Consider the following 58,071-nt stretch of genomic DNA (forward strand, 5'->3'; position numbering starts at 1 on the left):
ATAGGGAACATTCCGATTAGATTTTTCATGCGGAATGACATTGACAGGATTCGTTCACAGAACATCTCAATCGACCGTTATCTCTTAACACCTCACCTATTCATCACACCCATTGTGTGGTTTCCCCGTCTATACTGGTTTCCTCTCCAGAGGTCGTGTCCTTGCGTGGCGGGCTTGGTTTGGACGGGGGCTCACAGTAACAGACATGGCTGTCTAACTCACACTGCCTGCATGACCTGACAATCCCAGCTCCGGTAACAACGGGCTAGCTCCCTCCATCTTGAGATGTTTGAAATGGCCGCTGTACTCTAGCTTGTTCACTGTTCCCTGTCCAGAGTCCAGAGTCCATCTTATCTTGCCCAGAGGATATGTCCTTTGCTTAGAATCTGTCAAGGGAAAATGTATCATTTTAATGTATTTACAGTGCAGCTGTGTACAGGTGTGTACAGTAACATTAATTGTGAATTCAAATCAAGCATTTATTTTAGTAAATTGATCTCAGAAAGGCAAGACTTTGTTGTTGTGTCTCTGATCTTTCCTGGTGAGATGAAGGATGTCAGGGTTAGAGATGTGAAGGTAGAGATGTAACATCTTGGCTCTGTGATAATAACACCCCCTCCTTCTCTCTGTTTTGTTTTTCTCTCCCTCCCCCTCTTTCCCCATCTCCCTCTCCACTCCTTCTCTCATCTCTCTCTCCCCCCGCTCTCTCTCTATCAGAACCCCCCCACCCCCGACCCCCTCCCTCCCCCATCCCCTCCTATAGCTGGAGCCATGCAGTCCTTCAGCAGAGAGAGGAGCGGTTTCCACGGCAACCAGCCCTGCTACCAGCAGGAGCACCATGAATTATCACGCCTGGAGAGCTACCGACAGCACCCCCACCATGGACAGACCAGACAGGTCTACGAGGCACACGCCTTGGCCACCGCTACAGGGATGCCCCCAGCGGGACCAGGGCCCGGACCTGGATCTGGAAGTGGACCCATTCCTGGACCTAAGGACTGTTACAGCCAGCAGGTATACCCTGGATACCCCCAAGGCAATGGAGGTGGTGTGGGTGGTGGAGGAGGTTCGACGCCTCATGATAAGAAGGCTTACAGTGGGGGGAGCCAAGTGCCTCCTCCCCCTCCCCAGCATATGCAGGCGGGGGGCTACAGCAATCACATGGGCCCGGGGGGATACCCGGCCCAGTATATGAGCGAGGGCCACCTCCAGCAGTCTAAGTGGGACGACCCAGCTCAGCTAGCTCAGTACGAGCAGGAGATGGTAGGCAGGATGGAGCCGGGTCCCCCTGGGTCATCCCAGTATCTGGACCAGAACATGCTGGCTCACTCCCAGAGCCAGTGTCACCAGCCCCACCAGGCCTCTGCTCCAGTCTACACCAGCCCACACCACCAACCCCATCCCCCAAACCCAGGCCAGTCCCCATTGATGTACCCCCAGAGCCACCTCCACTACCCCCAGCACCCCCCATCCCCCTCGCCCTCCTCCTCCTCCTACATGGAGAAGTGCAGCCCCATGCCCCACTGCTACAAGGGATATAGTATGCCACCCAGCTCCCAGTACGCTAGGCAGATGGGCAGCCACAGCAGTCTGAAGCAGGGGGGATACCGACCGCCACCCCAGAACAGTTACAGCTACCAACAGACTCCCTCCAGGGGTGGCTACGAGTCCCAGCCCCCACTACAAGGTATGCCCACTTCCCAGGAGGCCCACCCTAAATACCAACATTTCAGCCAGTCCCAGCAGAACTACTGTCTGTCCGAGCTGTCCGTCAGATCCCCTGAGCAGTACTACCAGACATGTAGTCCCGCCTCCAGCCACTCCCCTGCACGCTCCGTGGGACGCTCACCCTCCTACAGCTCCACCCCTTCCCCTCTGATGACCAATCCAGAGAGCTTCCAGTACAGCCAGCCACCAATGACCCCAGGGGCGGCTTCTTCTTCCTCCTCTTCCTCAGTGGGTCTGCAGGACCAGGGCTTGCTGATGCCGCCGCGCTCCCACCCGTCCCCGTCCCCCAACGTGGCCCACCCAACCCCGCAGCACAGCTACACGCAGGGGGTCTCCATGAAGGAGCGCTTCTCTGAGAAGCTGCTTGCCAATCCCAGCCTGTGGAGCCTGAATGCCCTCACCTCTCAGGTGGAGAACATCTCCAACAACGTGCAGCAGCTGTTGCTATCCGAGGCCATGGTCGCCAACAAAAAGGGGGGCAAGCGCAACAGCAGCAATAGCACTGGGAGCAGTGGAGGCGGCTCCTCCAAGAAGGAAGAGGAGTACAAGGGAGTGCCAGGAGGCCCCGAGGGTCAGCACGGTGGGGGCCCCGTGCAGGACCCCTACAGCACCAACCAGCACCAGCTCGTCCCCATGGAGATGCAGGAGGGGGGATACTCCAGTAGTTCTGACGAGCAGCTGGAGAGGGGGTACTACTACTGTGGCCAGGGCAGGAGCCCAGCTCAGGCCCCCAACAACACACACCTGGGCCTGGACACGGCCTCATCCTGCTCCATGACCTCTCCGGACGACATGTCCACCCGGTCTGGTGACTCTGTGTCCGGCCTGCAGAGCGTGGCTTCCAGGGACAACCTGACCCCTGACCCCAGGTCACAGGGTGGTCACGACCCCCCACAAACCCCCATGAAGAGCGTGGGGGATGAGAGGTCCCCCGTGAGTGTGACGGTCCCCAGCCCCATGAAGCAGGAGAGCCAGTCCCCTCCAGATATCCAACGTCTCGGCGTGCCACTGAAGGAGAACTTTGAGGAGTTGGCCTGGACGGAGAAAATGGCAGACTACGAGGAAGATGGCATGAAAAAGACTCCCGACAGCGAGCGTGACTGCAGAGGCAGCGATGATGTCACAGACACCTCCGAGAAGCAGGAGAAATGGCCGGAGGACGAGAAAGGCCCAGCTCTGTATAGCAAGATCAACAAAGCAGTTACCAAGGGAAAGAGCTACTGCTGCGACGAGAACATGTACCATGAGATACAAAACAAATATGACCGAGGCAAAGGGGACTCGGCGGATAAGTCCCCAAGCCTCTCAGACTCCAGCCACAAGGGAGACCTGGGCCAGGAGATGAAATCGGAGGCCTTCAAATCCGAATCTCCCACCGACTCTGAGAGCTCAGTGAAGACATCACCCTTTATTTCCAGGGGTGACCTTGACCAAGATCAATATTTAACAGAGAAGGAAGACAGCTCGGAGAACATATCCCCTACCCCCCGGGGCGAGGCTTTGGACGAGAGGCTCTCGGCCTCAGAGAAGAGAGAGAGCAGAGAAGAAGAAGAGGAGGAGGAGGATGAGGAGGGAGAGGAGGAGAGGCAGCAGGACTCTATATCTCCTCCTCTGTCTGCTGAGGAGAGAGAGGGAGAAGAGAGTGAGAGCCTGCCATCGACTGAGGAGGTCCTCAACAATAGTACGAGCCCACAGAAGGAGCATTCTGTAGAGCTGTGCAGCAGAACAGAAGGCCAGAGCCTGGCTGAGCCTCAGCCTTACCGTAACACAGAGCCTGCAGAGACAGAAACCCAAGCAGCACAACCAGACCCAACAGCAGCAGCAGCAGAATCCCCAGAAATGGGGTCAGCCATTTGTGACACTCCACCCCAGTCTCACTCGGCCATGATGGTTTTCTCAGCTCTCAGTGAGATAGCAACACCTCCAGCTCCGGCTCACACCAGGGACCATATCGATCGCAGCGATTCCAACGTGCTGGAGCCTGACTCCCCTCAGCTGCCAGGGAAGTCGATACTGCACTCAGCTCCCTCCTGGGCCAACACCCCACCCTCGCCAAAGAAAGGTGATGAGGACATGGAGCCGGGCATCAGCTGCCCAAGCGCTGTGACCCCCTCAGCCAACCCGGAACCCGTGGCCCCATCTGCACACCCGCAGGCTTTCGGCCGGAAGCACGGCCGAGGCAGGAGGAGACTGATGCACTCAGGTGTGGAATTCAGGAGACAGCTGAGTGTGGAGAGAGAGGGGGAGAGTGCCTCTTCACCCCCCCAGAAACCCTGCATGCCCTCCAGCAAGAGTCCTCTGTTCTCCGATCAGATAGACATGGCCGCTCACCAGGACATAATCATGACGAGCGAGACACCCAAACTGCTGGTTGAGGGCTCCCGCTCCAGAATGTGCACTCGCTCGTTCAACACGCAGGACACAACCCCTAAGGATCCCCAGCCCCCTGAGAGACGGAAACCAGGGCGGAAACCAGGTTCGAAACCAGGCCCAAAACCGGGCCCGAAGTCAGGGTTAAAACCAGGGCCTAAACCAGGACTAAAACCAGGACCAAAACCAGGTCCAAAACCGAGTCTAAAACCAGGACCAAAACTAGGTATGAAGCCCGGTTCGAAGCCCGGCCCAAAACCAGGTTTAAAACCGGGGCCTAAACCAGGCCCAAAACCAGGTCTGAAACCAGGGCCTAAACCAGGTCCAAAACCAGGACCAAAACCAGGTCCAAAACCAACTGAAGGAGCACCCCGGGGTCGTCCCAGGGGCACAGGCTCTAAGTTGAAGTTGGCACAACAGGAAGGTCCCATTCAACCCATCACAGGGGGTCCAGGAAGAGGCCAGAAGAGCTTGAGCATCAACAGTCAGCAAGGTGATGGGAACCAGGAAGTGAAAGCTCCAGGCAAGGATGGAAAGAACATGGTCCTGAGATCCAGAAAGCCCCCCCAGGATAAGCTTCCAAAGGAGAAAGAGAAGGAGCAATCTGAGGGAATCCTAACTCAAACCCTGACAGGTATAACAAAGCCCAATGCAGTGTTAGAAAATGAGGAACGTACGAGCATAGAGCAAGCCCTCCCTGTCTTTCCTAACCAGACAGACACCAGTGTAACAGACACCAGTGTAACAGACACCAGTAAAACCGACACCAGTGTAACAGACATCAGTAAAATAGACACCAGTGTGACAGACACCAGTGTAAAAGACACCAGTGTAACAGACACCAGTAAAATAGACACCAGTGTAATAGACACCAGTAAAATAGACACCAGTGTAACAGACACCAGTGTAACAGACACCAGTGTAACAGACACCAGTGTAACCGACACCAGTAAAACAGACACCAGTGTAACAGACACCAGTGTAACAGACACCAGTGTAACAGACACCAGTGTAACCGACACCAGTAAAACAGACACCAGTGTAACAGACACCAGTGTAACCGACACCAGTAAAACAGACACCAGTATACCTGTCGCTCCACCTGAGAAACCTAAAGAACCGACTGTAGCTGTACCTCCTGTAACTGCACCTGTACCTCCACTCAAAAGAAAACCCAGTCCTCTGCCTCTAGAACCTCCGGTGAAGAAAAAGCGAGGTCCAAAACCAAAACCAAAACCACAACCACAACAGCCACAGCCTGAAACTCCCCAGTCTGACCAGTCCAACCAGTCCAACCAGTCCAACCAGTCCAACCAGGCCAACCAGTCCAACCAGCCTCCATTAGTCAAATCCAAGGAGATGGGTGTCCGAGGCCCCAAGAGGAGGCTAAAGCGAGGCAGACACCTCAAGGCCTCTCTGATCACTGTGCTGACCAAAGATAACCCTCCTCCCACGATGACTGACTGTGATGTGGTTAGTGAAATGCCCAGTGTCCCTTCTCAGTGTCCCACTAAAACCAAGTACCTCCCCCCGCGCAAAGGCAGGGGTCTGAAATACGAGGCGATGGTTCAGAAAATAAACATGGGCACTGGTTCGAAGAAACACCTGCCAACACCACAGCCCGAGAGCACAGAGGCAATAGTGGAGGAAGTGACGTCAAAGCCTGTGTCGCTGGCCATCTCGGAGGAGAGCGAGGCCCCAGTGGCGGTGGTGAGCGCCCCTGAGGTGACACGGGAGGAGGTAGCAGGGGATGAGTGGAACTCCACGGGGGTCCAGAACACAGAACAGGAGGGAGGGGTGCAGCAGAACACCGGGGAGGGGGTGCAGCCGGAGTCACTCCCAGCGGGGGTGCCAGACGCTGCAGCGGCGAGCGATGCCAACAAACCCACCAGGACCAAGAGGAGGAAATGGGCCATGGTGGAGAGCACGGACGCCACGGTGGTCGCCATGGAGACGGGAAGCCTGATCATCAACACGCCGCGGCTGGCCAAGCAGAGGGCCATCAAGAACAACCACGAGATGCACCTGAAACAGAGGAGGAAGAGGAAAGGAGGACAGCCTCCCTCAGAGGGGCCTGTGGCTGACGAGAAGGTAGGGGCAACAACAGGAGAACAACAGACAGAGACACAGACACCCACTGACACAACATTAACAACAATGCCCGATCTACCAGCCGGCCCAGGTGAGATCACAGACAGCCCGCAGGTGATCGCCACAGAAATGATCCAGCCGCCTCCCTCCAAACGAGGGAGGAAGCCCTCTTCATCCTGGTCCAAAAAGAGAGGGAGAGGCAGAGCCCCAGGTGAACAGCAGAGCAGCAAACCTCTGAAGGTGCACAAAAAACCTGGTCCTAAAAAGGGAATCAAAGACGCCATTGAAGTGATTGAAGCAGTGGTGAAGGCTGCAGGGAGGGAGGCCAGACTCAAGAAAAAGACATCGAAAAAGGAGAGCCCTGCGGTGTCGGAGGAAAAGCAGCCGGAGCCCTCTCTCAAACAGGTACTGAGCAAAACCCCCAAAAGCGGAATCAAACATTCCTTCTGTCCATATGTGCGTATCGACAGCTCCAGAGACTTCGCCTCTCTCTGTACCATCGTAAACAGGCGCAATGAAGAGCTGAAGATGGTGTTTCAGAAGCCCCGGAAAAAGAGCCCGGACAAAATTAAAAACCCAGTCACGGTTGCCAAGGCGATACCCAGCTCCTCAGCTTTGCTCCAGGGGCCCTTGGTTAACAAAAACTTAATTGACAGGTGTCTAACGTGTTGCCTGTGTGGAAAGCCGGCAAATTACCGTGAGCTGGGGGATTTGTGTGGGCCCTACTACCCAGAGGATAGCATCCCGCGCAAAATCCTGTCAGCAAGACATATAGAACCCCCGAGGGAAAACCAAGAGAAAACAACAAGCTCCAACAGTAGCATCGAGGAACCAAGCAGCAGCACCCCAAAAAGCGAAGGAGACCCCAGCTCCGAAAAGGAAGGCATTAAAAAGGGGGATATGGAGACAGTCACAAAGGAGGGCAGTAGTAGTACTAGTGGTGGGGGTCACCATCATCAGCCCCACCCCCACCACTGGCGCCCCAGGAGGGCAGAGAGGGCACCTGCGGAGGGCGGAAGCACGCACCGGCCCACCCTACGGGATAGGTTCAGGAGGATGCAGCAGCTCCAGGAGGAGAGGAGGGCTGCGGAGGCCACAGCTAGTGGTCAGGAGGGGGGCAGTGGAGGAGGAGGCCTGCTCCAGAGATTGCAGGGGGAGGCTGAGGCTAAGGAACACTGGGCCCATGAGAACTGTGCTATCTGGACCAATGGGGTCATCATGGTGGCCGGGAGGCTGTACGGCCTGACAGAGGCTGTTCACACTTCCACAGAAACGGTGAGACCTTCCTCTTTCTCTATGCTGATTTCTCTCTTTTTCTTTCTTTATTTCTCGCTCTCTCTCTCTCTCTCTCTCTTTCCCCCTCTCTCTCTCCAGTTGATACTGATACTGCATCTTACCAATGGAGAGTCAATATTTGAAGTGCTGTATTTCACATACAGTAAACTCCACATGATTCCGATCTATAATTCTAGCCTCTCACAGTCAGAAAGGAATGACTGTCCTCCCTGGGGTTTTACATTACTATGAAATGAAATAAATAAAAAATTGATCACAAAAAAGAAAAACATTTGCCTTGTGCTAATCTATTTTGTAGGGAACTGTGCATGTTGGCCACAGTGGCATATTGGCCACAGTGACATGTTGGCCACTGTGACATGTTAGCCACAGTGACATGTTGGCCACAGAGACATGTTGGCCACAGAGACATGTTGGCCACAGTGACATGTTGGCCACAGAGACATGTTGGCCACAGTGACATGTTGGACACAGTGACATATTGGACACAGTGACATGTTGGCCACAGAGACATGTTGGCCACAGTGACATGTTGGCCACAGTGACATGTTGGCCACAGAGACATGTTGGCCACAGAGACATGTTGGCCACAGTGACATGTTGGCCACAGTGACATGTTGGACACAGTGACATGTTGGACACAGTGACATATTGGACACAGTGACATGTTGGCCACAGAGACATGTTGGCCACAGTGACATGTTGGCCACAGTGACATGTTGGACACAGTGACATATTGGACACAGTGGCATATTGGCCACAGTGACATATTGGCCACAGTGACATGTTGGCCACAGTGACATGTTGGCCACAGTGACATGTTGGACACAGTGACATATTGGCCACAGTGACATGTTGGCCACAGTGACATATTGGCCACAGTGACATGTTAGCCACAGTGACATATTGGCCACAGTGACATATTGGCCACAGTGACATGTTGGCCACAGTGACATGTTGGCCACAGTGACATATTGGCCACAGTGACATGTTGGCCACAGTGACATGTTGGACACAGTGACATATTGGACACAGTGGCATATTGGCCACAGTGACATATTGGCCACAGTGACATGTTGGCCACAGTGACATGTTGGCCACAGTGACATGTTGGACACAGTGACATATTGGCCACAGTGACATGTTGGCCACAGTGACATATTGGCCACAGTGACATGTTGGCCACAGTGACATGTTGGCCACAGTGACATATTGGCCACAGTGACATGTTGGCCACAGTGACATGTTGGCCACAGTGACATATTGTTGGCAACAGCAAGTGTATTCTTTATTATTAACTGACTGTCTGCCTGTCTGCCTGTCTGCCTGTCTGCTGTCTGTCTGTCTCTCTGTACGTATGTCTCTATGTCCCTCTGTCTGGCTGTCTGGCTGTCTGTCCCTCTGTCCGTCTCTCTCTCTGTCTGTCTGTCTGGTCTCCAGAGCTGCTCCAAGTGCCAGAGAGTGGGTGCGTCCATCAGCTGCTGCTGGAAAGGCTGCCCTCACAAATACCACTACATCTGCGCCAAGGAGATAGGTAAGAGCCCTCAGAAAGAGAGAGAGAGAGAGAGAGAGAGAGAGGAGAGAGGAGAGAGAGAGAGAGAGAGAGAGAGAGAGAGAGAGAGAGAGAGAGAGAGAGAGAGAGAGAGAGAGAGAGAGAGAGAGAGAGGAGAGGAGAGGAGAGGAGAGGAGAGAGAGAGAGAGAGAGAGAGAGAGAGAGAGAGAGCGAGAGAGAGAGAGAGAGAGAGAGAGAGAGAGAGGAGAGAGGAGAGAGGCGAGAGAGGAGGAGAGGGATGGATAAAGGGGTTGAGAAGGAGTGTGGGATGGGGGGAGTAGGAGGGAGTAGGAGGGAGAGATGTAGAGGGGAGGGGAGAAGGAGGGATGAAAGGGGAGGGATGGATGAAGGGGTGGAGGGAGCGTGTGTGTGTGTGGGTGTGCGTGCGTGTGTTCATTTGTGTATAAGCATATGCTGTATGTAGGTATTACCTCACGCCATCAGTAGGTACAGTGGGGATTAGAAGCCCTCACACATCTGCAGAGGCAGCACTGGGAGGAGCTGAAGGGCCAGTTTAATCCTGCAGAGTGCACCATGGCTGCAACCTGCCTCATCCTATCATTCTTTCCCTACTACCCTCTCTCCCTCTCTATATCTCTCTCTCCTTCCTTCTCTCTCGTTCTCTCTCTCTCAGGCTGCATGTTCCAAGAGGACAACTTTTCACTGAAATGTCCGAAACACGAGGTAAGCAAATTAACAGAATCCGTCTGTACACATGCAAAAGGGCAAAGGAAATACCTTGATATCCGTAAACATTCCTATAATCCAAGACTCCCATCTCTCTATCCCCTCTGGTGAGGAATTTAAAATATTGTGATTTTACAATTCATACATTCAATTTCAGTTTTTGACAGAAAGACAGACATACAGACAGACAGACAGACAGACAGAGAACGATATATAGTGACAGTGACAGAGAGGAGGGAGAGAGAGAAAGAGAGAGTGAGAGAGAGACATTCACACACACACACAAACAGACAGAGAGACACACACACACAAATAGACAGACACACACACACACACACATAAATGGACAGAGAGAGAGTCAGACACAGACAGAGACAGAGGATTTGTGTAACCAAGGTCGTGTATCTCTGCGTCTCCCGTGGTAACAGCGTATCAGGCATCTCTGCCTAGCGCTGAGCACTATTGACTGGCCAGTCCGCTAACACTAACACCACTATTAACGTCACCTGAACACTGAACACTGATTGGTCTCACACAGCGTTCTGCAGGGCTGGAGGTCAGTCTGTCGATTCCCTCCCATCACTAAACACAGACTCTAAAAGACCGGTCAGCACCAAGCTAAAAGGGAAGCAGACATAGGATATAAATCCAACTCAAACTGGATTGACAGAGTTCGGCAAACTATTATCCATGTCGGCACCGAATGTTCTAATCTATGACAAACACATTCTATGCATAGGAAGAAGAATGTTATTGTAGTGGAATGTATGTTGCCCATTAACATCCATATAGGGCTCTGGTCAAAGTAGTGCATACATAGGTAATAGGGTGCCTTTTGGGATGAAGCCCATATCTCAAGCCCTATGCACATTACGATGCGATCCGTTGTATTTGTTCATTTTAAATGACTGCACAGGTAGTCCTATGAATGACCTTATCAAAATGGCAAATCATCCTACACTTTATCCCACTAGCTACCTCTCACACTGCACCTCTCTGAAAACATTAGTCAGCCAGCCACGCTGTACATTGTTATGACTGAAAGTGGTTGTGTGATGACAGTAGCAGCCCACTCTTCCTGTTTTGTTTGGATTTCCAAGGCCGCAGTTTGCTTTATGGGAGGCGCCATCTGGTGTCCGTATCACCACACTGCACACTGGAGGAAAGTCAATGATGGCGGGAGGGAAGGGGGGGTTGGAGGGAGAGGGGAGAGAGAGGGGTACTGACATTCAGCAGGGCGCAGCGGTGCATTGAAGCAGCAGCCTCTCTCTCATCTCCTTTCTCCTTACCTCTCTCCTCTCCCTTTCTCTCTCCTCTCCCTCCCTCCCTCCCTCCCTCCCTCCCTCCCTCCCTCCCTCCTCCATCCCTCCCTCCTCTCTTCTCCCCATCCCTCTCTCCTCTCCTTTGTGCAGACTGACAGACAGGGATGAAAATCTGGCTGCTGATCAAAAAAGCATCCCGCCCAACCCCTGCCTTCTCCTCACTCCCTCCCTCTCTCACACTCTCCTCTCCTCTCTTCACCCCCTGCCTTCCCCTCGCTCCCTCCCTCTCTCACACTCTCCTCTCCTCTCTTCACCCCCTGCCTTCCCCTCGCTCCCTCCCTCTCTCACACTCTCCATCCCTGCCCCCTTCCCTCTGCATTCTCCTTCATTCCTCTCCTCTCTCTCCCTCTCTCTCTTCTCTCCTTTCCTGTCCCTGTATCCTATCCCCCTCCCCCTCCCTCATCTCTTCACCTCCCACATATAGAAGCACGAGAGAGAGAGAGAGAGAGAGAGAGAGAGAGAGAGAGAGAGAGAGAGAGAGAGAGAGAGAAGAGAGAGAAGAGAGAGAGAGAGAAAGACAGAGAGAGAGGGATAGAGAGAGAGAAAGAGGGAGCGAGGGGGAGAGAGAGAGGGAGGCTGGTGGGTCTGTGCGATGCTAATTTAGCGGGCTGAGCAGCCTAATCAGAGAGCAGTAGAGATACACAGACACAGTCCCAGGCACAACCACCCCCACCCAGGTCTCCATGGAACTCTGCCTCTGTTCTCTGTTCCTCTGCTGTCCTCCTCTCACTGTTCTACAAAACAGACACAGACACCAGCAGGAGGGAGGGAGGGAGGAAAGGAGGGATGGAGGGAGGAAAGGAGGGAGGAAAGGAGGGAGGGAGGGAGGAAAGGAGGGAGGGAGGAAAAGAGGGATGGGGGAGGGAGGGAGGGAGGGAGGGAGGGAGGGAGGGAGGGAGGGAGGGAGGGAGGGAGGGAGCAATCTCACATGGGCAGAGAGCATGTGCAGAACCGCTGCACACACAGGCACACACACACACACACACACACAGGCACACACAGAGTAGGCACAGGCAAGCGCACACACACAACAGGCAGACATATACACAGGCACACACACACAGCAGGCACATATTGCGCAAACTCACACAAAAACATATGAACATGTGAATGTTCACAAACACACACACACTCACAACACATAACATACACACACAGTAGGAGACAAACAGAGGTTGTGTTAGTGTTCTCTGCGGATGTGTAGGAACAAAAGATGACCAGTGGGCCATTACATCACAGAGACTCAGAGATAGAAGAGGAGAGAAAACAGAGAGACTCAGAAATAGAAGAGGAGAGAAAACAGAGACTCAGAGATAGAAAGAGGAGAGAAAACAGAGAGACTCAGAGATAGAAAAGTAGAGAAAACAGAGAGACTCAGAGATAGAAGAGGAGAGAAAACAGAGAGACTCAGAGATAGAAAGAGGAGAGAAAACAGAGAGACTCAGAGATAGAAAGAGGAGAGAAAACAGAGAGACTTAGAGATAGAAAGAGGAGAGAAAACAGAGAGACTTAGAGATAGAAAGAAGAGAGAAAACAGAGACTCAGAGATAGAAGAGGAGAGAAAACAGAGAGACACAGAGATAGAAAGAGGAGAGAAACAGAGAGACTCAGAGATAGAAAGAGGAGGGAAAACAGAGAGACTCAGAGATAGAAAGAGGAGGGAAAACAGAGAGACTCAGAGATAGCAAGAGGAGGGAAAACAGAGAATCAGAGATAAAAAGAGGAGATAAAACAGAGAGACTCAGATACAGAAAGAGGAGAGAAAACAGAGAGACTCAGAGTTAGAAAGAAGAGAGAAAACAGAGAGACTCAGAGATAGAAAGAGGAGAGAAAACAGAGAGACTCAGAGATAGAAAGAGGAGAGAAACAGAGCGAGAGAATGAGAAAGAAAGACAGACTACAGATAGAGAGAAAGAGAGAGAATATAGAGAGCAACAGAAGAGAAAGAGAATACTGAGAGACAAAGGGAGAGAGAGGGAGGGAGAGCGATTCAGATAGAGAAAGAGGGAGGGAGGGAGAGAAATAGAAAGAGAGAGACTGCAGAGGATTGGGGGAAGCACCACACCAGTGCAATTAATAGGCGTTCCCACTGTGTTCTATCACAGGAGCCGGTTCACTGGCCAGCTGCATCCTCCATCCTCCACTTTTGCACACTGCAGCTAGCTTTCATGTCTGCACCACACACACACACACCAGCACATAGGTGCGTGCACACGCACACTCACACACACACACACACTGCAGCTTTCATGTCTGCACAGTAGTGCAGAACCACACACATTGCAGCTTTCACGTTAGCTCAGAGCAGAGACACAGGCACACAGACACTGCAGCTTTCATGTTTGCAGTGACCATGGCAATTAAAGGTCCCATTCTGTGCTGGCCATGGAGAATAACACACACACACATTGCAGTGCTGTGAGTGCCGGTGCATTCTATTTCAGCAGGCATGAGTACATATTGTCCAGAGAGAGAGAAGAGAGAGAGAGAGAGAGAGAGAGAGAGAGAGAGAGAGAGAGAGAGAGAGAGACCTACTGAACCTGCAGACAGTATGACACAACACACACAGATTCACCCATACACTCTCGAAAGCACAATCATCTTTGTGCACTTGTTTTGAAGTGAACAGCAATAGCCCTCATACATAATTTGTCTTTGTCTTCCAGGCTTTGTAAAATAGACCACCACCCAGCCCCAGTGAGCATCACCTATGCAGTACGACAGAGAGACAGATAGGACATCCCTCCACCCAAACCTGATGATGATGAGTCATGATGAAACGTCATGATGGACAGACTCATTGGCCAATGGGGACAGCTGGGAATCCTCTGAGGCACCACCGATGGCAGCAATACAGACACTAGACAGCAGGTCCCTCAGAGCAACCCCCGTAACCCCCGGCAACAGCACTGCTTTATCTCAGCCACCCCTGATAACCAGACAGACAGAGAGACAGAGAAAAAGAGAGACAGACAGACAGACAGACAGACAGACAGACAGACAGACAGACAGACAGACAGACAGGGAGACAGACAGGGAGACAGACAGACAGGGAGACAGACTGCAGTGTCTGTCTGACAGACAGTCTCCTTCACGGACAGACGGACTGCAGTGTTTTGAGAGACTCTTTCACAGCCCTGTCTGTCTGTGTCTGGCGTCTAGACACCTGGCAGACATGGTTACTTAGAGACCACCCCTCCAGAGAGAGTGGGGGGAGAGAGGGGGAGAGACAGGGAGCTGTTTTAAATTCACAGTGCACTGTTCTGCCTCTGGAACGGTCGCTATCATTTTTGGACACCTGGTGGATTGCGATTGGCCAGACTAGGCCCCCCCTGGCTTTGCTGTCCAAGTTCCAGGTTGCGGTGTGTGTGTGTGACATCGACTCCGTGTGTGTGCTTGTGCAAGGAAGCGAACGAGCGTGTTCCGATTCAAGATGTCATGCGTCAAAAGAAGCCGCCCCTCCCCTGGATGTATCTCAATGTGCGCTTAAGTGTTATAAAAATTGTACATTGCGTGCTTTAACAGATTCTAAATATGATTCTGATATTGACAGAAAGAAAAAATAACGGTATTTTAATATAACACTCTTCTTCTTCTTCCGATATGTATTTTGATGTGCATATTACGGCTATACAACACCATTGAGTCAGCGTTAGTATCTGTCCCGCTTTGTGTTCAATTAAACATTTTTATAAAAATAAAGGTTCCAATATTCACACTAGCATACTACTTAGAATGCATGCCTTATACATTGCTTCATTCTAAGTGTGTAGCATGCTAATTTGGATATTGGGGCGAAGTCCAAACTCTGGGGGTCACCCAGTCGAAGTTCAGCCGTGTGCATATACAACATGATGTACAGTAGACGCCACATCATCACCATAAAGGTTAAAGGTAAGGGCTTAGGGCCCGGCCGGGATCATCTCACGGGTCATGTCATCTCACCACAGTTCTTCATCAATATCGCTGTCCATCATCTCCACCACCAAAGGCTGCTGTCTCCATAAAAATGACAAGGATACGACTCCAATGGATTCTTAGTCCTACACGGCTTGAGTTCTCAGCACCATAGAGCTGAAACAACCGTACAGAGACTGAGGATGTCCTAATATGGACACCGAACGGTAATCACAGTCCTCCCCATTAAATGGGGAATCGTGACTGTTGTACGATGTCCATATTCGGACAGTTTTCGTTTTCTGACTCCACATCAAGTGTGTGTCTCTCTCATTCCTTTCTCTGTATGTGGCACTCACAGTAACAAAGCCTCTTCCCATTACTGCAGCATTCTCACACACACACAGACAGCCTCTTAAGGGTGTAGTGTACTGTACTTCAGTACTACTTTAGTGTGTAGTGTACAGTACTTCAGTACTTCATATCAGTGGACACATACAGTATTAGGGCGTACAGTACAAACAAGAGCAAAACATCACACCACATACCTCTTCTTCTTATGATTCTTGATTATGATGCTCTCATTATTTAATGGTGTATATAAGTATTTGACGCTGTTTAAATGTAAGATGTGATGTACTAATATAATTGTGTATAGTATTTCCTAGAGATGTTTATTTTCTATAAAATTAATATGTTATTGCTTATAAAAATGTTATTAAAAGAATCCATTTTAAAAAAATTAGACTTTTGGGAATGTCACTCGTTCTAAGTTGAGCATGCAGTTAATTTTTATTTTTCATGTTTTCATTGTTTGAATCGATGACACTACAGCATCAATTTGTGTGAAATGTTTTTGTAACGCCAATGTCAAATATACCAGCACCTTTCAATGCTGCCCAGACCAAGGACTGTTCTTTTTTGTCATCTCCTTCCAGATCTGCACTGACACACAGACACACATTAGTGATCATTAATGACATACTATGAGGACAGAAATACAGATGTAAGAATTGGGACATCATGACACACAAAGGTGCATACACACACACACAGTACACACACAAAGGTTATTATAGTTTTGTGTTTTTATATTCATTTTTATTTATTTAGCTTTTTATTTTAAATTCAGCTACTTTCAGTTTGTTTTCAGACCTGACATGCTAGTTTCTATTTACTTTTAGTTGTATCGAAATATTTCAATTTTGTTGTTACATTATTTAGTTTCAGTTTCAGTGTTAAGGACAGAAAGCATGCGTTGGAGCATGTGTCAGTGTTGTATTTTTTTTGGGGGGGGGGGTGGGCGGGGTCACTTCTTGCAACTGGGGAGCAGTAATACATAAGGTGATGGGTCAGGTCATAAGTTAGGTTAGGTTTCAATGATAAAGTCAATCTCAATGTGACTTGGATTTAAAAAGGCATAGCGCTGAGACTGGTGCAAAAAATATGGTGGAAACTCTTTCACCCATGTTTACACCAATCCAAGGCTTTTTAATTTTAGTAGTACATGTAAGAAGAATTACATTTTTCCCTGTTAGCTAGTGATAGCTACACTGTAAAGGGGTTGACGTGAATTTGACAGTAACTTACAAGGAGCAAAGTGGCAAGTAAGTTACTGTATTTCATATTGCAGTACACCTACTGTAATCTAAATACAGAATCAAAGCAAGTACTGTGTAATGACACATTACAATACCGTAGAATAATGAATGCGTGAATAATTGACTGGATGAATGAATGAAATTCATTGAGGGGAGATGTGGTTTGTATTTCACAGTATTTTACTGTAATTACATGGGATTGGTGCAAGCAGGTTGGCTGAATGTTTACACATTACAGCATATCAATAAATATTTGGTGGTTTATATTACTTGCACTTCTAGAGACCTTATAGAGATTCTCCGGTACTTTTCCATACTTTTTAGCCAGTAGTTCTGAAAGTAGCATTCACGAGACAAAAGTGGTACCCGAATATTGCGTACTACGTCACGTACAGTATGTGCAGATATATGCACCACGTCATTGCTCTCTCTCTCTCTCTTGCTCTGCTGTGTGTGCGCATCTTGCTAGCTGTCACTCAAATGGCGAAGGGCTGAAGCTCATTGGCTAGGACCAGTGCTTGACTTGGGCAGGAGCTCACCGGAGCGGAGTACCAGCACCTCAAATGTTCTACTGCTTGAGCTCCTGCACCTCTTATTAGCTCAACAGTATTGTGGAGCTCCTGCACATAAATATAAACAAAACAGGCACCCAAAATGAGTACCAGCACCTATTTCAGTCCAAGTCAAGCACTGGCTATAACTCAAATTGCTAGGGGGCTGGCCCACGTGGGGGAAAATTTAGGAGAAATGGCGCAGCACAGCTTCCAGAAAAAACAGTTGCTTTCAAACTAGGGATTTCGTGGCTAATTGAGGTAAGATTCATTCTGCATGTATGAACTACACATTGACACATCCGGCCCAAAGCGGAAGGTTTAAAAAATACTTAGTAGTCGCCAAAGTTCTGGAGCATGTCTTTCCAAACTGACAGCGACTACAGGGCAAAACAGATTAAAAAAAAGACATGGCAAAAGGCTCAAGTATTAAAGGTTTAAGACTTGCTGCCACTCTAATCTGTCCTCTATACATTTTACATTGATGGGGCATAGCCTCCTATAAGACACGCCTCAAAATATGTTAATGAGACAGAAACAACAATACCACTAGTGGTCAAAACGTTTTCAGCACTCCAAAAATACGGTATAGTACTGTATTCTGTGGGGTGGAATAACAGTACCATTCGAAATACAGCCATTATTTTCCCAGCCCACAAAATGTTCCCACAATGCACCATAATTGACAGCATGCTGCAGTAAAACTTTCACAGTATTTTACTATTGATAATACCCCAAATGACTGTATAAATTATAGTTTTCTGTTAGTGTGGTGCAGAGCCTGTGAGCGGAGTTGTGGTTGGAAATCCCATTCATTGCTCACTCATGGAGCGGTGCTTGCCCACCGCTCTGCGCTCCATGTCCTTTCCCACCCTCTGCTAAAAACCGCTCTGCTCTCACAGAAGAAGAAAAAACTGCAGCTCCAAATTCGCTCCATTCAACCAACACCCATCTATTTTTGTGAATACCTGGACCTACCAATTGGTTTTGAAGTATTGAAACCAAACCATATGGCTTTGAATGAAAAGTATTTGAATAAACATGAAAAGGTGAATGTAAGAAGCACACATCATTTCAAATAGGCTACATGTCATATTAAACAACATATAAACACTCTAAATAGGTCAGGAGCCAGACAGGGAGGCTAAGAAGGTACGAAAATGAATTATTTAGTCTATATTATTTATAGGTTATAGTCTACAAAGAAATACATTGTGAAGCATTTGCGAGTGAGACACAACAGCTTGGTAGGGACGTAAAGGGCTCAGCATTTAAACAACATGTCATTGTATTAAATCATTATATAGTCTATAAATTGCACATATAGGCTGTGACTTACTTAGAATGAAATACAAATTAAATTTAAAATGACTTATTAGTGCCTTTGAATTCAATTTTAGAAACATGAGTTTGGCCAGTCTGTGGCTTCAGGCTCATGCAATGGTGCCTGGAGAGCAGGCCAGCAGCGGAGAATATCCTCTCCACACTTGCAGAGCCACTGGGGAAGCTAAACACCCTTTTGGCCACTCTTGCCAGGCTGGGCAGAGACACTGTTTTTTATTTTTATTTTTATATATATACAGTGGGGGAGAAAAGTATTTAGTCAGCCACCAATTGTGCAAGTTCTCCCACTTAAAAAGATGAGAGAGGCCTGTAATTTTCATCATAGGTACACGTCAACTATGACAGACAAATTGAGAGAAAAAAAATCCAGAAAATCACATTGTAGGATTTTTAATGAATTTATTTGCAAATTATGGTGGAAAATAAGTATTTGGTCACCTACAAACAAGCAAGATTTCTGGCTCTCACAGACCTGTTATTTCTTCTTTAAGAGGCTCCTCTGTCCTCCACTCATTACCTGTATTAATGGCACCTGTTTGAACTTGTTATCAGTATAAAAGACACCTGTCCACAACCTCAAACAGTCACACTCCAAACTCCACTATGGCCAAGACCAAAGAGCTGTCAAAGGACACCAGAAACAAAATTGTAGACCTGCACCAGGCTGGGAAGACTGAATCTGCAATAGGTAAGCAGTTTGGTTTGAAGAAATCAACTGTGGGAGCAATTATTAGGAAATGGAAGACATACAAGACCACTGATAATCTCCCTCGATCTGGGGCTCCACGCAAGATCTCACCCCCGTGGGGTCAAAATGATCACAAGAACGGTGAGCAAAAATCCCAGAACCACACGGGGGGACCTAGTGAATGACCTGCAGAGAGCTGGGACCAAAGTAACAAAGCCTACCATCAGTAACACACTACGCCGCCAGGGACTCAAATCCTGCAGTGCCAGACATGTCCCCCTGCTTAAGCCAGTACATGTCCAGGCCCATCTGAAGTTTGCTAGAGTGCATTTGGATGATCCAGAAGAGGATTGGGAGAATGTCATATGGTCAGATGAATCCAAAATATAACTTTTTGGTAAAAACTCAACTTGTCGTGTTTGGAGGACAAAGAATGCTGAGTTGCATCCAAAGAACACCATACCTTTCTTTCGACTCTGTCAACCACCGCATTCTTATTGGCAGACTAAATAGCCTTGGTTTCTCAAATGACTGCCTCGCCTGGTTCACCAACTACTTCTCAGATAGAGTTCAGTGTGTCAAATCGGAGGGCCTGTTGTCTGGACCTATGGCAGTCTCTATGGGGGTGCCACAGGGTTCAATTCTTGGGCCGACACTTTTCTCCGTGTATATCAATGATGTCGCTCTTGCTGCTGGTGACTCTCAGATCCACCTCTACGAGACGACACCATTTTTGTATACATCTGGCCCTTCATTGGACACTGTGTTAACAAACCTCCAAACGAGCTTCAATGCCATACAACACTCCTTCAGTAGCCTCCAACTGCTCTTAAACACTAGTAAAACTAAATGCATGCTTTTCAATCGAACGCTGCTGGCACCCGCCCACCCGACTAGAATCACCACTCTTGACGGGTCTGACCTAGAGTATGTGGACAACTACAAATACCTAGGTGTCTGGTTAGACTGTAAACTCTCCTTCCAGACTCACATAAAGAATCTCCAATCCAAAGTTACATCTAGAATCGGCTTCCTATTTCGCAACAAAGCCTCCTTCACTCATGCTGCCAAACATGCCCTCGTAAAACTGACTATCCTACCGATCCTTGACTTCGCGATGTCATTTACAAAATAGCCTCCAACACTCTACTCAGCAAATTGGATGTAGTCTATCACAGTGCCATCCGTTTTGTCTCCAAAGCCCCATACGCTACCCACCACTGTGACCTGTACGCTCTTGTTGGCTGGTCCTCACTACATGTTCGTCGTCAAACCCACTGGCTCCAGGCCATCTATAAATCACTGCTAGGCAAATCCCCGCCTTATCTTAGCTCATTGGTCACCATAGCAGCACCCACCCGTAGTCTGCGCTCCAGCAGGTATATCGCACTGGTCATTCCCAAAGCCAACACCTCCTTTGGCCGCCATTCCTTCCAGTTCTCTGCTGCCAATGACTGGAACGAATTGCAAAAATCTCTGAAGCTGGAGACTCTTATCTCCCTCACTAACTTTAGCATCAGTTGTCAGAGCACCTTACCGATCACTGCACCTGTACACAGCCCATCTGAAATTAGCCCACCCAACTACCTCATCCCTATATTGTTATTTATTTTGCTCTTTTGCACCCCAGTATCTCTATTTGCACATAATCTCTTGCACATCTAGCATTCCAGTGTTAATAATATTGTAATTATTTTGCACTATAGCCTATTTATTGCCTTACCTCCATAACTTGCTACATTTGCACACACTGTATATATATTTTCTGTTGTATTTTTGACTTATGTTTTTTACCCCATATGTAACTCTGTGTTGTTTTTATCGCACTGCTTTGCTTTATCTTGGCCAGGTCGCAGTTGTAAATGAGAACTTGTTCTCAACTGGCTTACCTGGTTAAATAAAGGTGAAATAAAAAAATTAAAAAACCTACTGTGAAGCATGGGGGTGAAAACATCATGCTTTGGGGCTGTTTTTCTGCAAAGGGACCAGGACGACTGATCCGTGTAAAGGAAAGAATGAATGTGGCCATGTATCGTGAGATTTTGAGTGAAAACCTCCTTCCATCAGCAAGGGCATTGAAGATGAAACGTGGCTGGGTCTTTCAGCATGACAATGATCCCAAACACACCACCCGGGCAACGAAGGAGTGGCTTCGTAAGAAGCATTTCAAGGTCCTGGAGTGGCCTAGCCAGTCTCCAGATCTCAACCCCATAGAAAATATTTGGAGGGAGTTGAAAGTCCGTGTTGCCCAGTGACAGCCCCAAAACATCACTGCTCTAGAGGAGATCTGCATGGAGGAATGGGCCAAAATACCAGCAACAGTGTGTGAAAACCTTGTGAAGACTTACAGAAAACGTTTGACCTGTGTCATTGCCAACAAAGGGTATATAACAAAGTATTGAGAAACTTTTGTTATTGACCAAATACTTATTTTCCACCATAATTTGCAAATAAATTCATAAAAAATCCTACAATGTGATTTTCTGGATTTTTGTTTCTCAATTTGTCTGTCATAGTTGACGTGTACCTATGATGAAAATTACAGGCCTCTCTCATCTTTTTAAGTGGGAGAACTTGCACAATTGGTGGCTGACTAAATACTTTTTTTCCCCACTGTAGGTAGGCCTAAAGGTTTTTAGGCAAAATAACCCAATCAAAACTGAAAGCTCCTTGAACGTGGGAATATGCCAGGCCAATATCAATTATGGCCTGTTGTACAGATAATAGAACAAAAAGTTTAAGAGATCTTATTTTTAGTTTATAAATACTTTGCTACCCACCTCGTTGTGCACGTAATAAGTACACCATCATGCTTTTGGGATACGTGTCTTTTCAGATTCCACAATGATTCTTTAGTTGTGGACACTACATCACCACACTCCCTCTCTTGCTTGAGTGTTTTATCAGTTTCTTTATGAAAATATTTAGCATAGTAGATGACAGTAGCTAAAGCAAGGGGCTATAGCAGCACACAAGTAGACTACAAATGCATGCTGGGCCGAGCATGCCCTGAGCGTGTGAAGTGAGTACTACTGGAGCGAAATTGCAGCGGGCGAGAAGGCTGATGCTCCAGCCTTTGGGAATCTCGCTCCACGCTCCACTCCAGCTCTGCTCCACTCCAGCTCCACTCCACTCCAGCTCCACTCCACTCCACTCCAGCTCCGCTCCACTCCAGCTCCACTCCACTCCAGCTCCACTCCAGCTCCACTCCACTCCAGCTCCACTCCAGCTCCGCTCCACTCCAGCTCCACTCCAGCTCCGCTCCACTCCAGCTCCACTCCAGCTCCGCTCCACTCCAGCTCCACTCCAGCTCCACTCCAGCTCCGCTCCACTCCAGCTCCGCTCCAGCTCCGCTCCAGCTCCACTCCAGCTCCGCTCCAGCTCCACTCCAGCTCCGCTCCACTCCAGCTCCGCTCCACTCCAGCTCCACTCCAGCTCCGCTCCACTCCAGCTCCGCTCCACTCCAGCTCCACTCCAGCTCCGCTCCACTCCAGCTCCGCTCCACTCCAGCTCCACTCCAGCTCCGCTCCACTCCAGCTCCACTCCACTCCAGCTTAGCTCCTCGCTCCGCTCCACTCCAGCTCCGCTCACATACTCTAGTGTGGCGATACCAATGCACAACATCGCCAGCTCCTGGACACATTTACCTGCCAGATTCAGCAGCTTGACAAACACCAAAAAGCATGGAAACCCGATTAGATTTTTGCCCCAAAAAACAGGTTTGTTAATTATTTTATTTGTTTGCTAAATTATTTTTCATGATTATTTTTCGTTTTAGTTACATTTCAATAATAACATTAATTTTTGCGGGTGCTTATATTTGTCCTATTTCACACATATACAAGTCTGTAATAATACGCATGTGTGAACTGGAAATGTGTTTTTGCATATCCCACTCTCCCTGAGACCCTCAGAGAGTGGGGTCACAGCCAGGGTCTGCCCTTATCAACGGCCACCCTGGAGCATTTAGGGTTAAGTGCCTTTCTCAAGGGCACATCAATAGATTTTTCACCTTGGCGGCTCGGGGATTAGAACTAGCAACCGTTCGGTAGTTTCAGTTTACTGAATAACCTTCACACACACACCCCCTCCCATCAAAGCACCACAATAGACCCGGAGGCATTTCATTACAAAATGTTCTTTTTTATTTACATATCAAGGAATAAACCAATGAGCAAAGAAGGAGAAAGAGGGAAGGAAAGAATATGTTGGTTAAGAAACAATATAATAATAATACTACTACTACATGTTCAGATGTGGTTGCGATGATTTAACACACAGTCACACTGGGAAGGAATCATCAGTCCAGTGTCCCTCAGTCAGTCACTTACAATGATACACTATTACAAACTAGCATGTCCTGGGATAAACACAACAAAAGCATGCTAAATAATCAAAATGGGGTTTTACAGTCTTCTGAAAACAAAAACTGTGGTTCTGGAACAGGGTTGTACACACACACACAACTCTTCTCTCTGTCTTTTTAACATCTGGGTCCTGTTCATAGGCGCACACAACGTGTTTACAGTTTCTTATTGGACAAGAGCAAAAACTCGCTCCCTGTTTCAGTCCATTTTCTTCAATTTGGTACCTAGTGAACAGGACCCAGGGGCCTGACTACAGGAGGCCGGGGCTGCCTTGCTTCTGGTTTTCTTTGGAAGAAGAGATGATAACAACAAGAGTCAATGAAATGATGAGATCTAGAAATACTAGATGTGACTCGGGCTCTTCTGTAAGCTATTGGTCTTGAACTGAGTGACTTTGGGGGGGGTCACCACCATAGAAATATAATTACTAGAACGGACAATCCCATTCAAGTCAATGTTCTGTGATGGGTGGATTGGCGGCCATTCGTTCTATTTCTATGGTCACCACACTGTTCTGTCTGGAAGTGTCTGGAAGCTCAACCCTAGACTCGAGCCTATCGCTCGAGGACTCGACACCGCCAACTCTTTTTGATATCATCATAATGGTAGTAGACACCTTGTGCAATAGTGCAAACGCTCAAATGAGTCTGATGAGAATATTGAATGGTCTTTGACACTCCTTTGTCCCCATAGCACATGGACACTGTCCCCTTTTTTGACACACTAACCAACTATGGAAACACTGTCAACAAACATAGGTTAAGTAACACATACCAAATGGCACCCATTCATGGCGCACTACTTTTGACTAGGGTCCATAGAAAGTAGGGCACTATATAGGGAATAGGGTGCCATTTGGGACACACCCATACTCCCCATTAGACCCCAAGCCTCTGCCAATGCTACACAATGAGGGTGGAAAGTAATAATTATCACCCGGCCAATGGAAAATACTGATCAACAGAACAAATCTCAGACAGATTATAAATACACTTTAAAATATATACACAGCAACAACAATAAAGAAAAAAATATGAAAAGAAAAAGCCACAATATTATTTAACTAATCAAATACAGCCTCTCTGGGCCAGTGCAGATAAAAAGACGCGAGAGAGATGCAACATTTAAGATCGTCACAGATAGAAACACAATGTATAGATCTGTCATGGTCCTCTTTTCAACATGATAGAGAAACCTGTCTACTCTACATGATACATTTCTATTTTTTCTGAAACGTTGTGCTCCTCAAAAAGCCCAGTCTGTCCCAACACGGTTTGCTCCTCCCACCCATGATGATATCACATCGCACCGCAGCCAATCAGACGGACAGCCACTCTCTAAACACACCAATAACAACAACAGAGTGCTTCGCTTTGTAAGGTGCATCGCCCAATCAAAACATGGGGCTAGTAGTGTATAACTGCATGTAAAAACCTTTCCCCTGGTCTCTCTCCCTCTCACACACGCACACACACACACACGATTCCAGGCGTCACACCTTCACAGTCCTGCAGAGGGCGCCACAACCCCACCCAGCGGACACACTCCGCCACTACAGTGCATTTCACACAGAGTAATAGAAAAGAAACAGAAATATGAACCTATATATTCTGGTGAGGATGACTAGGTTACATGACAGATCATGTCAACAGTGTCAATGGCAACACTTTTTTGGGGTGAAGGAGAGGTGAGGTCCTCCCCTGCTAAACTGTCAGTCTGCGAGCTGTCTACTGTACTGATAGGTGAATCAGGGATAAGGGGTGATATGAAACCGACGGCAGGTAACTGTCAAGTATGTTTATTTGTCTGTCTGTCTGTCTGATATGATATGATTCTCAGTGTCTAGGCAGACTGTCTGTATGTCTGTTCGTCAGCTGCAGGCCAAATGCCAAAAACCTCCTTCATCCATTTGTTTGTGTGTGTGTGTGTGTGTGTGTGTGTGTGTGTGTGTGTGTGTGTGGGGGGGGGGGGGGGGGGGGGAGCTGGTCTCTTTGTCTCGCTCTGTATAGTCTAGGCAGAGGTGACAGTGGTGCCGCTGCCCAGCTTAATGATCATCTGCTGGCAGTCGTGGAGGGTACGCTTGTCCCCCAGCTTCTCCAGGGTACGGGCTGCGTCAGCAAGCATGCCCACCCGCTGGCCCGGTGCCGACAGGAAGGAGGGGGGCAGGTAGCGACACGCCAACATCACCGCCTCAGCCTGCTCCCTCTGGCCAGGACGCATCTCACACTCCTCTGTAGAATCACACACACACACAGAGAGAGAGAGAGGAGAGAGGTGAGTCGTGGGGGATACAGAGAGGGATATTACACAGATAACTACACTCATGTCGCATCCGTGTCCCTTTCAACCTTGTTATGAAAGGCTTAAAAATGGCACACAAAACACACACACTTCCAACCTTTCTCACACACAAACAAACTACCAATAACCCTCTCTGCAGTTACCTGTCTTGGCTCCGGGGGTGGCTCTGCGTCTGAGCGAGCGGTCCAGGAGCTGGTGTGTTCGCGTGGGACTGGCCCCAGCCATCAGCCTGGCGGTCGCCTCATGAAGAAACAACTGAGAGGGAGAGAGGGAGGAAAGTGGGAGGAGAGCAGAGAGAAAAGCATTTGATGAGTGATAGGTCAGAAATAGCTCTGCTCTACCCAATTGAGTCTCTCTCTCGCAATTCAATTTCAATTGAAGGGCTTTATTGGCATGGGAAACATATGTTAACATTGCCAAAGCAAGTGAAGTAGATAATAAACAAAAGTGAAATAAACAATAAAAATGTACAGTAAACATTACACTAACAAAAGTTCCAAAATAATAAAGACATTTCAAATGTTATATTATGTGCAAATAGTTAAATTACAAAAGGGAAAATAAATAAACATAAATATGGGTTGTATTTACAATGGTGTTTGTTCTTCACTGGTTGCCCTTTTCTTGCGGCAACAGGTCACAAATGTTGCTGTTGTGATGGCACACTGTGATATTTCACACAATAGATATGGGAGTTTATCAAAATTGGGTTTGTTTTTGAATTCTTTGTGGATCTGTGTAATCTGAGGGAAATATGTGTCTCTAATATGGTCATACATTTGGCAGGAGGTTAGGAAGTGCAGCTCAGTTTCCACCTCATTTTGTGGCCAGTGTGCACATAGCCTGTCTTCTCTTGAGAGCCAGGTCTGCCTACGGCGGCCTTTCTCAATAGCAAGGCTATGCTCACTGAGTCTGTACATAGTCAAACACCGTTTTTTTGTTGGTTTTTTTTACACCGTTTTTTTGTTAATTCTTTCCAATGTGTCAAGTAATTATCTTTTTGTTTTCTCATGATTAGGTTGGGTCTAATTGTGTTGCTGTCATGGGGCTCTGTGGGGTCTGTTTGTGTTTGTGAACAGAGCCCCAGGACCAGCTTGCTTAGGGGACTCTTCTCCAGGTTCATCTCTCTGTAGGTGATCTCTCTCTCTCTCTCTCAACCTGTGTGTCTATGCGTCCATACACATGTGTGCGCCCGTGTCTACATGTGCAGGTCTCCCTCCATGTCCTACCCTGCGCATGGCGGGCCTGAAGCTCTGGGCCAGCTTCCTGAGGGAGGAGAGGTCCTGCTGGAAGCCATGCAGCTCGGCCGGGGAGGCCTGCAAGGAGAGACCTCCGGGATTGGAGCTCTGCTGCAGACGCCACACGTTCGTCCGCATCACCAGCAGCAGGTCACACAGCAGCAACTGGACCACCTGGGGGAGGGATGGATGGATGGATGGATGGATGGATGGATGGATGGATGGATGGATGGATGGATGGATGGATGGATGGATGGATGGATGGATGGATGGATGGATGGATGGATGGATGGATGGATGGAGAGAGAGGAGGCAAACCTTATCGTGTGTGTGCGTATTAAAAATGACATTAGTTTGAAAGGCAGTAACAGGGTGTATTGATGTATCCTGTCCATTGTGCTGTATGGGGCCCAGCTCTGTGTTGCACTGCAGGAACATTGCACTCAGCTGAGACACACATGCAATGCAACTACAATGCACCACAGCTCTGGCCATAGCTGCTGCGTATGTGTGTGTGTATGTGTGTGTGTATGTGTATGTGTATGTGTATGTGTATGTGTATGTGTGTGTGTGTGTATGTGTGTACCTTGTCTAGGCTGCTGCTGTGACAGTGTGGTCCCAGGTTGAGGCTGTCTCTCAGCAGGCCGCTGGCCTTCTCACTGTGGCTCAGACTCAGTTGGCAGTTCTCTGGTTTGGTCAGCATGGCACGCACCGCTCGGAACGTGTTCAAAGACGCCTTGGGCAACGGACTCCTGAGGACACATGAAAAACCCTGTTGAGAAAGGTGGTGGAGAAGAACTGGGGAAGTGTGTGTGTGTGTGGGGGGGGGAGTTGTCTGGGTACAGTCCCTCAGCTGTGTGTGTGTGGGTGTGTGTGTGTGTACTCACTCTGCCGTCTGTAGACTACGGGGCAGGTGCTCGGCGGCGGGATACAGTCTCTCGGCCGCTGCGTCATCTCCTTGGAGCCAGTTAATGATCACCACGGCAACCGACGACCACCATTTGGAATGAGGGTCACAGCCTGGAGGTCACAGACAAGGTTTACACACACACACACAGAGAGATAGATGTCAATAAAGAAAGTACACACAGACAGACAGGTTATTATTTGGATAGTTCCTATAGCTGATCTAGAGATACAAAATATAAACTGTAACTCTGTTGATACACAACAGCTAGCTGGGGTTAAGTTTAGGGTTAAGTTTAGAATTACTGCTAGGTTTAGGGTTCGGGCTAGGGTTAAGTTTAGGGTTATGGTTACACTTAGGGTTAAGTTTTGGGTTAGGGTTAAATTTAGGTTCAAGGTTAGAGGATAGTTAGTTGACATGATGTTGACAGTTATTGAACATCTACAAACGATCTATTTGGGACTATCCAAATAAAGTGTTAGCGACAGACATGCTGAAACACAGACACTATCCCTCTCTTATCTCTCTCCCCCTCACTCTCTCCATTTCACACATGAGCAAATCCAGGTGCTGGTGATGATGACCTGAGTTTCAATCTGTTCCCTCTCTGGCGTGGTCACAACCTGCTAATACTGCAGCTATACTGATAGCCACATCTCTCCAAGGGAGATGACCTCCACTGCTTAACATTGGGCCAACACACACGCATCTTCATCAAATCAGATGGCTTATTCATCACAAAACCTTTTGATGTTGCCATTTATTTTAATGATTACTTCATTGGCAAAGTGGGCAAACTTAGGCAGGAAATGCCAACAATGAACAGTGAGCCATCGTACTCATGCATAAAAAACAAATATGAAAGGAAATGTGTAGCACTTTGTTCTAAAGCTGTATCCGTACCCATTGGATGCAGTGATCATATCCAGGAAAGCCAAAGTTCCAAAAGCTGGGCCTAAAATAGTATATAAGAGATCATACAAAAGATTTTGCTGCGACTCTTATGAGTATGATGTTAAAAATATTTGTTGGTCTGAAGTGATTAATAAGGAGCATCCAGACGCTGCACTTGATGAATTCAATAAATTGCTTCTTCCAATTATTGATAAACATGCACCTGTTAGGAAACTGACTGTTAGAACTGTTAAGGCTCCATGGATTGATGAGGAATTGAAAAACTGTATGGTTGAAAGAGATGGGGCAAAAGGAGTGGCTAATAAGTCTGGCTGCACATCTGACTGGCTGACTTACTGCAAATTGAGAATTATGTGACTAAACTCAACAAAAAGAAGAAGAAACTGTATTATGAAAACAAGATCAATGATATAAAGAATGATGGAAAAAAAGTTTGAATACTTTAAATGAAATTATGGGCAGAAAGACAAATTGAACTCCATCTTTCATCCAATCAGATGGCTTATTCATCACAAAACCATTTGATGTTGCCAGATATTTTAATGATTACTTCATTGGCAAAGTGGGCAAACTTAGGCAGGAAATGACAACAAACAGTGAGCCATCGTATTCATGCATATATAAACAAATAATGAAAGAAAAGCATTGCAAGTTTGAATTTTGTAAAGTTCGTGTGGGAGAGGTGGAAAACTAATTGTAATCGATCAGTAATGACAAACCTCCTGGCATTGACAACTTAGATGGAAAGCTACTGAGGACGGTAGCTGACTTTATAGCCACTCCTATCTGTCATATCTTTAATCTGAGTCTAGAGGAAAGTATTTGTCCACAGGCCTGGAGGGAAGCCAAAGTCATTCCACTACCCAAGAGTGGTAAAGCAGCCTTTACTGGCTCTAACAGCAGACCTATCAGCTTGCTGACAGCTCTTAGCAAACTGTTAGAAAAAATTGTTTGACCAAATACAATGCTAGTTCTCTGTAAACAAATTAACAAAAGACTTTCAGCATGCTTATAGAGAATGGCACTCAACATGTACTGCACTGACACAAATGACTGATTATTGGTTGAAAGAAATTGATAATAAGAAGATTGTGGGAGCTGTAATGTTAGATTTCAGTGCAGCCTTTGATATTATAGACCATAACCAGCTGTTGAGAAAACATATGTGTTATGGCTTTTCACTCTCTGCCATATCATGGATTCAGAGTTATCTAATATAACTCAGAGGGTTTTCTTTAATGGAAGTTTCTCTAATGTCAAACATGTAAAGTGTGATGTACCGCAGGGCAGCTCTCTAGGCAGCCTTCTCTTTTCTATTTTTACCAATGACCAGCCACTGGCATCAAACAAAGCATGTGTGTCCATGTATGCTGATGATTCAACCATATACGCATCAGCAACCACTGCTAATAAAGTCACTGAAACCCTTAACAAAGAGTTGCAGTCGGTTTTGGAATGGGTGACCAGTCTCTCAAACTAAGAGCATTGTATTTGGTAGAAATCATTAACTAAGTTCTAGACCACAGCTGAATCTGGTAATGAATGGTGTGGCTGTTGAACAAGTTGAGGAGACTAAATTACTTGGTGTTACCTTGGATTGTAAACTGGCATGGTGAAAACATACAGATTCAATGGTTGTAGAGATGGGGAGGTCTGTCCGTAATAAAGAGATGTCTGCTTTTCTGACACCACATTCCACAAAGCAAGTCCTGCATGCTCTAGTTTTATCTTATCTTGATTATTGTCCAGTCATATGGTCAAGTGCTGCAAAGAAAGACCTAGTTAAGCTGCAGCTGGCCCAGTCTTGCTCTTCATTGTAATCAGAGGGCTAATATTAATACTATGCACGCCAGTCTCTCTTGGCTAAGAGTTGAGGAAAGACTGACTGCGTCACTTTTTGTTTTTATAAGAAACATTAATGTGTTGGAAATTCCTAATTGTTTGCATAGTCAACTTACACACAGCACTGACACACACACTTACTCCATCAGACATGCCACCAGGGGTCTTTTCACAGTCCCAAAATCCAGAATAAATTCAAGGAAACGTACAGTATTATACAGAGCCATCCATGAGTGCATGGAACTCCCTTCCCTCTTATATAGCGCAAGTGAACAGCAAACCTGGTTTCAAGCAACACCTCGCAGCATAACATCTTTCCCCCATGTGACCTACTTGTGTGTATGTACTGATGTATGTGTACCTGATAGATGCATACACACACACTACATGTTAATGTTTTTAAATGTATGTAAATTGTAAAGTATTTTGTCTGTAATGTATTTTTCGATATGTGTCGGACCCCAGTAAGACTAGCTGTCACCATTGGCGTCGGCCAATGGCAATCCTAATAAATCAAATCAAATGCGCACACACACACACACACACACACACACACACACACACACACACACACACACACACACACACACAGCTATGCTGACTGGGAAATCTAACACCACGCCAAGAAAGGTCTCCTTTCAAACTCTCTTCCTTCTCTAGCTACTTCAAGGTGATTAGAGACTTGACAGGACTAGCTACTTCTTCAAGGTGATTAGAGACTTGACAGGACTAGCTACTTCTTCAAGGTGATTAGAGACTTGACAGGACTGGAAGATAGAATTGAGCGCTGCAGGGGACAACGCCTTTTCTTTTAACCTCCCATCTCCTCTCAGCGAAAAGGAGCGAGAGAGGGAGGTGGTGAAAGGAGCAAGAGAGAGAGAGGTGGTGAAAGGAGCGAGAGAGAGAGAGAGGTGGTGAAAGGAGCGAGAGAGAGAGAGAGGTGGTGAAAGGAGCGAGAGAGAGAGGGAGGTGGTGAAAGGAGCGAGAGAGAGAGGGAGGTGGTCAAAGGAGCGAGAGAGCGAGGGAGGTGGTGAAAGGAGCGAGAGAGAGAAGGAGGTGGTGAAAGGAGCAAGGGAGAGAGGGAGGTGGTGAAAGGAGCGAGAAAGAGGTGGTGAAAGGAGCGAGAGAGAGAGAGAGGTGGTGAAAGGAGCGAGAGAGAGAGAGAGAGGTGGTGGTGAAAGGAGCGAGAGAGAGAGAGGTGGTGAAAGGAGTGAGAGAGAGAGGGAGGTGGTGAAAGGAGTGAGAGAGAGAGGGAGGTGGTGAAAGGAGTGAGAGAGAGAGGGTGGTGGTGAAAGGAGTGAGAGAGAGAGAAGTGGTGAAAGGAGTGAGAGAGAGAGGGAGGTGGTGAAAGGAGTGAGAGAGAGAGGGAGGTGGTGAAAGGAGCGAGAGAGAGAGAAGTGGTGAAAGGAGCGAGAGAGAGAGGGAGGTGGTGAAAGGAGTGAGAGAGCGAGGGAGGTGGTGAAAGGAGCGAGAGAGCGAGAGAGAGAGAGAAGTGGTGAAAGGAGTGAGAGAGAGAAGTGGTGAAAGGAGTGAGAGAGAGAAGTGGTGAAAGGAGCGAGAGAGAGGGAGGTGGTGAAAGGAGCGAGAGAGCGAGAGAGAGAAGTGGTGAAAGGAGTGAGAGAGAGAAGTGGTGAAAGGAGCGAGAGAGAGGGAGGTGGTGAAAGGAGCGAGAGAGCGAGAGAGAGAAGTGGTGAAAGGAGCGAGAGAGAGAGGGAGGTGGTGAAAGAAGCGAGAGAGAGGTGGTGAAAGGAGCGAGAGAGAGAGAGAGAGAAGTGGTGAAAGGAGCAAGAGAGCGAGAGAGAAGTGGTGAAAGGAGCGAGAGAGAGGGAGGTGGTGAAAGGAGCGAGAGAGAGAGGGAGGTGGTGAAAGGGGGCATCTCAACAGTCTATAGTGGCTTCCTCTCCTTGTATCCTTGTCTTTGATTGCACTGATTTGACAATACAGGGATCAGAGGAAGCAATGTCAGAAGGTAGCCAGACAAGTGTTCACTCACGTTACTGAAGATCAGTGTGAATGAAGGAAAGCAGATAAGGAGAGGAAGCCACTTTAGACTACAGATACACCGTCATGTACACCCTAACTGAGATACACCCAGTATTGTGCCTGAACCGTAGAGGTGATTGAGGTGAGACTCGGACCACAGCATATTGACATATAAATATAAGACCAGGAGTCGTACCAGTGACGGTAGCCATGTTGGATCCGATGGCGAAGGACTGGGTGGTGGCTCCGGCGGCGTCTGATGCACTAGTCAACAGCTGAAGGTACTCCAGAGCATCTGCATACTCCCTGAGGAACACACACACAGCTTAGTTAGTTAAAAGTATTTAAAAGACTATTAGCCTTGAAAACACACACATAATAGGATCTAGCTTGTTCAAAAAGGGATTTTAGACAATTTAAGACAAAGGAAGGCCTAAAATATGAATAAATAAATTAAACATTCTGTATTTTACAACTCAATGTTAGATGGTTCTCCACACCCTGAAAGTAGCCTATGGGACTTTTTTATTTTAATTTTACAGCCACTACAAACGTCAGCTAACTTAGGCACCACTAGCTAAAATTCAATGGGATTGATAAGGGCAACTTTTAAGACTTCTACAGATAACCTGATAACACTATTTGGCTATGTGTTGCACCTACCCCTCTCCATCACTGGGGGTCTTCTCCCCCCGGGGCTGGGCCACACAGTATAGAGCCTTCTCCAACAGGTGCTCCCTAAAGGCCTGGGTCACCTGGGCCAGAGGGTCCACTAAGGAGACAAAGAGAGAAGAATTAGGGTTGAGGTTAGCATAGTCATGTCAACCAATTTAGACAATGAAAACATGTGTTGCCCATATTGCTTTCGTCATAACCAGTTTCCATGACAGATTATATTAATGTCTCCTTTCATTAAAACATAAGCTGTCGACCTATAGAGCCTCTCAATGCTAATTTTTCTGAGAGGCTCTGGTCAATAGCAGTACACTATAAACCAGGGAAAAAAGTGCCAATTGGGAAGCAGACACTGTGTGGTGTGTCTACAGTACTGACCGGTGTTCCCTGCCTGGCTGTAGATGCTATCTTTGGGTGTGCTGCGGACGGCCCAGTCCCCGTCCACAAAGAAGCGGTGGCCCAGAGGGTGACAGAGCCATTGCATGGCCGGGGGGACACTGCCACTGGAGGAGAGACACGCCTGGCGGGCGCTGCTCAGGAACACACGCTAGGGATGGAGAGAGACATGGAGATACAGGAGTGAGTACAGAGGCAGGCAGACAGACAGACAGACACACACACGATACACTGAGCAACAAATCACACAATATAGTCATAGTCAGTCTCTCCCTCTCTCCATCTCTACATCTCCCCCTCTCTCCATCTCTACATCTCCCCCTCTCTCCATCTCTACATCTCCCCCTCTCTCCATCTCCCCTCTCTACATCTCCCCCTCTCTCCATCTCCCCCTCTCTCCATCTCTCCATCTCCCCATCTCTACATCTCCCCCTCTCTCCATCTCTACATCTCCATCTCTCCATCTCCCCCTCTCTCCATCTCTACATCTCCCCTCTCTCCATCTCTACATCTCCCCCTCTCTCCATCTCTCCATCTCCCCCTCTCTCCATCTCCCCCTCTCTCCATCTCCCCCTCTCTCCGTCTCTACATCTCCCCCCTCTCTCCATCTCCCCCTCTCTCCATCTCTACATCTCCCCCTCTCTCCATCTCTACATCTCCCCCTCTCTCCATCTCTACATCTCCCCCTCTCTCCATCTCTACATCTCCCCTCTCTCCATCTCTACATCTCCCCTCTCTCCATCTCTACATCTCCCCTCTCTCCATCTCTCCATCTCTACATCTCCCCCTCTCTCCATCTCCCCCTCTCTCCATCTCCCCCTCTCTCCATCTCTCCATCTCTACATCTCCATCTCTCCATCTAACCCTCTCTCCATCTCTACATCTCCCCCTCTCTCCATCTCTACATCTCCCCCTCTCTCCATCTCTACATCTCCCCCTCTCTCCATCTCCCCCTCTCTACATCTCTCCATCTAACCCTCTCTACATCTCCCCCTCTCTCCATCTCTCCATCTCCCCTCTCCCCCTCTCTCCATCTCTACATCTCCCCCTCTCTCCATCTCCCCCTCTCTCCATCTCTACATCTCCCCCTCTCTCCATCTCCCCCTCTCTCCATCTCTACATCTCCCCCTCTCTCCATCTCTACATCTCCCCCTCTCTCCATCTCTACATCTCCCCCTCTCTCCATCTCTACATCTCCCCCTCTCTCCATCTCTACATCTCCCCCTCTCTCCATCTCTACATCTCCCCCTCTCTCTACATCTCCCCCTCTCTCCATCTCTACATCTCCCCCCTCTCTCCATCTCTACATCTCCCCCTCTCTCTACATCTCCCCCTCTCTCCATCTCTACATCTCCCCCTCTCTCTACATCTCCCCCTCTCTCCATCTCTACATCTCCCCCTCTCTCCATCTCTACATCTCCCCCTCTCTACATCTCCCCCTCTCTACATCTCCCCCTCTCTCTACATCTCCCCCTCTCTCCATCTCCCTCTCTCTCCATCTCTACATCTCCCCCTCTCTCTACATCTCCCCCTCTCTCCATCTCTACATCTCCCCCTCTCTCTACATCTCCCCCTCTCTCCATCTCTACATCTCCCCCCCTCTCTACATCTCCCCCTCTCTCCATCTCTACATCTCCCCCTCTCTCTACATCTCCCCCTCTCTCCATCTCTACATCTCCCCCCCTCTCTACATCTCCCCCTCTCTCCATCTCTACATCTCCCCCTCTCTCCATCTCTACATCTCCCCCTCTCTCCATCTCTCCATCTAACCCTCTCTCCATCTAACCCTATCTACATCTAACCCTCTCTACATCTCCCCCTCTCTCCATCTCTACATCTCCCCCTCTCTCCATCTCTACATCTCCCCCTCTCTCCATCTCCCCCTCTACATCTCCCCCTCTCTCCATCTCTCCATCTCCCCCTCTCTCCATCTCTCCCTCTTCCCCGCTCTCTACATCTCCCCCTCTCTCCATCTCTACATCTAACCCTCTCTCCATCTCCCCCTCTCTCCATCTCTCCCTCTTCCCCGCTCTCTCCATCTCCCCCTCTCTCCATCTCTCCATCTCTCCGCTCTCTACATCTCCATCTCTCCATCTCCCCCTCTCTCCATCTCTCCATCTCTCCGCTCTCTACATCTCCATCTCTCCATCTAACCCTCTCTCCATCTCCCCGCTCTCTACATCTCCCCCTCTCTCCATCTAACCCTCTCTCCATCTCTCCCTCTTCCCCCCTCTCTCCATCTCCCCCTCTCTCCATCTCTCCCTCTTCCCCCCTCTCTACATCTCCCCCTCTCTCCATCTCTCCATCTAACCCTCTCTACATCTCCCCCTCTCTCCATCTCCCCCTCTCTCCATCTCTCCCTCTTCCCCGCTCTCTACATCTCCCCCTCTCTCCATCTCTCCATCTAACCCTATCTACATCTAACCCTCTCTACATCTCCCCCTCTCTACATCTAACCCTATCTACATCTAACCCTCTCTACATCTAACCCTCACTACATCTCCCCCTCTCTACATCTCCCCCTCTCTACATCTCCCCCTCTCTACATCTCCCCCTCTCTACATCTCCCCCTCTCTACATCTAACCCTCTCTACATCTCCCCCTCTCTACATCTCCCCCTCTCTACATCTCCCCATCTCTCCATCTAACCCTATCTACATCTAACCCTATCTACATCTCCCCCTCTCTACATCTCCCCATCTCTCCATCTAACCCTATCTACATCTAACCCTCTCTACATCTCCCCCTCTCTACATCTAACCCTCTCTACATCTCCCCCTCTCTCCATCTCTCCATCTAACCCTCTCTCCATCTCTCCATCTCCCCCTCTCCATCTAACCCTCTCTCCATCTCCCCCTCTCTCTCCTTCTCTCTCTCTCACAATCAAACACACCACTTGATAACGTAACTCTGTGACTCACGGAGGAGAAGTGAAGGAGTCTGGGTAGGCTGGCTTTGACTCGTAAGGCTGCGGAGACGTAGACCTCTCCTAACATGGCCACGGGGAGACAGGAGCCTGAACACTCTGCTAGGTTTACAGCACTCAGAGCCATGTGAACGGCAGACAGGTGGCTACCGCCCAGCTTACCTGCAAACACACACACGTTGATTATAGACAGCTTGGCTGAACAAACACAGAAAACACCTATCCACTCCTCTAAGGTCTACACAAAGTGCGTAGGAGTAGGGAGCTAGTGGATAATTCTGTATTGGACAGTAGTACTGAAGAGGAGAGAATTTGCCTACTGTGTGATTTTGAAATTGTTTCAGACTGGGAATGTTTGAGATTGCTCAGTTTGTTCACAATGCCTGGAGGAGAAGGAGAAATGTACTGGTTGTGTAGTGAGGCTAGATGGTAGCTGGTTGTGTAGTGAGGCTAGATGGTAGCTGGTGGTGTAGTGTGGCTAGATGGTGGTGTAGTGTGGCTAGATGGTGGTGTAGTGTGGCTAGATGGTAGCTGGTGGTGTAGTGTGGCTAGATGGTGGTGTAGTGTGGCTAGATGGTAGCTGGTGGCGTAGTGTGGCTAGATGGTAGCTGGTGGCGTAGTGTGGCTAGATGGTAGCTGGTTGTGTAGTGAGGCTAGATGGTAGCTGGTTGTGTAGTGAGGCTAGATGGTAGCTGGTTGTGTAGTGAGGCTAGATGGTAGCTGGTTGTGTAGTGAGGCTAGATGGTAGCTGGTTGTGTAGTGTGGCTAGATGGTAGCTGGTTGTGTAGTGTGGCTAGATGGTAGCTGGTTGTGTAGTGTGGCTAGATGGTAGCTGGTTGTGTAGTGAGGCTAGATGGTGGTGTAGTGTGGCTAGATGGTAGCTGGTGGTGTAGTGTGGCTAGATGGTGGTGTAGTGAGGCTAGATGGTAGCTGGTGGTGTAGTGTGGCTAGATGGTAGCTGGTGGCGTAGTGTGGCTAGATGGTAGCTGGTGGCGTAGTGTGGCTAGATGGTAGCTGGTTGTGTAGTGAGGCTAGATGGTAGCTGGTGGTGTAGTGTGGCTAGATGGTGGTGTAGTGTGGCTAGATGGTGGTGTAGTGTGGCTAGATGGTGGTGTAGTGTGGCTAGATGGTGGTGTAGTGTGGTTAGATGGTGGTGTAGTGTGGCTAGATGGTGGTGTAGTGTGGCTAGATGGTAGCTGGTGGTGTAGTGTGGCTAGATGGTGGTGTAGTGTGGCTAGATGGTAGCTGGTGGCGTAGTGTGGCTAGATGGTAGCTGGTGGCGTAGTGTGGCTAGATGGTAGCTGGTTGTGTAGTGTGGCTAGATGGTAGCTGGTTGTGTAGTGAGGCTAGATGGTAGCTGGTTGTGTAGTGAGGCTAGATGGTAGCTGGTTGTGTAGTGAGGCTAGATGGTAGCTGGTTGTGTAGTGAGGCTAGATGGTAGCGTAGTGTGGCTAGATGGTAGCTGGTTGTGTAGTGTGGCTAGATGGTAGCTGGTTGTGTAGTGTGGCTAGATGGTAGCTGGTTGTGTAGTGTGGCTAGATGGTAGCTGGTTGTGTAGTGAGGCTAGATGGTGGTGTAGTGTGGCTAGATGGTAGCTGGTGGTGTAGTGAGGCTAGATGGTGGTGTAGTGTGGCTAGATGGTAGCTGGTTGTGTAGTGAGGCTAGATGGTAGCTGGTGGTGTAGTGTGGCTAGATGGTGGTGTAGTGTGGCTAGATGGTGGTGTAGTGAGGCTAGATGGTAGCTGGTGGTGTAGTGTGGCTAGATGGTAGCTGGTGGTGTAGTGTGGCTAGATGGTAGCTGGTGGTGTAGTGTGGCTAGATGGTAGCTGGTGGTGTAGTGTGGCTAGATGGTAGCTGGTGGTGTAGTGAGGCTAGATGGTAGCTGGTTGTGTAGTGAGGCTAGATGGTAGCTGGTTGTGTAGTAAGGCTAGATGGTAGCTGGTTGTGTAGTGAGGCTAGATGGTAGCTGGTTGTGTAGTGAGGCTAGATGGTAGCTGGTGGTGTAGTGTGGCTAGATGGTGGTGTAGTGTGGCTAGATGGTGGTGTAGTGTGGCTAGATGGTAGCTGGTGGTGTAGTGTGGCTAGATGGTGGTGTAGTGTGGCTAGATGGTAGCTGGTGGCGTAGTGTGGCTAGATGGTAGCTGGTGGCGTAGTGTGGCTAGATGGTAGCTGGTTGTGTAGTGAGGCTAGATGGTAGCTGGTTGTGTAGTGAGGCTAGATGGTAGCTGGTTGTGTAGTGAGGCTAGATGGTAGCTGGTTGTGTAGTGAGGCTAGATGGTAGCTGGTTGTGTAGTGTGGCTAGATGGTAGCTGGTTGTGTAGTGTGGCTAGATGGTAGCTGGTTGTGTAGTGTGGCTAGATGGTAGCTGGTTGTGTAGTGTGGCTAGATGGTAGCTGGTTGTGTAGTGAGGCTAGATGGTGGTGTAGTGTGGCTAGATGGTAGCTGGTGGTGTAGTGTGGCTAGATGGTGGTGTAGTGAGGCTAGATGGTAGCTGGTGGTGTAGTGTGGCTAGATGGTAGCTGGTGGCGTAGTGTGGCTAGATGGTAGCTGGTGGCGTAGTGTGGCTAGATGGTAGCTGGTTGTGTAGTGAGGCTAGATGGTAGCTGGTGGTGTAGTGTGGCTAGATGGTGGTGTAGTGTGGCTAGATGGTGGTGTAGTGTGGCTAGATGGTGGTGTAGTGTGGTTAGATGGTGGTGTAGTGTGGCTAGATGGTGGTGTAGTGTGGCTAGATGGTAGCTGGTGGTGTAGTGTGGCTAGATGGTGGTGTAGTGTGGCTAGATGGTAGCTGGTGGCGTAGTGTGGCTAGATGGTAGCTGGTGGCGTAGTGTGGCTAGATGGTAGCTGGTTGTGTAGTGAGGCTAGATGGTAGCTGGTTGTGTAGTGAGGCTAGATGGTAGCTGGTTGTGTAGTGAGGCTAGATGGTAGCTGGTTGTGTAGTGAGGCTAGATGGTAGCGTAGTGTGGCTAGATGGTAGCTGGTTGTGTAGTGTGGCTAGATGGTAGCTGGTTGTGTAGTGTGGCTAGATGGTAGCTGGTTGTGTAGTGTGGCTAGATGGTAGCTGGTTGTGTAGTGAGGCTAGATGGTGGTGTAGTGTGGCTAGATGGTAGCTGGTGGTGTAGTGTGGCTAGATGGTGGTGTAGTGAGGCTAGATGGTAGCTGGTGGTGTAGTGTGGCTAGATGGTAGCTGGTGGTGTAGTGTGGCTAGATGGTAGCTGGTGGTGTAGTGTGGCTAGATGGTAGCTGGTGGTGTAGTGTGGCTAGATGGTAGCTGGTGGTGTAGTGAGGCTAGATGGTAGCTGGTTGTGTAGTGAGGCTAGATGGTAGCTGGTTGTGTAGTAAGGCTAGATGGTAGCTGGTTGTGTAGTGAGGCTAGATGGTAGCTGGTTGTGTAGTGAGGCTAGATGGTAGCTGGTTGTGTAGTGAGGCTAGATGGTAGCTGGTGGTGTAGTGTGGCTAGATGGTAGCTGGTTGTGTAGTGAGACTAGATGGTAGCTGGTTGTGTAGTGTGGCTAGATGGTAGCTGGTTGTGTAGTGAGGCTAGATGGTGGTGTAGTGAGGCTAGATGGTAGCTGGTTGTGTAGTGAGGCTAGATGGTGGTGTAGTGAGGCTAGATGGTAGCTGGTGGTGTAGTGTGGCTAGATGGGAGCTGGTGGTGTAGTGTGAGAGAAAAATTACATGTTTACCTGATTTGTTAATTATTCATATTATATGCTTAACAATAGTAAGACATTTCTATTCTACCAATGCTGTGCTTCTGAGAAAGGTATGGTAGCTGGTGGTGTAGTGTGGCTCGATGGTGGTGTAGTGTGGCTAGATGGTAGCTGGTTGTGTAGTGTGGCTAGATGGTGGTGTAATGTGGCTAGATGGTAGCTGGTGGCGTAGTGTGGCTAGATGGTGGTGTAGTGAGGCTAGATGGTAGCTGGTTGTGTAGTGTGGCTAGATGGTAGCTGGTTGTGTAGTGAGGCTAGATGGTAGCTGGTGGCCTGGTGTGGCTAGATGGTAGCTGGTTGTGTAGTGAGGCTAGATGGTAGCTGGTGGTGTAGTGTGGCTCGATGGTGGTGTAGTGTGGCTCGATGGTGGTGTAGTGTGGCTCGATGGTGGTGTAGTGTGGCTCGATGGTGGTGTAGTGTGGCTCGATGGTGGTGTAGTGTGGCTCGATGGTGGTGTAGTGTGGCTCGATGGTGGTGTAGTGTGGCTAGATGATAGCTGGTGGTGTAGTGTGGCTAGATGGTGGTGTAGTGAAGCTAGATGGTAGCTGGTGGTGTAGTGTGGCTAGATGGTAGCTGGTGGTGTAGTGAGGCTAGATGGTAGCTGGTGGTGTAGTGAGGCTAGATGGTGGTGTAGTGTGGCTAAATAGTGGTGTAGTGTGGCTAGATGGTGGTGTAGTGTGGCTAGATGGTGGTGTAGTGTGGCTAGATGGTGGTGTAGTGTGGCTAAATAGTGGTGTAGTGTGGCTAGATGGTAGCTGGTTGTGTAGTGTGGCTATATGGTAGCTGGAGGTGTAGTGTGGCTAGATGGTGGTGTAGTGTGGCTAAATAGTGGTGTAGTGTGGCTAGATGGTGGTGTAGTGTGGCTAAATAGTGGTGTAGTGTGGCTAGATGGTGGTGTAGTGTGGCTAGATGGTGGTGTAGTGTGGCTAAATAGTGGTTTAGTGTGGCTAGATGTTGGTGTAGTGTAGCGTGGCTAGATGGTAGCTGGTTGTGTAGTGAGGCTAGATGGTAGCTGGTTGTGTAGTGAGGCTAGATGGTAGCTGGTGGTGTAGTGTGGCTAGATGGTAGCTGGTGGTGTAGTGTGGCTAGATGGTGGTGTAGTGTGGCTAGATGGTGGTGTAGTGTGGCTAGATGGTAGCTGGTGGCGTAGTGTGGCTAGATGGTGGTGTAGTGAGGCTAGATGGTAGCTGGTTGTGTAGTGTGGCTAGATGGTAGCTGGTTGTGTAGTGAGGCTAGATGGTAGCTGGTTGTGTAGTGAGGCTAGATGGTAGCTGGTGGCCTGGTGTGGCTAGATGGTGGTGTAGTGAGGCTAGATGGTAGCTGGTGGTGTAGTGTGGCTCGATGGTGGTGTAGAGTGGCTCGATGGTAGCTGGTGGTGTAGTGTGTCTAGATGGTGGTGTAGTGAGGCTAGATGGTAGCTGGTGGTGTAGTGTGGCTAGATGGTAGCTGGTGGTGTAGTGTGGCTAGATGGTAGCTGGTTGTGTAGTGTGGCTAGATGGTAGCTGGTGGCGTAGTGTGGCTAGATGGGAGCTGGTGGTGTAGTGTGGCTAGATGGTAGCTGGTTGTGTAGTGAGGCTAGATGGTAGCTGGTTGTGTAGTGTGGCTAGATGGTAGCTGGTGGCGTAGTGTGGCTAGATGGTGGTGTAGTGAGGCTAGATGGTAGCTGGTGGTGTAGTGAGGCTAGATGGGAGCTGGTTGTGTAGTGAGGCTAGATGGTAGCTGGTTGTGTAGTGTGGCTAGATGGTGGTGTAGTGAGGCTAGATGGTAGCTAGTGGTGTAGTGTGGCTAGATGGTAGCTGGTGGTGTAGTGTGGCTAGATGGGAGCTGGTGGTGTAGTGTGGCTAGATGGTAGCTGGTGGTGTAGTGTGGCTAGATGGGAGCTGGTGGTGTAGTGTGGCTAGATGGTAGCTGGTTGTGTAGTGAGGCTAGATGGTAGCTGGTTGTGTAGTGTGGCTAGATGGTAGCTGGTGGCGTAGTGTGGCTAGATGGTGGTGTAGTGAGGCTAGATGGTAGCTGGTGGTGTAGTGAGGCTAGATGGTAGCTGGTTGTGTAGTGAGGCTAGATGGTAGCTGGTTGTATAGTGAGGCTAGATGGTAGCTGGTTGTGTAGTGAGGCTAGATGGTAGCTGGTTGTGTAGTGAGGCTAGATGGTAGCTGGTTGTGTAGTGAGGCTAGATGGTAGCTGGTGGCCTGGTGTGGCTAGATGGTGGTGTAGTGAGGCTAGATGGTAGCTGGTGGTGTAGTGTGGCTCGATGGTGGTGTAGTGTGGCTCGATGGTGGTGTAGTGTGGCTCGATGGTAGCTGGTGGTGTAGTGTGGCTAGATGGTGGTGTAGTGAGGCTAGATGGTAGCTGGTGGTGTAGTGTGGCTAGATGGTAGCTGGTGGTGTAGTGTGGCTAGATGGTAGCTGGTTGTGTAGTGTGGCTAGATGGTAGCTGGTGGCGTAGTGTGGCTAGATGGGAGCTGGTGGTGTAGTGTGGCTAGATGGTAGCTGGTTGTGTAGTGAGGCTAGATGGTAGCTGGTTGTGTAGTGTGGCTAGATGGTAGCTGGTGGCGTAGTGTGGCTAGATGGTGGTGTAGTGAGGCTAGATGGTAGCTGGTGGTGTAGTGAGGCTAGATGGTAGCTGGTTGTGTAGTGTGGCTAGATGGGAGCTGGTTGTGTAGTGAGGCTAGATGGTAGCTGGTTGTGTAGTGTGGCTAGATGGTGGTGTAGTGAGGCTAGATGGTAGCTAGTGGTGTAGTGTGGCTAGATGGTAGCTGGTGGTGTAGTGTGGCTAGATGGGAGCTGGTGGTGTAGTGTGGCTAGATGGTAGCTGGTGGTGTAGTGTGGCTAGATGGGAGCTGGTGGTGTAGTGTGGCTAGATGGTAGCTGGTTGTGTAGTGAGGCTAGATGGTAGCTGGTTGTGTAGTGTGGCTAGATGGTAGCTGGTGGCGTAGTGTGGCTAGATGGTGGTGTAGTGAGGCTAGATGGTAGCTGGTGGTGTAGTGAGGCTAGATGGTAGCTGGTTGTGTAGTGAGGCTAGATGGTAGCTGGTTGTGTAGTGAGGCTAGATGGTAGCTGGTTGTGTAGTGAGGCTAGATGGTAGCTGGTTGTGTAGTGAGGCTAGATCGTAGCTGGTTGTGTAGTGAGGCTAGATGGTAGCTGGTGGCGTAGTGTGGCTAGATGGTGGTGTAGTGAGGCTAGATGGTAGCTGGTGGTGTAGTGAGGCTAGATGGTAGCTGGTTGTGTAGTGTGGCTAGATGGTAGCTGGTTGTGTAGTGAGGCTAGATGGTAGCTGGTTGTGTAGTGAGGCTAGATGGTAGCTGGTTGTGTAGTGAGGCTAGATGGTAGCTGGTTGTGTAGTGAGGCTAGATGGTAGCTGGTTGTGTAGTGTGGCTAGATGGTAGCTGGTTGTGTAGTGTGGCTAGATGGTAGCTGGTTGTGTAGTGTGGTTAGATGGTAGCTATACTGGCCATGATCATTGTATGTATATAATTTGTAAAATGTTATTTTGTTCTGTAGTGTCTTGTAAGCCCATGTGGGCAGGGCAACAGTAGGTGTATGAACTTAAATAAATAATATCAAATAAATCAACTATCTAGTAACCTTGTCTCAGAGTGAGTAGGCAAGGTTTGCCTTAGCATTAAAAGCCACAGTCCAAGTCCAGTTTTCAATTTCCACCTACCAGTCATGTGCAGCTGGTGCAGGCGGTGGTAGACCAGGGCAGCGTCGCGGCTGCTCTTACGCGCGTCCTCCCGGAGCCCCCTGGCGCGGAGCCCCCCGGCCCTGGCAGCCAACCAGCGACCCACCCCCAGGCGCTGGAGGCAGAGGCGGAGCAGGGCCCACAGGGCGGCACAGGCCAGGTCCAACTGAGAGGTGGGTAAGGGACGACCCAGGGCCTTGAGGCAGGTCCATAGGTTCTGACTGGCCTGGGCAAAGTCTCCCTATTTGGGGAGGGAGAGGGGGGTAAGAGTGATGGGGGGTGAGTATGGAGGGTGGGGGGAAGGGGTGTGTGTGTGCGTCTTAAGGTCAGTATGTGCTTACGACAGTATGCATATGGTTTTCATCCCAAACGGCACCCCATTCCCTACATACTGCACTAATTTTGAAGGTAGTACACTATATAGGGAATAGGATGCCATTTGGGATGAAATCACATTCTCCATATTCTCACCCGTGCCAGGTCGAGGTCTGCTTGCTTGCGGTGCCTCCAGAACAGCACGGAGGATCCAGAGTGGGGCCTGGTGACTGGCTCTCCATAGACCAACAGTCTGACCAGAACCCCAGCCACCAGCACACCATTCAGCAGCCACACCAACAGAGTGGGCAGCATCCAGTCCATCCAGCCCCACGAGTCAGCTGGGAGGAGAACACAGAGAGAGGATGTTTAGGAGACACCTATACAGAATTAGTTTAGGAGACACCTACACTGAGAGAGGGTGTTTAGGAGACACCTACACACAGAATGAGTTTAGGAGACACCCACACAGAATGAGTTTAGGAGACACCTACACACAGAATGAGTTTAGGAGACACCCACACACAGAATGAGTTTAGGAGACACCCACACACAGAATGAGTTTAGGAGACACCTACACACAGAATGAGTTTAGGAGACACCCACACACAGAATGAGTTTAGGAGACACCTACACACAGAATGAGTTTAGGAGACACCTACACACAGAATGAGTTTAGGAGACACCTACACACAGAATGAGTTTAGGAGACACCTACACACAGAATGAGTTTAGGAGACACCCACACAGAATGAGTTTAGGAGACACCTACACACAGAATGAGTTTAGGAGACACCCACACAGAATGAGTTTAGGAGACACCTACACACAGAATGAGTTTAGGAGACACCTACACACAGAATGAGTTTAGGAGACACCCACACAGAATGAGTTTAGGAGACACCTACACACAGAATGAGTTTAGGAGACACCCACACAGAATGAGTTTAGGAGACACCTACACACAGAATGAGTTTAGGAGACACCCACACAGAATGAGTTTAGGAGACACCCACACAGAATGAGTTTAGGAGACATGCACGCAAACACAGACACAGAAGAGATGGACCTACTAGAAAATACACATGGGAGTATTAGATGAACTCACTAGGAGTAAGACACACAGATACACACCTCCGCCACCTTCCCTCTTTCCCTCCATACCTGCGTTGTCTAGGCCCAGCATGTTCCTGCCTGTCCCAGGATGCACTGCGTCGTTGTTAGCGGTGGTGCTGGAGCCCATCCCTCCACACAGCATGGAGGCCAGGGGGTTGAGGGAGAGGAAGAGGAAGGTGAATGTGCACAGCGCCATGCGGGAGCGGTCCAGCATGCCTGCACCGCCCGGGGTGGACGATGACGTGTCCATCAGATTGACCGCCGGCTGCAGGGGAGAGGACAGGAGAGAAGAGGAGACAACATAAGGAGTCAGGGTTAGAATTAGAACTAGATCAAGAAGTAGAGATGGAACTGGAACTACAATTGTAATCAGGGAGTTAGAACTAAGAACTATAACTTATTATCATATGTTTACTTTACATGATTATTGGAGACACTTGATATCCCTATTGTTAGCCATTGAACAAAACAACGGTTTAGCGTCTCTGTTTTTATTTGTCTCCATCCTTGTTGCTACAGGATGTATGTTGCTAGAGAATTACCAGTTCCTTTCTCAGCGTTCTATTCTAGGGAACTATAGCAGAGAAGTCCAACATCTTCCAAGCTCCTTTCTCCAAGTCATGAGAAGCATTAGTTACAGGTAACATCCAGTATCCTGACTGGCTCCACTCTAAGCTTTTTCAGTGAGGTTTCACGTCTCAGGTTGTGAAACCAACCTTGCTGTCCTCCCCCATGGGGCTGTCAGGTTCTGAGTCGCTGCCACAGTGGGAGTAGGAGGTGGGAGAGCCCACGTCGGAGGGCGGAGGGGTGGGCAGCTCGCTCTTCACGTCCGTCTGTGGGCCGTCCACCTCCATGGCAACCAGGTCCTTCAGAGACTCTGGAGAACAGAGAGGAGGAGGGAGAGAGGGGAAGGAGATGGAAGGAGTAAGAGAGAGGAGGAGAGAAAAAAGAGGAGGGAGGTAGAGAAAGAAAGGGTCAACCTCAGAATAGTTCCGGCCATCATCATCATACTGTTATGACATCTGTCCCAGGGCCCGTATCTATAAAGTGTCTCAGAGTGCTGATCTAGAATCAGTTTAATGAATAGAATTATATGGACAGGGGGAACCTGATCCTAGATCAGCCCTCCTACTCTGAGACGCTTTATGAATACGGACCCAGCTCTTGATTCAAGCACAACCAGCACTAGCCATCAGAAAATGACTGCATTTCACAAAGCACTTCTTTAAGAAATTAAATGACAGAAGCTTTAGCCATGATGAATCCTTCTTCTTCATAATGAATAACAATAGGATGGTGATAAAGGGAGGATGGAGGAGAGGAAAGGGCAGGCAGAAAAGGAGAAGAAGAGCCAGGGCAGGGAGGAGAAGGACCACTCACTGTTCTTCTGGGCAGACATTTTCAGGGCCATGTTCTCTGCTTTTAGTTTCTGGTTGGACTGCTGTAGGTAGCGGATGTAGTCTATTGCCTTCTTCAGAATTGCTGACTTGTTGAGCTGCTTAGCGGATGAAAAAGGTCAATACAACAACTTGTTGAGCTGCTTAGCCGATGAAAAAGGTGAATACAAACTTAAAGCAAGATTTTAAGAGCCTCTGATAAACAGTATGCCTTTGAGCTTACTTAGATATAATACTAACACAGCATCTTAATATTGGAATCCACAAACAAAACAGTGGTCGTGTCCCAATACCCATACTAGCGTACTAAACGGTACGCAAAAAATAAATGTAAAAAATACTTTTATAGTATGTACAATTTTGAAAATAGTACTCAGAATGCGTCATCTAATGTGCGATTGTGTTTACTCCTGCCATTTGTTCGTTTTGGTACAGCGCGTCAATTTATCTGATCAAAAGCCTAAATGAGTATGCAGTATGTAGTCCACTAGTATGGGTATTCAGACACAGCCAGTTACTTTTCTCTGTCAGATGATTCAGTTCTTGAAAGCTCTACAGTATCTTAATGGGAATCTCTTGCTTAAAATGTATGTTGTAAATAATATTTTATAAATGTAATTTAAAAACTCTACGTATATATTTTCAATATTAATACCTTGGCCTCAGTCCCGGCCACCAGGTCTTTAAGCTCAATGATCTTGTCGTTGATGGACGAGCGGTAGCGCTTCTCAATGGCGTTGTGGGCGGTCCGCTTCTCGCCCTTGGGGGGCAGGCCCATAGGTTTACTGCTGATTGTGATACGGTTGATGGGCAGCTTGTCAGAGTCCATCATCACTGGCACCCTGGTCAGGAAGGTGCCACCACTCATCAGAGCCTAGAGAGAGGGAGGGGGGAGGTAAGGAGGAAGAAAGAGGGAGGACAGAATGAGAGGGTAGGAGGAGAGAAGTTTTTTCTAAGAAGACGATCACTAAAGTTGCATCTAGATGGGGTGTCAAACTCAATTTGCCCCGGGGCCGCATTCTGTCTTCAACGAGGTCCAGAGGGCCGCACTGAAAATGTCTTATATTTCATTGCCGTCAAAATTTGCTAAAAATACTCCTCTATCCATCGTTTTTTTGCATTAGTGAGCTTGACAGTCAAGAAACTGTATGAATATAGGTCAATTATCATTTCTACACACTTCCGATGTGGTTTTAGTCATTTTAAAGTATATTGAGTTTGTTTCCCCCTCAAACAACAGGCAGTATTGTTTGACACCCCTGGTCTAGATTGACACTATGCCCTACATAGCACAATACTTTGTCTTCTTCCACTACCATAAAAATACTTTTGGACAATTTTTCTTCAGGAAAATGACAGTTTCTAGTTGTTGTTATTACTTTATGACATTATAATTCTAGTTATTATACTATCATCTAGTTCCTATGGTTCCTACCTGTAGTGAGTGGGTGTTCTGGGATGTGGTGGTGGTTCCTACCTGTAGTGAGTGGGTGTTCTGGGATGTGGTGGTGGTTCCTACCTGTAGTGAGTGGGTGTTCTGGGATGTGGTGGTGGTTCCTACCTGTAGTGAGTGGGTGTTCTGGGATGTGGTGGTGGTTCCTACCTGTAGTGAGTGGGTGCTCTGGGATGTGGTGGTGGTTCCTACCTGTAGTGAGTGGGTGCTCTGGGATGTGGTGGTGGTTCCTACCTGTAGTGAGTGGGTGCTCTGGGATGTGGTGGTGGTTCCTACCTGTAGTGAGTGGGTGCTCTGGGATGTGGTGGTGGCCAGGGAGGTGATACAGGGAGAGGCCACAGTAGTGACCATGCAGGGGTCACGGTTCAGGGTGGTCAGCAGCAGAGACTCAGCCTTGATAAACTGGGGCTGGAGCAACACCTGAGAGGAGAGGGGGAGCGAGTGAGAGAGAGCGATGGAGGGTTAAACTATAGACCTGAGGGAGCATTTCCATTGAAATAAATTAGTAATGAAAAAAATGTGCAATGAAACAAATTAGTCATGAAACAAATACTGGTAAAATAATAGGTTTGAATACAAAGAACAAATCATTTTTTTCTGGTGTGGTGATTTTCTTGGGGTTAATGGGTCTCATCGAACAACACACACAGGTGAACAAACTCACTTGTTGGACTTGTTGAACGTGGTGTGATGCGATGGTCTGAGCTGGGGGGCTTGCTGAGGTGGTCAGGAGGGGGGCCGTGGTGGTCAGAGCCTGGATGGTCATTGGCTGAACGCCGGAAGGGGTCGATGACAGGCTTACCATGGGCTGGGCAGGGCCTCCTTGATGATTGACAGCTAGAAAAATAATCAGGGTCATGTTCATTAGGCACCAAACGGAAGAAAACTGCCTGAAACAGGGAAGGATTACCTAAACTTGTCCAATAAACGCTAATTTTCGTTTTCCCATTCAAAACGTCCTGCTAGTGTGGACTTATGAATCAAACCAAAAATAGTTCAAACACAATTGACCAACTAGCAGTGGAGCTGTAAAAACAAAACACCATCTAAACTGTCGTCACCATAAGTCTCTGGCAAGGCCAAAGTTCACATAAATTGCGTGGCTTAGTAGCGTATGACCTTTCACCGCTGGAGAGTGATATCATGATGTGATATAATGGCAGAAGCAGCAATAAGGACACTTGAGTCACCGACCCATAACAGTATAGATTATTATTGTAGGAATTAACTTTGACCTAGAAAACATACGATATGATGACTGTAGCAGGCAGTGTGTGTAACATAATAGCATGTTAGGTGGCTGTAAGGGCATCGGTCCACACAGAGTCAGTAGGTTTGTAATGCTAGGGCATGGCTGCATGGGGCAGAGCTCTTACAGTAGTTTCATAACACTGTCAAAGGGACAATGTTAAACAGGTACAGTGGGGAGAACAAGTATTTGATACACTGCCGATTTTGCAGGTTTTCCTACTTACAAAGCATGTAGAGGTCTGTAATTTTTTATCTTAGGTACACTTCAACTGTGAGAGACGGAATCTAAAACAAAAATCCAGAAAATCACATTGTATGATTTTTAAGTAATTTGCATTTTATTGCATGACATAAGTATTTGATCACCTACCAACCAGTAAGAATTCCGGCTCTCACAGACCTGTTAGTTTTTCTTTAAGAAGCCCTCCTGTTCTCCACTCATTACCTGTATTAACTGCACCTGTTTGAACTCGTTACCTGTATAAAAGACACCTGTCCACACACTCAATCAAACAGACTCCAACCTCTCCACAATGGCCAAGACCAGAGAGCTGTGTAAGGACATCAGGGATAAAATTGTAGACCTGCACAAGGCTGGGATGGGCTACAGGACAATAGGCAAACAGCTTGGTGAGAAGGCAACAACTGATCTCACCTCGTGGGGCATCAATGATCATGAGGAAGGTGAGGTATCAGCCCAGAACTACACGGCAGGACCTGGTCAATGACCTGAAGAGAGCTGGGAACACAGTCTCAAAGAAAACCATTAGTAACACACTACGCCGTCATGGATTAAAATCCTGCAGCGCAAGCAAGGTCCCCCTGCTCAAGCCAGCGCATGTCGAGGCCCGTCTGAAGTTTGCCAATGACCATCTGGATGATCCAGAGGAGGAATGGGAGAAGGTCATGTGGTCTGATGAGACAAAAATAGAGCTTTTTGGTCTAAACTCCACTCGCCGTGTTTGGAGGAAGAAGAAGGATGAGTACAACCCCAAGAACACCATCCCAACCGTGAAGCATGGAGGTGGAAACATCATTCTTTGGGGATGCTTTTCTGCAAAGGGGACAGGACGACCGCACCGTATTGAGGGGAGGATGGATGGGGCCATGTATCGCGAGATCTTGGCCAACAACCTCCTTCCCTCAGTAAGAGTATTGAAGATGGGTAATTGCTGGGTCTTCCAGCATGACAACGACCCGAAACACAAAGCCAGGGCAACTAAGGAGTGGCTCCGTAAGAAGCATCTCAAGGTCCTGGAGTGGCCTAGCCAGTCTCCAGACCTGAACCCAATAGAAAATCTTTGGAGGGAGCTGAAAGTCCGTATTGCCCAGCGACAGCCCCGAAACCTGAAGGATCTGGAGAGGTCTGTATGAAGGAGTGGGCCAAAATCCCTGCTGCAGTGTGTGCAAACCTGGTCAAGACCTACAGGAAACGTATGATCTCTGTAATTGCAAACAAAGGTTTCTGTACCAAATATTAAGTTTTGCTTTTTTGATGTATCAAATACTTACAGTGGGGGAAAAATGTATTTAGTCAGCCAACAATTGTGCAAGTTCTCCCACTTAAAAAGATGAGAGAGGCCTGTAATTTTCATCATAGGTACACGTCAACTATGACAGACAAATTGAGAAAAAAAAATCCAGAAAATCACATTGTAGGATTTTTAATGAATTTATTTGCAAATTATGGTGGAAAATAAGTATTTGGTCACCTACAAACAAGCAAGATTTCTGGCTCTCACAGACCTGTAACTTCTTCTTTAAGAGGCTCCTCTGTCCTCCACTCGTTACCTGTATTAATGGCACCTGTTTGAACTTGTTATCAGTATAAAAGACACCTGTCCACAACCTTAAACAGTCACACTCCAAACTCCACTATGGCCAAGACCAAAGAGCTGTCAAAGGACACCAGAAACAAAATTGTAGACCTGCACCAGGCTGGGAAGACTGAATCTGCAATAGGTAAGCAGCTTGGTTTGAAGAAATCAACTGTGGGAGCAATTATTAGGAAATGGAAGACATACAAGACCACTGATAAGCTCCCTCGATCTGGGGGCTCCACGCAAGATCTCACCCCGTGGGGTCAAAATGATCACAAGAACGGTGAGCAAAAATCCCAGAACCACACAGGGGGACCTAGTGAATGACCTGCAGAGAGCTGGGACCAAAGTAACAAAGCCTACCATCAGTAACACACTACGCCGCCAGGGACTCAAATCCTGCAGTGCCAGACGTGTCCCCCTGCTTAAGCCAGTACATGTCCAGGCCCGTCTGAAGTTTGCTAGAGTGCATTTGGATGATCCAGAAGAGGATTGGGAGAATGTCATATGGTCAGATGAAACCAAAATAGAACTTTTTGGTAAAAACTCAACTCGGCCGTGTTTGGAGGACAAAGAATGCTGAGTTGCATCCAAAGAATACCATACCTACTGTGAAGCATGGGGGTGGAAACATCATGCTTTGGGGCTGTTTTTCTGCAAAGGGACCAGGACGACTGATCCGTGTAAAGGAAAGAATGAATGGGGCCATGTATTGTGAGATTTTGAGTGAAAACCTCCTTCCATCAGCAAGGGCATTGAAGATGAAACGTAGCTGGGTCTTTCAGCATGACAATGATCCCAAACACACCGCCCGGGCAACGAAGGAGTGGCTTCGTAAGAAGCATTTCAAGGTCCTGGAGTGGCCAAGCCAGTCTCCAGATCTCAACCCCATAGAAAATCTTTGGAGGGAGTTGAAAGTCCGTGTTGCCCAGCGACAGCCCCAAAACATCACTGCTCTAGAGGAGATCTGCATGGAGGAATGGGCCAAAATACCAGCAACAGTGTGTGAAAACCTTGTGAAGACTTACAGAAAACGTTTGACCTGTGTCACTGCCAACAAAGGGTATATAACAAAGTATTGAGAAACTTTTGTTATTGAACAAATACTTATTTTCCACCATAATTTGAAAATCAATTCATTAAAAATCCTACAATGTGATGTTCTGGATTTTTTTTTCTCATTTTGTCTGTCATAGTTGACGTGTACCTATGATGAAAATTACAGGCCTACCTCATCTTTTTAAGTGGGAGAACTTGCACAATTGGTGGCTGACTAAATACTTTTTTCCCCCACTGTATGTCATGCAATAAAATGCAAATTAATTACTTAAAAATCATACAATGTGATTTTCTGGATTTTTGTTATAGATTCCGTCTCTCACAGTTGAAAATTACAGACCTCTACATGCTTTGTAAATAGGAAAACCTGCAAAATCAGCAGTGTATCAAATACTTGTTCTCCCCACTGTATGCGCGCAAGTGTGTGTGTGTATCTGAGTGTGCCTCATAGATAGTGTAGACAAAACACCCTCTTTCAGCCTCAGGGACGGTCCTTCACTCTGACCAAAGGGTCTTAGATTGGGATTTTGACTGACAGTCAGCGGAGGTTGAGTAACCCACTGACTCTCCTTTGGAAACATGCTGTACTACTACTGTTACTGCATCGTAGTACACAACTCTCCTGATAACATAACAACAAGTGTGTTTTCTTCATGGAGTGAGTGACTGTGCTTTGTATACCAGTGTCCATTATCAGTCCCTACTTTTTGCCCTGAGAGTATGTGTGTGAGAGTAGGTGTGTGAGTTGTTCCTCCAGTCATGCTCTGCTCTCATCCAGCCACAACAGTGTGGCTCTGCACCATAAATAAGACAGTCTTAACGACCATGTGGTGATGGTGGTGGTTGTGCTGCTGCTACTACTACTGCTACTGCTCCTACTACTAGCAGCACATGGTGGGGCTCCCTCCCTCACATTACCTGGCAGGACTGGGGGGGTGAGTAGGGAGGGGCATGGGGAAACCCCTACAACCATTAAGGAGGAAGATAGCTATGTTTCATCTCCACGTGGAAGGGTTAGGGTGAGTGACTCAGTTTTAAGTTTCCTTGCATCTGTTTGCTCCCTTGGCCTAGAAGACCTTATTTACTGCTATTGTAGACTCTCATCCATCTACTACCAGCATTTCAACTGTTAATACTGAGGAATATAGATTTAATCTGTTCCTCACCTTTGTAGCCATTCTGGGTGCTGTAATTAATCCGGATCTGCTGGGCATGGACCTGGGGCTGGGGCAGCAGCTGAGCCTGGGGCTGCTGCTGCTGGGGTGCAGGAGAGGTGAACAGGGCCTGGGGGGCGGCACTGAACACGGGGCTCTGGCCGGGTACAGTGTGGGAGGTAGAGGCTGGGGGAGGAAGCTGGATTGGAACAGGGGCTGGGGGGGAGAGGACCGGCAGGGGCTGGGGCTGGTCCACCTTGGGCTGCCTGAGACCCTGAGCAGCCTGGGCTGATGGAGAGCTTTGCTGGGGTGCTGGCTGCTGCTGCGGCCTGGGTAGTGGTACAGGGGTGGAGGTGGTGACCTGGGCCAGGGGCGACTGCTGGAAGGTGGGGGGGTGGAAGGCCTTGTCTGGGGGGGAGGAACTACGGATGATGGGAGGCCCCAGGAGAGCATCAAGGTGGGGGCTGCTGCTCAGGATGGAGGAGGATGTGGAGGATGGAGGGGAGGGGATGGAGTGGGGCAGGCCGGGGACAGGGAGGTCCTGGGTAGGGGTGACCCCTGTGAACTGAGGGGGGTCAAAGATACCAGCCATGTCCTGGTTGAACTCCACCATGTCCTGGTTGTTGATGAGCTGCAGCATGTCTGAGGAGAGATGGAGATATAGTCAGAGTATTCCATAGGTTGAGAGAACCACGGAGACAGAGAGAGACAGGGGATAGCTTGTTAACCATGAAATTGCCACAGTTGAAGAAATCAGGAGAAGAGGGTCAAATAAGGCAAAGTAGTCTAAATTGAAGACTGTGATTAGTTGAATCTTGTGTGTTAAAGCTGGGCTGGAACAAACATCTGTACACACCACACAGCAGACCCTTTTGTCCAATCCATACAGCACTCATTTAGAACATCTTAACAGCATGCCTTCCAATGACCAAACTAGGTCTCTGGGCCTCTGAATGGAGCAGAGATAAAACCCTGTAATTCAATCGGAGCGTTTCACTATTGTCAATAAAAGGCTTGTTAAATTAAGGCTTGAACCACTGGGAGACTGACAGAGCATTTCTCCCATTTCTCTCTCCACACCACATGGTAATGGATCACTGAATTTCTGCCCTAACTCAATTGGAAAACACCAAGAACTGGGCTCATAAAGTGTCTCAGAGTAGGCGCTGATCTAAGATCAGTTTTGATCAGAATGAATCAGATTATCATGTACACAAAAGATCTGATCCTAGATCAGCACTCATACTCTGAGATACTTTGTGGATATGGGCCCTGATCTGAGAAGTAGAGCAGGACAGTAAATGGGGCCAGCTCAGTGCAGTCCTAGTCCTGGTCAGTGGTCAGTAATGCAGTTATTATGTGGCCACTGCAGCAGAGCAGACTGGGTCTATGCCACTCTAATGGGCTCCAGAAGGGAGACAACAAGGGACAACAAACCTGAGTAGGTGAGGATGGAAAGATGCAAGAATTTAGTGTTGATGAAAATCACTGGTGATGTTTACTATGCTATGCTGCACCCTCCACGTGAGCATGGCATGATAGTACTTTACATTATAACATGAAATTGAGTAATAGTAACAAGTTAGTTACTCACACTGAAAACATTATTCTCTAACAATAATAATAAAACAGGTCTTGTTTTAGGGTAATACACCGTATAGCATACTTGTTTCATCGGCTAGAGATGCTCACAATTACTGTCTATGAGAAACCTTCATTAGTACAGTATAGCCTATTCTTCTGGATTTCCAACAGAAATAGGCTAGGCTATCTCAAATGAGTTTCAGGCAGCACAGTGAGGAGGATGTTCCCTGGCAAGGAGAAGGACCATTTTGTTTAATCTTAGACCAAATCATAAAGCTAATAGTCATATATTATAAGGACTGGGTCCAGTAATAAGGGAACACACTTCATGCTTCTGCCTTTGCTTCTGCTCTCTGTCTGCACAGCCACAGCAGCCTGACTAGTCTGGATTTGTAAACCAAGGTTTTGTATGAGGTGATCGCTGCCGACCAATCAGAAAGCGCCTCAGACACTTGCAATGCAGGCCAGCCCCAAGACAGAAAGAGAGGAAGCACGTGGTTTCAACGAAAAGGGGTTACTATGGGACAATTCAGTGCTGGGTTACTCTAGGTCAACTTTTAGGGTGGAAGGGTGAGATGTTGCAGCAGAGCACTTGTTGGCAAACAATCAAGCATTTTACATTTTAGTCATTTAGCAGACGCTCTTATCCAGAGCGATTTACAGTTAGTGAGTGCATACAAGCCATTGATTATACTGACAAATAACATTAGGTAATACCACCAACGAATCGAATAACCACTATTCAATTGAATGCATTAATATAACTAGGTTCGATACAATTTAACTAATTAAAATATAAACTATTAACATTTTAATAAGACTGAAACATATATAGTGTGTATTTGGGCGGGGAAAAAGCAGCCATCAGATCATGTTATAGCCTTACTTCACGCCTCTTGAAATGAACCGGACAGGGAATGCTCGATATTAACCTCATCGTGATGTCAGTAGGACAAGTTGGAGGGGGCGGGGCACATTGTAACTAGCTTCTGTTCCGTTCATCACACACAAATTAGCAGCGAAATATCAGCTCGTGTATAGTATACACATTATTTTATCTTATCATTAACATACAAAATAGCAGATACAAATGTGTCTAGAGTTAGATGAGAACCAAAACGCAAGAACGAAAGCAGCAACAACAGAAAGACAAACACCGAACTCAGACAGTAGCTAGCTAACGTTAGTTCCTTAAGGTCAGCTAGGATTCTCCTCGACCCTGAGAAGGAAGACTTCTCCTACTATCACATACTGTTTGAGTCAAATATAAACAACTCGTACATTTGATTTGAGGTCATAACTAATGTTAGTTAGCTAACGTGACAGGTAACTGACGGGTAAGCTGTAAATCAAAATGACTCACTGGGTGCCTATAGTAAGTAGTTAATAGTACCTCACTCAGTTTAACGTTATTTGTGTACAAGCTGTTTCATGTGTGTGTTACTGCTGTAGCTGTCACTTCTTTGGCTAGCTAGCTAACATTCGTAACAATATGGATAGTTAGCTAAAACTAGCTAACATTACCAAGTTGAAGTTGCCAGTTTTGCTAGTAAGTTTAACGTTCTTACCATCAATGTCATTGAGCAGAGCCGTGTCAATATCGCTGGGGTCATTTAGGGATAGGGTTGGATCCAGATTATCCAGTGAATGATCGTCAAAAGACAAGTTCATTTTTGCTGTCTCGTTATGGCTAGCGTTAGCTAACTCACTGTGGCTTAAAACTTGCGATTTCCACTTAAATCGATGTCTGGGTATCTAGCTACATTTGCAATAATGCCAGTGAGAAACTCCAACTTTGTTATTGATCTGTCAAATAGTGCCTTCTCCTGTCTTCATATTGATGCCCAAGAGGCACACTTGTCACGCTAAACAGTGCTCATTGAGGATCCACACGCTTAGCTAGCTGGTTACAGAGCGCTTAATGAGTGACACTTGTTCTAGCCAATCCCCGACAACCTGTGAATTCCGCCTCCCCCCTTCACAGTCTCAAGCCTGTTTTGACTGGCAACTCCCAGACAAAATACAATATGTCCATATGGCATTTACATTTGTGCATGGCTATTGTGAAGAGTAAATAAGCAGTGTTCTTTACTTGGGCTTTCGTGTTCCTTGAAAACTACTATTATGTAGGATGAACACTGTGGGGAAATACATAACAGAAGTTTATAACTTTACATTTACATTTTTAGCAGACGCTCTTATCCAGAGCGACTTACAGTTAGTGCATACATTTTTCATACTGGCCCCCCGTGGGAAACGAACCCACAACCCTGGCGTTACAAGCGCCATGCTCTACCAACTGAGCCTCTTCAAGGGGCAAATACATTGATTTAATGTGGAAATATCTTGTCATGTTTTTAATATTTGTTTTGTTTCATGGTCTGCACTTATATCATGCATTAGTAGCGTTTTATAATAGAGAAAATTGTATTTTCCTCTCGAAAAGCAACAGCATGGGTATGTTTATTATGGGCTTGTCCTTAGCAGCCAATCAACGCCAAGCAGGGGTGGGCTAACCACTGTCCATGCTTGTGTGGCCCGTAGTGATGACTCAGCCTGTAGAACCAGAGAAATCGACCAATGGGGAACTCGGAAACCGAGTGGGGTGATCTGACATCACGACTTTGGCTCACGTGGTTACATCATGTATTTCTCCTGGAGTAGTGGAGGGGAAGGGGGAGCTGGCTAATTATATAGATGGACTTATGTGCTGCTTCAAAACTTTTAGGGCAAGACAAGATTAACAGGGTTGACTTACCAAAGCTCATGGAAGTCCCCTTTGGTTGGACAACGAGATGTAGCATAAAGTCAAAGCAAACAATGTTATCTTCAAACAATAAATAACACAAAATGT

At 48.0% G+C, this 58,071-nt stretch overlaps 2 protein-coding genes across 6 annotated transcripts; one reads left to right on the plus strand and one right to left on the minus strand.

Moving 5' to 3' along the window:
- Positions 1 to 743: 743 nt before the first annotated feature.
- LOC121551414 (retinoic acid-induced protein 1) lies at positions 744 to 15,852 on the plus strand. Its single transcript, XM_041864054.2, has 4 exons — positions 744 to 7,464; positions 8,926 to 9,019; positions 9,672 to 9,721; positions 13,713 to 15,852. The coding sequence occupies exons 1-4, from the start codon at positions 772 to 774 to the stop codon at positions 13,719 to 13,721; spliced, it is 6,846 nt and encodes a 2,281-aa protein (XP_041719988.2). The 5' UTR covers positions 744 to 771; the 3' UTR covers positions 13,722 to 15,852.
- Positions 15,853 to 23,249: 7,397 nt separating this feature from the next.
- Positions 23,250 to 57,109, minus strand: LOC121551415 (sterol regulatory element-binding protein 1-like). 5 transcript variants are annotated; one of them, XM_045214787.1, is made up of 19 exons: positions 56,786 to 57,109; positions 53,646 to 54,275; positions 49,023 to 49,186; positions 48,626 to 48,769; positions 47,552 to 47,770; positions 46,880 to 46,994; positions 46,216 to 46,376; positions 45,548 to 45,764; positions 44,540 to 44,724; positions 44,051 to 44,309; positions 36,673 to 36,839; positions 33,734 to 33,902; positions 33,344 to 33,452; positions 32,877 to 32,986; positions 27,921 to 28,053; positions 27,620 to 27,785; positions 27,025 to 27,207; positions 25,939 to 26,050; positions 23,250 to 25,725 (listed from the first exon to the last, which is right to left on the minus strand). In XM_045214787.1, exons 1-19 carry the CDS (start codon positions 56,886 to 56,888, stop codon positions 25,505 to 25,507), a joined length of 3,567 nt encoding a protein of 1,188 aa, XP_045070722.1. In that variant the 5' UTR covers positions 56,889 to 57,109; the 3' UTR covers positions 23,250 to 25,504. The 5 variants fall into 5 exon arrangements, with proteins under 5 accessions (XP_045070722.1, XP_045070721.1, XP_041719990.2 ...); XM_045214786.1 differs by having other exon boundaries at positions 46,880 to 46,997; XM_041864056.2 differs by having other exon boundaries at positions 49,014 to 49,186.
- Positions 57,110 to 58,071: the final 962 nt, after the last annotated feature.

This window comes from Coregonus clupeaformis, unplaced genomic scaffold (assembly GCF_020615455.1).
Source record: "Coregonus clupeaformis isolate EN_2021a unplaced genomic scaffold, ASM2061545v1 scaf0313, whole genome shotgun sequence".
Taxonomy (NCBI): domain Eukaryota; kingdom Metazoa; phylum Chordata; class Actinopteri; order Salmoniformes; family Salmonidae; genus Coregonus; species Coregonus clupeaformis.

What these genes read in the sequence shown, in the direction of transcription:
- LOC121551414 (XM_041864054.2), top strand. Translation starts at nt 772, where the DNA reads ATGCAGTCCTTCAGCAGAGAGAGGAGCGGTTTCCACGGCAACCAGCCC. An exon ending in TTCACACTTCCACAGAAACG is followed by an intron (nt 7,465 to 8,925) that starts GTGAGACCTTCC and finishes TCTGGTCTCCAG; the next exon opens with AGCTGCTCCAAGTGCCAGAG. An exon ending in CATCTGCGCCAAGGAGATAG is followed by an intron (nt 9,020 to 9,671) that starts GTAAGAGCCCTC and finishes TCTCTCTCTCAG; the next exon opens with GCTGCATGTTCCAAGAGGAC.
- LOC121551415 (XM_045214785.1), bottom strand. Translation starts at nt 56,888, where the DNA reads ATGAACTTGTCTTTTGACGATCATTCACTGGATAATCTGGATCCAACC. An exon ending in TCTGCTCAATGACATTGATG is followed by an intron (nt 54,276 to 56,785) that starts GTAAGAACGTTA and finishes ATCTCTCCTCAG; the next exon opens with ACATGCTGCAGCTCATCAAC. An exon ending in CACCCCCGGAGCCAAGACAG is followed by an intron (nt 25,726 to 25,938) that starts GTAACTGCAGAG and finishes GTGATTCTACAG; the next exon opens with AGGAGTGTGAGATGCGTCCT.